Source organism: Acomys russatus, chromosome 1, assembly GCF_903995435.1.
Source record: "Acomys russatus chromosome 1, mAcoRus1.1, whole genome shotgun sequence".
Taxonomy (NCBI): Eukaryota; Metazoa; Chordata; class Mammalia; order Rodentia; family Muridae; genus Acomys; species Acomys russatus.
In genome coordinates, this window is record NC_067137.1 from 59,203,700 (window position 1) to 59,275,788 (window position 72,089).

A 72,089-nucleotide genomic window follows, 5' to 3' on the forward strand; every position below is an offset into this window, starting at 1 on the left:
TTCCTTTTAGGCATACTAGCTTATTCAACAAAAACTTTCTTTTCCAGATCCTTACTATTATCTCAACACACTTTTTCAATCTTTACAATATGACAAGACTGAAAACTTTTCAAATCTTTAATCCTTGCCTCCCATTACATTTTATTTAGTTATTTAAAAAATACTATTTTTATGTGTGTAGGTGTTTTACTTACACATATATCTGTGTATTAAGTACATGTGTGTGTTTGTGTGTGTGTGTGTGAGTGTTTGTGTGTATGCTGGATTAGACCACATGAGAATACTGAATTCCACAGATGGTTGTGAACCACCATGTTTGTGATGGAACTGATTGCTGTTCTTTGGAAGAGCAGTCAGTACGTTTATAAGTGTTGCTCCACCTCTTTACCCACTCCCATTTTATTTAAAAATTTCTTTAGTTTATTTTTCTTTTTTTGCATTTTATTATAAACCATGAAAAGAAGGCTTCCTATGCCCTGAGCATTCAATTCCATCTTCCTTAGAGAACTATTCATCAAGTTCTTTGACATATCAGCATCATTTTTAATGTTCTACTCATAACTATGAAAGCTTTCTTCAGAATTAATTTCTAAATACTTCCATCTGTTAACTATTACTCTTGAAATTGCTTCTACATTTTTAGGTATTTGTTATATCAATCCACATTCCTAAGTACACCAGATTTTTCTTAGTACATTTGGGCTACTGGAACGTATTACTCAACCTGGCCAATTTATATATCACAGAAATGTATTGCTCAAACCCTGAGTCCTCAAGTTAATATCAGGGTCCTGAATGATTGATAAAGCACTGCTCCTTATAGGTTCTGACTTCAGGAGGATAAGGCAGAAGGGCTAATGGGGAAAAAAAGAAGACTTGTTCTTCTTTTATTAGGATTCTAATTCTGCCAATGATGTTTTGGGCCTTGTGCCCTTGTTACCTTCTGATAGTATAACATCTGGTTAAGGTATCTATTCAGAGTCCTTTTTGGCACTTTAGTCTTACACAATACATACTTAGTATTCATACAACTTAATACTTAGTTGGTGAGAGAGTCATAATCAGTGTTGAAGATTTACGCCCATTCTCTATGTTCACATCTGGGGGTTTGCACTACTACTTCTCTTGGTAGTTGAAAGGAAAATTGTTGAAGGATTTCCAGAAACACTGAGTTTTTTCTCTTTAAAGATTCAGGATACTTTTTTTTTCCTACCACTATTCTGGAACTATGTTCTGGACCACAGCTATTTCTAGGCACTTGGATTCTGTGAGTCTTTAAAATTAGTCAGAGATTTTATAAATCAATGCTCAGTTGGGCATATTTATTCCTCATTTCAGGAGCCAGATATGCTGAATAATCTAATGGACTTTGACATGTTTTTTCCAGCCCAATCAGTGAAATAAGGTACTAATACTTATATTTCATTAGTGTTGTGAAATGATACTTATAATTCTTTTGAGCATGTTTGTTTCTAGTCTCACCTATTTTCCATCAAGGCATCCACTGATTGATCAGTGCCCTGCTGAATGCTAGAAGTTATCTCATCCAGTGTTCATCATTGTCTGTATAATCTCCCAGGTCTCGGTCCCTCTGTGTCTGTGCCTGTGTCTGTCTGTCTGTCTTCCCTTGGCCCCCTCTCTGTCTACCACCAATCACCTGGTGTCTCCTTAACTAAGGTAGTTTGCTATACTAAACTGACTTCTGCCTGAGTCATATACAGAAGCTCTTTCTTGATGATTGGCTTGGTCAATTAAAAACACATCACTTTGTGTTCTGTGCAGAGGATTTATGTATCCTGTTATCTGATATATGGTGAGATTATCATTTCAAGTATGTCTTAGTATTTACATCATTGTTAAAGTAAAGGAGATCAATACTGCCTCTTTTACTTCATTTAACACTAAAGGGAACTTTTGTTAGTGCTTTGCAATTATTTTATAGTTGGATGGCACCAATGATTTGGATTTTGCTAGGAAGAGGTCCATAACTTATTTTATGAGTTTTTGCCTTCAAGAGTAAGTCTCAAAAAGCTTCCTTGACTCATTAAAAGAGAATTACTAGATGGAACATAAAATCCTTGGATCACATCCTTTTCCACTAAACATTTGAGCATTATTCTATAGTCTTTGGTTATGCAACATTTCAAAGAAAATACCAAGTGAGAATCTTCATTTAAAGACATATTTAAATTTTTATTATGCCATAGCACTTCTACTGTCAAGGCTGTCAAATACAAATAGCTGAAACACTAAGAATGTAACATTTATATAATTCCTGATTGTTTCATGGTTCTACTTGCCATAGGTAGTTTATTGTATATGCATGTAATTATATAAATGTATATGTTAAAATAGAAAAATTAAAACAAGGAGAACAAAATGCAAGTGATTATGGTATCAGGCTCCTTAACTCTCTCTTTCATACAAAATATCTACATGTCCAAGTAACATGCAGCTCACTTATTTGGACATCATCTGTCATTCATGGATCCATGTGTTGGAAACTTAGTCTTTGGTGCAAGGCATCAGGAAAAGAGAATGTTAAGAATGTAATGAAAAATTGTGAGACAACAAACCTAGAATAAATGGCCAAATTCCTACACACACACACACACACACACACACACACACACACACACACACACTGTGAAAACTGAACTATGAAGAAATAGAAACCCTAGACAAGTCACAAGCATTATGACTGAACCAATAATAAAAATACACTAAGATAAAAAGGAGTACAGTACAATATATTTCTACTGCTTAATATTGCCAAAAGGTAATTAAGAGAGAATGATACCACTTATTAGATTGTTCCAAGAAATAGAAGCTGAAGGGATTCTTCAGAACATGTTTGTGAATCCAATATTACCCTGGTACCAACGCTAAATAAGGACATGACGGGGGTGGTTGGGGGGAGCCCTGAAGACCTGTATTTTTGTAAACACATTTGCAAAAACTGGGGGAAAGAAAAGAAAAACCTTCAATCAAACATTAGCAAACTGATTTCTACAGCACATTAAAGATTATTCTCTGTCCTAAGGTGAGATTTGTTACAGATTTGCTAGGATGAGTCAATCTACATAAACCAAATCTATAATATATCACATCACCAGAGTGATATACAGGACCAGATACAGAAAAGGTACTTGATAATATACAAAAAGAAATCACATGCATGTGTGCAAGTACATGTATGTATGTATGTATGTATGTATGTAGGTATGTTTACACAGACACACACATATATATGTTTATGGAATAGATATTGAATATAAATCATCCAGAATCTAACATTATACCTAATTTGGAAAAGCTGAAAGCTTTTAAGAATCAGGTACATATAAAGATGTTTATTCAACAGAGTGCTGTGATTGCTAGCTAAAGAATTGAGATAAGGGACAGAGATAAACTGTGTCTGACCTGGAAAAACAGTCAAATAGTCAATTTTCACATATATGATAATCATTTAGGTGTTTGTGTACTTTTATACATACACATTTTAAACATCAAAACCCAGTGGAACTAATCAATTCAGAGAAGTTGGCATTGCTTGTTTTAGAGAGTTCTTCACGTAACCTGAATTTGACCCAACTTATTATGTAGTGAAGACTAACTGTGTTACTGGTGTGCACCACTGCACCTGGATTAAATTTTTTCTTTTTAAAAATTTGCAAGTATATTTTGGTATATGTATAAAAATACGGAAACAGAGACCAAAAGACATCACAGTCACTGAAAGTGGACTTTCTAGAATTTGTGAGCCAGCACAAATGAGTGATATGAACTGAATTGGAGTCATCTGGGAGAATCATAAGTGCTATTCACTGCTGGACCATATTCCCAGTCTCCTGAAATTTTTCTTAACTTAATGTTTGAGTTCCCCATTAAAAAGAGGGTTATTTGAGTTTTTTTGTTTGAGCCTCCTATTGCTGTTTATACCACAGGCAAGAAAGGGTTTTAGATTAATGAAGTTTGAAAGCTCACAGTTATTTGGGATGAAATGATTTGCTTATTTAACTTCAACAAAACCATGTCAATTATCAAAATAAAGTAAGGACTCAGCCTTTCCTTAAAGTTAAATGTCTGAATTCCAGTATTATTTGATGGAACAGCCATTCAAATGGAACTGAGCAAACCCAACAACAACAATAACAACAACAACAACAACACACACACACACACACACACACTAAACAAAACTGAATGCCATATTCATAATCATAGAGATGATAACTCAATTTTGAAAATTTACTTTTAAAGAAATATCAATATAAGAATACTTGTTTGTCACAGAAAAATTAGTATTATGAACTGCCAGAGACTGAAATTTCCTTTGAAACACCAAATCATATAAGTAGACAATATTTCCAATGTTTGTAAAATGTTTCAATAGTTGAAGATATCTTCAGTTTCTGAGCTCTCTTGTTTTGCTTTCACTGGTAAAATACACACACAATGCAAAGAAAATCTATTATGATGTTATAATTATAGTAGGCAATGAGTTTCTTGAGTGTTGGACCCAGTTAACTGCAACAAGTACATGTTCAATAACTATTCTGTGTTAGGTATCTGCTAGAAATACTGAAATGATGAATCCAAATCCAATTCCTACAAATGTTTTATTTAATTTTTTTTCTTTTATTCAAAATAGATTCTTTTCTCAAACAGTATATCCTGATTATAGTTTCTCCTCTCTCTGCTCCTTTCTAGGTAGGTTCTCGTTACCTCTCCTTTGCTCCATATTCACTCCTCTTCTGTTTCACATTAGGAAAAAAAAGGCTTCTAAAAGATAACAACTAAACATGAAAAAATAAAAATAATGAGATAAAGCAAAAACCATCATATCTAAGTTGAACAACACAAACTAACAAAAGGAAAAGAGTCCAAGAGTCATTATATATTTTGGAGATTCGTCCTCTGCCAGATGTGGAGTTCGTGAAATCTTTTTCCGTTGCTGATGCTTTGTCTAAATGATTGTGTCCTTTGCCTTACAAAAGCTTTTCAGTTTAATAAGGTCCCATTTATTAATTGTTGATCATAGTACCTGTGTTAATGGTGTTCATTTGGAATGTCTCCTTCTGTGTGAATGTGTTTAAGCTATTTATTTGTCACTTTCTTCTCTTTCAGGTTCAATGTATCTCTTTCATGTTGAGGTTTTTGATCCATTTGGACTGAGTTTGTGCAGGGTGATAAATGTGGGTCTACTCATCTATTTGCATTCTTCTACACGGAAACATTCAATTTGACCAGCACCATTTGTTGAAGATACATTTTTTTCTAGTGTTTATTTCTGACTAATACACACTGAAAAAAATCAGGTGTCCATAGTTGTGTGAATTTGTGTTTAGGTCTTTGATAATGTATTGATCCACATGTCTTTTTATGTCAATATCATGTGGATTTTATTAATGTAGCTTGGTAATATGGCTTGAAATCAGGGACTTTGATACCTTAGAAATATCTTTAATTGCTTTAGATATCCTGGATCTTTTGGTTTTGTTTTTATATTAGTGTATTGTCCTTTAAATAGCTGTAAAGAATTGTGTTAAATTTTTGATGGGAATTGCAGTGAATCTGTAGATTGCTTTTGGTAAGATGGCCATTTTTACTATAGAAATCCTACTTTTCCATGAGCATGAGAGATCTTTCCATCTGTATATCTTCTTCAATTTTCTTTCTTCAAAGGCTTAAATATTTTGTTTTTTTATATTTCTATATTTTATCAAATATTTTATTAGATTTTTTATTTTTACATATACATTTATATTATTACATATAGATATTGTATATATTGTGAAAAGTGGTATTTCCCTGATTATTGTTTTCATTCTGTTTGTTTTTTATATAAAGGAGGGCTACTAATTTTTTTGAGTTAATCTTTTATTCTCCACTTTGCCGAAAAAATTTATCAAGGGTAGGAATTCCATAGAAGAATTTTTAGAATGAGTTATGTATGCTATCATATCATCTGCAAATAAGGATGCTTTGACTTCTTCCTTTCCAACTTGTGCCCCCTTGATCTTCTTCAGTTCTCTTATTGCTTTAGCTAAGACTACAAGTACTGAATTGAATAGATATGGGGACAGTAGTCAATTTTGTCTTGTTTATAATGCTAATGGGATGGCTTTCAGTTGCTCTTCCTTTAATTTGATGTTGGGTACAGCCTTGGTGTAAACTGTATTTACTTCTTTTCCTCCTTAAATCGTTGTTTATTAGTAGTGGGCTAGAAGAGATGGCAGAATTAGCATTCACAGACAATACCACATACCAGTCATGAGGGCAGTAAGAATGATGGGCAAGAGCCTGTAGGCCTCTTGTTCAATAGCAAGTGGGTCGGCAGGGGCCTGGAGTGTTGATGGAAAGCAGCATTAGAACTCCTGGCTAGTAGGCATGGTTAGAGAGGAAGAAAGGTTCACTGGCAGAGGCTCCAGACTGACCCCTTGGGGTTTACTTTCCTTGACAAGCGAGGATGCTGGAAAGGGCTCACTTGATGTACTCCCCAAGGGCAGCCTTCAGGTTCTCCTATTCCTGCCCTAGGCCTTTCAAGTAGAGGCCTGCAGGACTCAGCCATAGGAGAAAGCCAAGGTCCACGGCTTCCGCAGGGGGCACTTGTTGATAACACTGAGGCTGATGGATGCCTCTTCCTCACTCTGACCGCCAGTCAGGAAAGTGACCCCAGTAACAGCAGGGGGCATTGTACAAGGAAGTGCTGTGACAGTTGCCATGGCAATCTCCTCATTGGAAAATTTTTTGGTACAAGCATGGCCTGAGGTGACCATGTTGGGCTTTAGCAAAGTTTCTTCCAGGTAGACACGGTGGTCTCTCAGAGCCTTGTAGACAGCTCCAATACCTTCTCAGTTACATACTGACAGCGCTTCAAGTCCTGGTCCCCATCAGGGTGGATTTCAGGTTCCACATTGGGTATAATGCTGTTCTGCTGGCAGATGCTGATGTAATGGATCAGAACATTGGTCTTTTCCATGGTGGCAAGGGCTGAGAGGGTATGCACCCCAATCTTGAGCACACAGCGCCACTTGGCAAAGTCAGCTCCATCCTTTTTATACTGAGCGCAGCATTCAGACAACCCATCCAGCTTTGGGTAGTGGTCTTACTATTGATTCCTGACAGGGGCACGATGTCCTTGTCTACTGTAATGCCCAATACACCACCCTTGGACTCGATAACTTGGGGGACATTTAAATGTTTCTTTTACAAGGGTTAAAACTCTATTTAAATTGCCTGTTCTTGATTCCAAATTTGGTGAAGTATAAGTTTTTTAACTTTGTCCTTGTGATTCGCTAGATTTCCTCAGTGTCTATTATGTCCCCTATTTGTTTCTGACTTTATGAATTTAATATTTTTCTCAGCCTTTTAAGTAGTTGGAAAAAGGTTTATTTATTTTGTTGATTTTTCTCAAAGAACCTACTCTCTGTTTCGTTAATTCTGTGTATCAAATCTTTGTTTCTGTTTTATTCATTTTGTTCCTGTTTGATTATTTCATGTTGTCTGCTCCTTTTCGGTGTGATTGATTCTTTTTGTTCTAGAGTTTTTCAGGCGTGGTGTTAAGTTACTAGTACGAGATCTCTTTAGTTTTTTGTTTGTTTATTTTGGTTTGGTTTATAATGTAGGCACTTGGTGTTATGAACTTGCTTACCAGAACTCCTTTGATCACATCCCATAAGATAGGGTATGCTGAGTACTCATTGTCATTGATGGGTCTAGATTCATTGAATTCTAGAAAATGATATTGATTTGTTTCACTCCATTTTTTATTCACTACAGACTTTTTAGTTTCCAAGACTTTATAAGCATCCTGTTTTATTGATATCTAGATTTAATTCATGAGTTTCTGACAGAGTTATTTCACTTTTTTTTTTTTTTTTGGTCTTTACTTGCTTTGTGTCTCAGTATCTTGTCAATTTCAGACAGGGTTCTATGAGGTGCAGAGAAGTCATATTCCTTTGTGTTTAGGTGAGATGTTCTGTAAACATACTAGGTAAATTTTTGACTGGACGACCAGCCTATTAATGGGAATGGGATATTGAAGTCTCCCACTACTAGTGTGTGTGGATCAACATGTGATTTAAGCCAGTCCTTCGTTTACAAACAAACCTTAGTACCATTGTGGCTGAGGAATAGATGTTAATAATTGAAATGTTGTCTTGGTGGAATTTTCCTTTGATGAGTATGTAGTATCTATACTATCCAATCTCATCTGAATAGTTTTGTTTTAAAGTCTATTTTGTTAGCTATTAAGGTGGCTGATTCATCTTTCTTCTTTGGTCCATTTGCTTGGAATATCTTTTCCAAACCCTTTATCCCAAAGTAATATCTAGCCTGATGTTGCAGTGTGGTTTTTTGGATGTAGAAGAATGATGGATCCTGTTTTCTAACCCATTCTGTTAGTCTGTATATTTTTATTGAGGTAGTGATACCATTGATATTAAGAGGTATCAATTATTGATTCCTCTCATTTGTTATTGTTTTTGTTGTTGACAGTAGTGGTGGTGCTGATGGTGGTGTCTGTAGTGTGTATGTGTATTTGTGTGTTTCCCTTCTTTTTGTATTGCTGTTCTGAGATCATTTATTCACTATATATTCTTTTTTTATATTTATCTAAGTACTTTATTCAGATTAAATCTTATTTGTTATTTCCTCACTTGTATCTTCACATTTGTCCCCCACCCCTCTTTCATCTTATTCTTCTCCCCTAGGTCTGTGAAGAAAGGAGACTGTGTCCCCCACTATAAGATCACAGCCAATCAGGAATCTTCCTGAGAGCCTACTTACTCTTCCTCTGTGTGTCAGCAGCTTTCCCTAACAAGGGGAAGTAGTCTAATAGGGGGCACCAGATTTCATGTCCAAGTCAGTCTCTGCTCTCCACACAACTGTAGAGAACATATTGTCCATTGGCTAGATCTGGATATGGGTTATAGGTTTACTGCATGCATTATCCTTACTTGTTACCATAGTTTGAGCTGACCTTATTTCAAGCTATTCACTTTATTTCCATGGCTGCTGTTAATCTCCTTATGATTGAAGTTTTCTTCTATAAGTAGGGTTAGATCTATAGATAGCTATTTTAAAATTTTGCCTTTACTATGGAAAATCCTATTTTCTTTATCTGTTGTTTGAAAGTTTTGTTGATTGAAAGTTTTATTAGTTGAATGTTTTACTGGGTATAGTAGTATTGTTGGCATCCGTGGCATCTTAGGGTTTGTAGCACATCTTTCCAGACCCTTCTGCTTTTAGAGTCGCCATTAAGAATTCAGGTATAATTCTAATAGGTCTGCCTTTATATGCTACTTAGTCTTTTTGTTGTTCTTGTTATATGTTTTAGTATTCTTCTGTAAATTTAGCATTGTTACCATGATGTGGAGAGGGGACTTTCTCTTCTGGTCCAATCTTTTTGGTGTTTTGTACGCTTCTTGTACCTTTATAAACATCTCCTTTAGATTAGGAAATTTTTCTTCTATTGTTTTGTTAAAAATATTTTCTGGGATTTAGGCCTATGATTCTTCTCCTTCCTCTATGTCTCTTATTCTTGGGTTTTCGGATTTTCGTAGTGTCCCAAATTTCCTGGATGTTTTATGTCAGTAGTTTATTAGATTTAACATTTTCTTTAATAGACATATACATTTCTTCTACTACATCTTCTGTGTCTGAGATTCTTTCTTCTATCCCTCACACTCTGTTGGTTAAACTTGCCTCTGCGGTTCCTAGTAGAAATTCTAAAACTTTTGTTTTCAGAATTCCTTCAGTTTGTGTTTTCTTTATTGATTCTATTTCCATATTTAGGTCTTGAACAGTTTTATTCATTTTCTTCTGCTACCCTTTTATGTTTTCTTGGATTTTTAAAGGGATTTAAAAATTTTCTCCTCTAATATTTTGTTTGTGTTTTCCTGCGTTTCTTTAAATGCGTATATTCTTTTTATCCAATTTAAGGGAATATATCTTCTTTATATAGTTGGTATTAAGGTTTTTGTCTTCTGCTTCTGCTGTCTTTGAGTGTCCAGAGCCCAGAGTAGATGGGCTCTCGTGAAGACATAATGCTGTGGCTATATTGGTTTGTTTTTACACTGACATCTAGGCATCTGCAGTTGAGATGATTATAGGTTTGGGTGCTGATTTGTGTTTATTGCGTGTGTGTTTTGTTCCTTGGTTTCTGTTTCCTCTCGGTGTGCTTGGAGAGTTTAATGGCTGTGTGTTGCTTGTTTTTTCTGGTCTACTCAGATGGTGTGTTCAAAGAGAGTGCCTGCTGGTGTTGGAGGCTGGAATATTGGGATGAGATGAGCAAAGGAAGTTTGGAGGAAATCTATGTAATCTGTATGGAATGGGCCCAACAAGGCATGTAGACTGCAGTGGGTTTTCTGCTACTGAACTGAGAATAAGACTGCAGTGATTGGGTTGAGATAAGTAAAAGGAAAATTGGGGCTCTGTATTCAGCCTACTTGTTGCCCTGGGAGAAGTGTCCATAGATCTGCCAAAGCTGCCACAGATATTCTTCTAGAAAGCTAGAGATGAGACTAGGGAATCAAATCTTGGGGAACAGAAGAAGAAAAGAAAATCTGCCAGAAAGCTACCTGGTTTTTTTTTTTCTTTCTTTTTTTTGGCAGACATGGCATGGCATGTTGATCAGCAGCATGTTCGATTTGGAGGCTAGGATAAAGCGATTGGAAAAAGGAGGTTAGAAGGGAAAGTTCTGTGAGATCCAAAGGAGATGGCAGCATGGGGACAGTAAAAACTGCCACTAGTATTCTGCTGCAGAAAATGGCATGAGCCTGAGGGACTGGATCTGGGGAAAGAGTGGCAGAAGAGAAGATCTGCAGATATGTGATCTAATTTTCTGGTAGGCATGGCCTGTAGTTTAGCAGCTGGTACCTGCTGGAGATGAGGGCTGGGATAATGGCACAAGCAGGAGGAGGGAACTTAGGAGATGGTAGTTTGTGGGGTACAGAGATGTGGGCAGCAGACATGGAAGGCTCCAGCTGGTGTTCTGCTGTAGTACAAGGGATGAGTCTGGGGGATTAAATTTGGAGGGGAATAATTGGTGAGGGTCTTCACTTGGGTTACTGTTTTCCTGTCCTTCTCAGCTGGTGTGTCCCAGTGAATGCCTGATGGTGTACAAGGAAGGATTGTTGGGATGAGTTGGAGTAAGAAAGGGTAGAAGAGAAAATCTTTGTAATCCATTGAGGATGGTGTCAGAGAGAAAGGGAGACTGGAGTAGGTTTTCTACTATAAATCTTGGGATGAAACTGGGAGTAGTGGAACTGGAAGAACAAAAGGAAAGCTGTGGATCTGCTTTCAGGACAAGTATTGTCCTGGCAGGCCCGGCCTATGTGTTAGTAGGGGTTGCCTGCTGAAGTTGGAGGCTGGGATGAAGTGATGATGCAGGGATTAAAGGAGGAGATCTGTGGGATTCACAGGATTGGGGGCTATAAAAAGGGATACCACAAGTATTCTGCTGCAAATGTGTTAATGAGACAGAATGATGACATTATTTAATGAAGGAAAGGCATGAAAACATGTAACAATAATAAGTGAGCACAATATAGTGGAGTATTTGGATATAGTAGATACTTTGGAATATTAGAGATGAAGAAGTGATTCAACCCCTGAAAATGGGATAAGAAACAAGCTCTGTATTATGTTCTCAAAGGAAAAAAATTTATGTTAACTTCAAAAAAATTTCCTTGATAAAGGAGGCAGTGTGCTGGGAAATTTATAGAAATCTCTAAATATGCAGTTACTTCATCTTTTGACTTTGTAATTATTTTTTAATTTAATTCAATTTATTTATTCAAATTATAGCTCAATTGTTATCCCATCTCTTGTATCTTCCCATTCCTCCATCCCTCCCACTTTCACCCTATTCTCCTCCTCTAGGTCTATGACCGAGGGGGACCTCCTCCCCCACTATATGGTCATAGGCTATCAAGTCTCATCTTGGTAGCCTGTTTATTCTTTCTTTGAGTGCCACCAGGCCTCCCCAACAAAGGGAAGTTGTCAAATAAGGGGCACCAGAGTTTATGTCAGAGTGAGTCCCCACTCTCCACATAATTGTGGAGAATGTCCTGTCCATTGAGTAGATCAGAGTAGGGGTTTGATGTTTACTACTTGTCCTTGGTTAGTGTGATAGTTTGAACAGACCCCTCCTGGGCCCCAATCTACCCATCACGATGTTCTTCTTGTAGGTTTCTAGGACCCTCTGGGTCCTTCTCTTTCACCATTTCCTATATTTTTCTTACCTAGAGTCTCAGTAGGATGTTCCCACATCTATCCCAATCTCCTGGTAAGTGACGACTTTCATGAGACATGCCTTTTAGGCTAGTGCCCAATTATAAGTGAGTATATAACATTTGAGTCTTTCTGCTTCTAGATTAACTCAATCAGGATGATCATTCATACTTCCATCCATTTGTTCTCCAATTTCGGGATTTCCTTTTTTTTTTTTTTTTTTTTTTTTTTTTTTTCTTATATATATAGCTGATTAGTATTCTTTATCCATTCCTCAACTGAGGGACATTTAGGCTGTTTCCAGGTTCTGGCTATTATGAATAAGGCTGCTATGAACATGTTTGAGCATATGTTCTTGTTTGTGGTGGAGAATTTTCTGGATATATTCCAAGGAGTGGAATTGCTGGGTCTTGAGGAAGCTGTATTCCCAGTTTTCTGAGACAGCGCCAGATAGATTTCCAAAGTGGTTGTACAAGTTTGCATTCCCACGAGCAACGAAGTAGTGTTCCTCTTTCTCTACATCCTCGCCAGCATGTAGTATCACTTGAATTTTTGATTATAGACATTTTCATGGGTTTAAGATGGAGTCTCAGAGTCATTTTGATTTGCATTTCTCCTATGACTAAAGACATTGAGCATTTCTTTAAATGTTTCTCAGCCATTTGATATTCCTCTGTTGAGAATTCTCTGTTTAGTTGTGAGCCCCATTTCTTAATTGGATTATTTGGTTTGGTGGTGTTTAATGTCTTGAGTTCTTTATATATTTTGGATATTAGACCTTTTCAGATGTAGGGTTGGTGAAGATCTTTTCCCAGTCTGTAGGCTATTGCTTTATTCTCTTGACAGTGTCTCCTGCCTTACAGAAGCTTCTCAGCCTAATTAAATCCCATTTATAAATTGTTGACCTTAAGGCCTGGGTGGTTGGTGTTCTGTTTAGGAAGTTGTTTCCTGTGCCAATGTGTTCTAGGCTCTTCACCACTTTTTTTTCTAACCAATTTAGTGTAGACATCCAATTAGACCAGCACCATTTTTTGAAAATGCTATTCTTTTTCCATTGAATAGATTTGGCTTCTTTGTCAAAAATCAGTGACCATATGTGTGTGAATTCATTTCTGGGTCTTCAATTAGATTCCATTGATCCACCAGCCTATTGCTGTGCCAGTACCATGCCGTTTTGATTACTGTTACTCTATAGTACAGCTTGAGATCAGGAATAGAGATTCCTCCAGAGGATCTTTTATTGTATAGGATTGTTTTATCTATTCTGGTTTTTTTGTTTTTCCATATGAATTTGAAATTTGACCTTTCAATGTTGTTAAAACTTATGTAGGTATCTGGATAGGGATTGCATTGTATCTGTAGATTGCTTTTGGTAACATGGCCATTTTTACTATGTTAATTCACCTGATCCATGAACAAGAGAGGTCCTTCCATCTTTTGATATCCTCTTCAATCTCTTATTTCAGAGATTTAAAGTTTTTTCAAACAAGTCCTTCATTTGCTTGGTTAGAGTTACTCCTAGATATTTTATAACACTTGGGGTTAATGTGACTGGCATAGTTTTTTTAATTTCTTCCTCTGCATGTTTGTCATTTGTATGTAGGAAGGCTACTGACTTTTTTTGAGTTAATTTTGTGTACAGCCAATGTGCTGAAGGTGTTTATCAGCTGTTGTAGTTCTCTGGTGGAATTTTGGGGGTCACTTATGTACACTATCATGTCATCTGTAAATAGGGATAATTTGATCCTCCTTTTCCATATAGATCCCCCTGATCTCCTTTTGTTGTCTTATTGCTCTGGCTAGAACTTTAAGAACTATATTGAAGAGATATGGAGAAAGTAGGCAGCCTTGTCTGGGTCCAATTTTAGAGGAATTTTGTTGAAGTTCTCTCCATTTAATATTGGCTATGGGCTTGCTGTATATAGCCTTTGTTATGTTTTGGTGTGTGCCTTGTATCTCTGATCTCTCCAAAACTTTAAACATGAATAGGTGTTGGATTTTGTCAAATGCCTTTTCTGGATCTAAGGAGGTGATCATGTGGTTCTTTTCTTTCAGTTCTTTGATATAGTGGATTACATTGATGGATTTCCATATATTAAAACATCCCTGCATGCTTGGAATGAAGCCTATCTTTGATTTGTTCTTGTATTTGTTTTGTGAGTATTTTATTGAGTATTTTTGCAGGTATGTTCCTAAGATAAATTGGTCTGAAATTCTCTTTTTTTTCTTGGGTATTTGTGAGGTTTAGGCATCAATGTGACTGTGGCCTCACAGAATGAATTTGGTAATGTTCCATCTATTTCTATCTTTTGGAGTAGCTTAAAGAATATCAATATGACTTCTTCTTTGAAGGTCTCATTGAATTCTGCGCTGAAGCCATCTGGCCGTGGGCTTTTTTGGTTGGAAGACTATCAATTATTGCTTCTATTTCTATAGGAGAAATAAGACTATTTAATTTGTTTATATGCTCTTGATCCAATTTTGGCAAGTGGAATCGATCAAGAAAATCATCTATTTTCTTTAGATTTTTCAAATTTTGTGGCATATATGCCTTTAAAGTGAGATCTTATGATTCTTTGTATTTCTTCTGTGTCTGTTGTTATGTCTCCCTTTTCATTTCCTATTTTTTTTATTTGGATAGTGTCTCTCTGCCTTTTAGTTAGTTTGGCTAATGGTTTGTCTACCTTACTGATTTTCTCAAAGAAGCAGCTTCTGGTTTTGTTGATTCTTTGAATTATTCTCCTTGTTTTTAATTTATTGATTTCAGCCCTGAGTTTGATCATTTCCAATGTCTTGGGTGTTTTTGCTTTTTTTTTTTTTTTTTTTTTTTTTTTTTTGGCTAGGGCTTCCAGATGTGTCATTAAGTTGCTTATGTGGGATGTTTTTAATTTCTTTATAAAGTCACCTAATGCTATAAATTTTACTCTTAGCACACCTTTCAATGTGTCCACAAATTTGGGTATGTTATTCCTTCATTTTCATTGAATTTCAGGAAGTCCTTAATTTCTTTCTTCATTTCTTCCCTGATCCAGGTGTCATTAAGTAGAGAGTTGTTTAGTTTCCGTGTTTGTAGGCTTTTTGTTATTTCTGATGTTGTTGAAGTCCAGCCTCAAACCATGGTGATCTGATAGGATGTAAGGTATTATTTCAATCTTCTTGTATCTGTTGAGGCTTGCTTTGTGGCCTACTCTGGGATCAATTTTGGAGAATGCACTGTGAGGTGCTGTGAATAAGGTGTAATCCTTTGTGTTTGGGTGAAAAGTTCTCTAAATATCTGTGAAATATATTTGATTCATGATGTTGGCTAATGATTTATTACTCTGCTTAGTTTCTGTTTCAATGACCTATCCTTCAGTGAAAGTGGGGTATTGATATAGCCCACCAATAATGTGTGGGGATCAATGTGTGGTTTAAGCTTTGTTAATAGTTCTTTTACAAATGTGAGTGCCCTTGATTTGGGAGCATAGATGTTCAGAATTGTGATGTCATCTTCATTGATTTTACCTGTGATGAGTATAAAGTGTCCTTCCACATTCCTTTTGATTAATTTAGGTTGAATAGATATTTAAGTGGATACACCAGCTTGCTTCTTGTGACTGTTTGCTGTGAATGTTTTTTCTAGCCTTTTACCTTAAGGTAATGTCTGTCCTTGTCTATGAGATGTGTTTCTTGAATGCAGAAGAATATTGGATCTTGTTTATATATCTACTCAGTTAGTCTGTGCCTTTTTATTAGAGAATTGAGCCCATTGATGTTAAGAGATATTAATGACCAGTGACTGTTAAGTCCCTTAATTTTTGATGTTGGGTACAGTAAAGAGTTTGTGTTGTTGTCTTTTGTTGTGGTATAGTTATCTATTTCCTGTGTAGTTTTGGTTGTAACCTGTTCCTTTGGGCTGGAGTTTTCCTTCTGGTAACTTCTGTAAATCTGGATTTGTGGATAGGTACTGTTTGAATTTTTTTGTCATGGAATATTTTGTTTTCTCCATCAATGGTTATTGATAGTTTCACTGGGCATAGAAGCCTGGCCTGGAATCTGTGGTCTCTTAGGGCTTGCAGGATCTCTGTCCAGGCCCTTCTTGTGTTTATGGTCTCTACTGAGAAGTCGGATGTAATTCTGATAGGTTTGCCATTGTATGTGACTCTACCTTTATCTCTTGCTGTTTTTAATATTTCTTCTTTCTTTTGTATATTTTGTGTTTTTATTATCATGTGGCAGAAAGATTTTCTTTTTTGGTCTATTCTATTTAGTATTCTGTAGGCCTCTTTTATGGTTATATGCATCTTCTTCTTCAAATTGGGGAAATATTCTTCTATTATTTTGTGAAAGATATTTTCTGGGACTGGGAGTTGGACATTTTCTCTTTCTTTAATGCCTATTATTCTCAGGTTTCTTCTTTTCATGGTGTCCTTGATTTCTTGGATGTTTTGTGTCAAGAATTTTTCAGATTTAGCATTTTTTAAATGGCAGTTTCAAGTTCTACAATTGTATCTTCAAGTCCCAAGATTCATTCCTCCATTTCTTGGATTCTGTTAGAGATGATCACCTCAGTGTTGCTTGCTTTCTTCTCTAAGACTTTTGGATCCCATTTTTTTTTTCTGCCTGTGCCTTTATCATAGTTTTCAGTTTCATCTTCAGATCTTGAACTATGTTATTGATTTACTTCATCTGTTTGTTTGTATTTTCCTGAATAATTTCCAGTGCCTCTCTATAGGTCTCTTTTATGTCTTCAACCCGTTTGGGTGCATCTAACTGCATTTGTTTACAGATTTTTTTTTTCATTTATTATCAGCTTCATTACTAGGGATTTAAAGTCATTTTCTTGTATTTCGATTGTGTTTGGGTTCTCACGGTTGCTTTCTTTGGGATAGCTGGCATCTAAAGATACCAAATAGTTTTGGTTTTTATTGTTTACGTTCTTACGCTGGCCTTTAGTCTTTTTGCTGTCTCTGATGTTGGGAGGTATCTTCTGGTGTCTTTTACTGGTTTTTGAGAGTAGATAGTTGGTGAGTAATTATAGGTTACGTGCCCTTGCCTGTGAGGATCAGGGAGTTATTCCCTGGAAAAGCCAGGTGACCTGGTTTTTGCTCCAGGAGACTTTATTCTACACCTTAGGCTCCAGACTGGGTCAGCAGAGGTGGGCTTCTGCCTGGTCCCTTACATGCTACTGCTGTGATTCAAACCAGCACCTGTGATACCCTCCAGCTGGGCAAGTTGCTTCCAGCTGCTCAAGCTTCCCTGTGGTCCTGCCACCCAGATCTGAGCCACTGAGTTGTGGCTTCTTTTCAGACTGGAGTATAGACACCTCCGGGCTGTCCAGCCTCTCCTGAGAGTATGGGAGCTCGTGCCAGGCCATGGGAACTGTCCATGCCGAGTTCTATCTACCCAAATCTGCAGGCTCGGCCTGCTCCATCCGGCTCCAATTTGGACATCTTCCGACCATGGGCTTGTGCGCTCTAGCTGGCCTAGGTGGTCCCCACTGCCGGGGCTTCCACACAGCCCTGGGGACTCTCCTCACACTGGCATGAAGCAGGTGAGAGTGTTCTAGGTCAGATTCACCTGTTTCCCCGAGACTTCTCCAGACCAGGAGCTCCAGTGTTACCCCATCCCACACTGAGTTTGGGCTTTAAAGGCAGGCTGCAGTCTGAGGGTGGGTTCTGTTTCAGCATCTGGGAAGTGGATTCAGGACCTCCATGGGCTGTTGCTTGACCCGGGGTAAGGCCCACTTGTAGTCTGCACTGTGAGGGACTCCACTTACCTAGTGTCCTCTAGTTCTAGCAGTCTGTGGCTCCAGTCAGGTCCCAGGTCTCTGTGCAGTAGATCAGATACAGTGTGTGCTAGACTCCACGATCTTGGAATTCCTAGACTTTGTAATTATTATAGTTTAATAATGCTAATCTCCAATAAAAAGAGAGTCAATATGAATGAATAAAAGCATGGGACAAAAGGACAAGTATTTATCTAAGTTATATTAATAGTATTCTAAATTTCAATGAAGAGAGATTTACTGAAGTAATGAAGGATGGAGCGAATGGAAGAGGTTATTGATATAATTTGACTGAAGACAATAGATCTATCCCACCCTATTTGCACCATCAGTTGGTCCAGATGCTGAGAAAATCGATCACTTAAAAAGAGACAGAAGAGAGGGAAAAATTCCTTGTAACAACATTCATATTCCTGCTAAAAAATCTAAATATGCTGCTTCCAAGTTAAAGTCAGTGAGTCACTGTGGACTTGAAAATTAAGATAAAGATTTAGATCAGGCATTATGAAGCTTTGGAAAGCAAAGAGGAGGAACAGAATGAATGGAAAGAGAATAAAAGGAAACGGAAAGAACTTACATCAGTGTGAAATTAGAGAGACTGGACAGAACATTAATGCGACATTAAGAAGACAGAGAACAATACTGGATGAGAGATATATAAAGATTAGGAAAGTGCAAATTTTCTGAAGTGAGTATTGTTGGGGCAGATAGCGCCTTGAGGTCCTTCACACTTCATTGCTAATATTGTTCTTTGATTACACTTGTTGCAGTAATGCATCATACTCCAATGTAAATTACTTTTCTGTGCTTTCATCTAAAGTTATTCTTTGAGAAGAAAATACAAAATAATTTACTCTGGAGATATCATCAAAGTTTAGTCTTTATTTGTGGCACATGGATGTGCTGAATTTGCTGAATTTAACCTCTGTGTAGTGTTGAATACATCTCTCCTTTATTTACTTTACCATTGAACATGCACAATACATGTTCTTTATATATTTTATAACAAAGATGTGATACTCAGAGGGAAGAACCAACATGGAAAAGGATACCTTCTAAATTCAAATTTAGATAAACAGCCCAGAGGCTCAAAGATTTCTCACAATATATGAAGCTTCCCAGAGATCACAGCTTTGATTCTTATTAGGAAAGATACACTTATAGAAAGTGCCATTTAAAAGTTTGTAGCTCAAAGGGGGAAAAGTAATATTCTGGTAGGCTGCCTTTTGAAGCAGTAAACACCTTTCATGTCATTTAATAATGGCTTGGATGATTTTGAGAAGCTATGTGTCAAGCTTTCTGAAAACAAGAAATATGCTTTTGGTGAACTCTTTCAGTCATTCAAATATTAAATCAACCAGTCATGCTATCTTAAAACAGAATGTTTTATTTACTTAAGCTTATGGATATAGTAAGGATAAAATTCTCCAGGCCTAGAACATTTTCACAATATGAAAAGTTCATGTGGAAGATTAACTTACATTACAGTTTTCTTCTTTGGAGGTCACATAAAACGATATGCAGTTTTATACAAAAATGAAACCAAAGCCCGTTTCTTCCCTTTACAACAGGAAGGAGAAGTCATTTCACTTAAAGCATGCAACAGGACTCTACATAGGCTTCGCCACAGAGGCTGGAAGAGTTTTGAGGAACAAATGTTTTAAAAGTTCTGAATTGTTAAGTAACAACGTGTTACTTAACTTTTGGTCTATAACAACTTTTAAATTAAAAAATCATTTATCTCCAACTTTTTACATCTGAGTTTTACTTTGATGACATCAATTTATTTGAGGAATGATGTTGATGAATCATTCCCACATCTTAATGAGATAAGTTATATTTTCCTCTCCTGGAACAGCGGCTTAAGTTTGCTTTGTTGTGTACAACCTGCTTCTTTCCTTTACATCTCAGCCAGACCCATTTTTTTGCTTTACATTACTCTACTGTTTATTTTTTTAAATTATACTTTTGCTATAGATCACCTGTCTTGGAAAATCTTAAGCATATCAGTCAAGCTTCATGTAACAGTAATGCCATACATCAATCATTTCATAGGTGATATTCAGTATTGTTAATATGTTTTGTATTAAAATAGTCTACCTTTGTTTGAAAATCTAGATGGTGGACTTGAAATTCAGCGTGGAGGTGAGAGCATGACTACCAGAGACCTTGACGAGGTGTCTAGGTTAGTTGCTGCCACCAGAAAGACTAAGATAACATTGTTTAATCCACAACATCATTCAATGAAGCTGAGCTCCAAAAGGCAATCTGAAAGTAAAAATAAGTAGTAAGACACGTGTTTTATCTAAGAGGCTTACAGATATATTTAGAATGCCCTTTGAACAAAAGAGTTCAATTAATACCTGAGCTTATTTTACTTCCAGGAGTTTAATCAAAAAGAATTAATTTAGTATTTATGGAACCGAATTAATATACACCATGTGCATTGATCTTAGCTTTTCTCTCATCCTGTTTTTCTTGTTTTAACCAGCAATTAAGAGCTACAAGAATGTGATTCTTGGCCACTTGGTACTGAGTTAAGAATGACTTGGTTATAAAATATTGAAAGCTTAACACAACTATTTTCCTGAAGAAAAGTAAGAATTGTGCATTTAGTGTTTCGCAGACAATGGATGATAGAAACAAGTGGTAATGTGTTTATTTGGTTTTCCAAATGCAAGTTACTAATACAGTTTGACCTTATTTATACCTCTGCTTGTAGTTTTACAATCATTTTACTTACATTGGGGCTATAAGCAACTATTACATCTTACAGAATAGCCTGGTATGTTCTAGGACGTTCCTTAGATATTTACCTCACTTCAGTTGCTCTTGAATTGTGAGTATGGGTAGCATCTAAACCATTGCCAATGAAATGGACATAATTATAGAACAGTTCTGAAAAAAATTGCAAAATAAGCCGTGTCAAAATCTGGTTCTAATAATACATTTTCTCCTGTACTGTAAAGCCTCTCATTACCTAAGTAAGGTAGCTTTTCCTTAACTCTGCTCCTATTTCTTTCATGCATCCTAGCTTGGGTCATTTCAGCATAGTTTACTTTAATACCCCTCAGACACTAAATTTAAAACACAAGAAATATGAGATTTATTTTACAAGAAAGTTATTACTAATATTACATTGTACTTTTTACTAATCTCAAAAACCTAGAATTTTAGTTTGTTGGAAAAGATTCATACTTGATAAGAACTTTTACACTAAAAATATCAGAAGAGAAAGAAATTCAGTGTTCTATCTCTATATTTAAGAGGCCATATGATTTGACCTAAAGGTCTGAACAAACAAGATTTGTTATATAATGTACTTTAATATTTTTTTGATTTTGTTTTTTTCAGGACAGGGTTTCTCTGAGTAGTCTTGGCTGTCCTAGTCTTACTTTGTAACCAGGCTGTCCTCCCTCGAACTCACAGAGATCCGCCTGCCTCTGCTTCCTGAGTGCTGGCATTAACGGAGTGTGCCACCACTTTAAAAAAAAAATTTCCTCTGAGAATTTCATGCATTATATATAATGCATTATGCCTATCGACCCCTGATTTCCTCCATATTTCTTTCCTTCCTTGATGACTTTGTGTTTTGTGCTCCACTGAGTTAACCCATACCTTGTAAGTGACAAACGGGCTTAGATCTATTTACTGGAGCCTAGTGGGCTGAAGTTATGAGCCAGGCAGACAACCAGACACTTCTCTGCTGTGTCTTACAAAATAGAGTTGTCAGTAGTTTGGCTGTAAGATGTAGGGGGTCCCATGAGCCCCTTTTTTGTTGATAGCTAATTGTTGGCCACTCAGTCTTATGTAGACTCAGTGTAAGTTGCCACTGTGCTGTTAGTCCATGATTGTAATGGTTGTGTTGTCCTTGGAAGATGGCAATTTATAGTCATTATTTTTCTCACTAGCAGGAAAAAAATTCCTGTCCTTTTGGCAGAAAACGGTCTCTGTCATTTTTTTTTCACTTTGAAAGCTGTTAATCTGCACTTCCTGTTTAGTCAGGTAGTTAATTTTATTTCTTCTCCAAGGCTGATGAGGTTGAAGACCAGATAGTTTACTTTTACAATTAAGCTTAGTTGTTTAGGGGTTAAGATCTTTTTAGGCCTAGATATTCTTTAAGTTGATAGAGATGAGATATGATAGATATTGGTTTACAATCAGATTTTTAGACACATCAAGATAGGAAAGATGTGTTCTTCAAGGTTGCCAAATAGAAATAGCCAAACATTATGAATTTAACATTCATATAGTTCCTGATTATTTCGTGGTTCTTCTTGTATATACATATGTATAAATACATATGTATATTTGTATGTGTGTAATAAAATAAATGTATATATATATGTGTGATTATGTATATACATATATATATATACATACACATGTCTATATAAATAATTAACTTAAAAAAATTCCTATCCTACTTCTGGATGATCTCTTATTAGGGCTAAGCCATCAGCCACAAGGTAGTTTCCACATTTTGGGCAACATTATCTTTCTATATTCACAGAGAGTGGCTTGATGCTATGTAAATTGAGTTAAACAGTAGCAATAGTATGCTTCTGTTTAGTATGTTAAACACATAATTTGAAATTATAGAATAATTACATTTACAAACATGGAGAAAGACAGACAAAGAGGAGAGAGAGAGAGAGAGAGAGAGAGAGAGAGAGAGAGAGAGAGAGAGAGAGAGAGAGAGAAAGCTTTTCCTCATTATCATTAGCGTATCTATTGGTGTTCTTGTTCAGGAGTATTTAGGCAGCCATGTTGGTGAGACTTCATGAGTGTTGTTTCTGAAACTTTTAGGAGACACAACCCACAGCAAATCTGCTATTATTCTGTTTTTGCAGTATTTCTATCTCTTCTTTCACAGTGGTCTCTGAGCCTTAGGTGCGGAGGTTGGGACGTAGATGTAGCATTTGGGTTTCAGCTCTAGAAGTTGCATTTAGATTATTTGTGGGTTTGTAGTGGTCTCTGTTTGTTGCAAAGAGGAGTTCCTTTGATGAAGGAACTATACTTATTGGCAGCTATAAATACAAATGATAAAACCACAAAGTGAATGTTAAAATTAACAGAATAATCTAAAACCATACATGAAGTAAATGAGATAAATAGGGTCCCGGAGAGCCACAGAGCCTAAGAAGACTACAGTTAGCTTCTGAGTACACTTCAGACTGAAGACTAACAGAATAAACATTAAGCCTATCAAAGTGTTTATCAAGGAAAATATGGTTCTGAATGACTGTTCTCTCAGGGAAAGGGTGAAACAAAATGCTTTCTCCTTCACTTACAACTTGGACAAGGAACATACTTTGTAATTCATACTTTGAGGAATTTATATGAGTAAACTCCCAAGAATAATGACAATATCATAGAAAAAACATAAACAATAAAGCAAAATGACATAACAAATTAGGATTCAGTTATAAAAATTTTCAAAACAAATTTATCATTAAAATTTTAAATAAGCAGCCACATATTTTAAACAACAGACACCATATTTAAAGATGAAAATACTAACATGAAAAATTTTCAAGGAAAATAAACTATAGCAAGTCTAGAAGCTACACTCAAAATCACTCAGAGTTTAAAAAATCAGAGTGTGTGTTCAGTAGCACACTGGACACAAGAAAAAAAAAAGGCAATGAGTTGGTAGTCAAATAGGAAGAAACAATTTCAAAGTATGTACACAAAACATATTTTTTTTTTAAGCTTGAGGAAGTATAAATCTTCTAGACATGACAGAGAAGCTGCACCTTCACAGCTTTAACAATATGGTTGTCTTAGCAAGACTTGAGCAATACTAAATTGACTCAGGAGAGCATGTGTATGCGCGTGCACGCGCGCGCGCGCGTGTGTGTGTGTGTGTGTGTGTGTGTGTGTGTAGGAAATGGGGGCAACATGAGGAGTTGGAGGAATAAGAAGTGTGGGTGAACATAACAGAAATCCTGTACTTGAGCATGACTTTCAACATCATTAAAACACACACACACACACACACACACACACGAAAGAAACATGAAGGTCAGGGGAGGAAAGCTGAGGATACAAACGAAGAAAGAAGGTAGTGAAAATGAAGGAGAAAAATACTGAGGGAAGAAACTCACCCCATCAGTAAGTGACTGCATGTGGCATTTTCTTTTCTACCTGATGTTTATCCACCCTTGTGATAGATGTATATATTTAACCCCAAACAATGCAACATTTGCTATATTAATTCTGGTATTACTCAAATATAATAGAAGTTTCTCTTGCTATTGTTGTGGAAGTTGGTACGATATGATCATAATCATTATGTTGAATGGATTAACATTTCTCTGAAGGAAAGCAAGCTTCCAGGGAGGTTTCTCTGGTGGGTTTGAATTCTAGTTTAGGAATGGAGATAGCAGGATAATGCTTTTATACCCAATTCCTCAGAGGCCTATACATGTTGTCTTCACTCACAGCAACATTCCATCACTTACTCATATCAAAAGGGCATTCTCTAACAGTAAAGAATGAAAGTATAAATAATTGAAAGTATACATTAAGCAATATGACCCCTTCACAGAACTTACAACGTTTCTTCTAAGGAACCCCTCTTAGCTCAATAGATTAAGGAGCCATATTGCAAAGGCCAAGCCAATATGGTTTAGATGACTGAGCCTTTGCTGACATCAGAGCCAAGGGTTTTATATACAGGTTTCCTCAGTATTCTCCTGTAACATCAGAAGATGACAGTTCTTATCAGGATCTCTTCTGTAGCTACTTCAAGTTCTCTCAGACAGGAACTTTCACTGCTACAGAAACTATTAAATGCATCTCACACAGTTTGAAAGTGCATCAGATACAGTAATGAGAAAAGGGGGGAAATGATGAGTTCCAGAGGTTTCCTTTGAGACTTGTAAAATATGCATTAGAAGTGAGCAATTTAAGCACCATGAATTTTATTACTAGCCCCAAAGTTACCCCGAGCCTCATATTTTAGCTGATTTAGAATCACGCTGTCTTCAGGGGACAATAATGAGTTCACTCTTCCTTCTATCTGGGTGCACTTTGTAAGGTCCATACAGGAAAAGTGCTTACCTAAACTAATAAACACAACACTAAGTTATTATTTTACAATTTGTTTTCCAATTCTTAAGGAAAGAAGTTGGCCAAAATAATAGCTTAATTAAGTTTTTTTCTGTTAAGGCTCTTAATTTTTAGTTCTGATTTATTTTCCTTTTGCATTTGTATTGTGTACTCAGTACTTGCCCACTTTTTATTTTCTACATGGTCATCTGTAAACTCAGAGTAACCTTGTGTATTAGTCAGTTCTTCTCAGCTGTGATGATATTTCTGAGATAGTCAACAAATGAGGAAGAAGTATTTATTTTTACTCATTGTTTCAGTCTGTGCCCACATCATCTCATTGCTTGGGGACTGTCATGAAGTGCAACATTACAGAGAGGAAGACCAGTAGGATAAGATACATCAAGTCAAGTGGTATGAGAAAGAGAGGAAGTCACTATAATCAACTATCCCTCTCAGTATTACTTAGCTACCTCCAAAGGAAGTCCATCGGTCCTGAATGCCCAAAGGCAGGTGATTGACTGTTTTCACAGGGGAGGTTTTCTTTTGTTGTCTGAACAATAACACTCCATTTCTACTCACTGTCATTGTGCTAGTGTTTTTTAAAATACATTTTATTAATTTATTCATATTACATCTAAATTGTTATCCCATCCCTTCTATCCTCCCATTCCCTCCTCCCTCCCATTTTCCCTACTCCCCTCCCCTTTGTATATGAGGGGAAACTCTTCACCCTGTATATGATCATAGGGTATCAAGTCTCTTCTCAGTAGCCTGCTATCCTTCCTCAGAGTGCCACCAGGCCTCCCCATCCAGGGGACATGGTCAAATATGGGGCACCAGAGTTCATGTGAAAGTCAGTCCCCACTCTGCACTCAACTGTGAAGAATGTCCTGTCCATTGCCTAGATCTGGGTAGGGGTTCAAAATTTACTGCACCTATTGTGCTAGTGTTTTTAATAGGTACTTATATCTATCCAGCCTTTCCATACTCATCACTACCATATTCCTCATCACAAACATCATCTGTCTTTTGTTATGAGTTTAACTTTATGATTTGAATAAAAGAACATGCAAGCACATATATTAGAAATTAATGTTTTGGCATATCATATATGTACATACTTTCAGTAATCGAAAAAGAACATCAAATAAAGCTATAAGGTACTTGGAGTGAAAGATTTCATTTTTTAAATTTCTCCCTCTTAAATACACTGGCATGTATTCTAATCATAAGTAAAACAAACACTAAACACAGTACTCAATCTGTGTAGTTCTGGCTTGTTTTGTTACACAAGAACTGACGAAGCACACCAGAAAGATTACAGAGGTCTTGCAGGTTGCAGTTGTTCACATTTTCTCTTCTATCTTCTATTTATACTATCCTGAGTCAATTGATTATTTCCCTCCAATCTCCAATCTTTTTTTAAAAAAAGATTTATTATTTATACAGTGCTCTGCCTGCATGTACACCTGCAGGCCAGAAGAGAGAATTATATCACAATATAGATGGTTGTGAGCCACCATATGGTTGCTGGGAATGGAAGGCAAGACCTCTGGGAGAGCAGTCGGGGCTCTTAATGTCTGAGCCATCTCTCCAGTCCCAATCTTGAATCTTATAACCAACAGCAGTGCTCCAGCTCACATTGTGACACATGTCCAGTCTTTTAGAATTTTCACTGAAACTCCTTAGATATTTTGCGTGGGATTCCATGATTAATCTCTCACCATTATTCTAAGTATGCTCAGATGATCTCAGGGTGATGAATTTAATGAATTTTAATTTCACTGAAGATGTTTGAAAATAACATACAGAATATGTAATGCTGCTATATACAAAAAGTTTGTATGATTTCATGACATGTTTTCTCAACTGTTGTCTTTTTATAGATGATGTTGGACATCCTAGAATGATTCTGTATGCATAGTAGAAATAGTTCAACAGGTTTTTAAGGTCCTTTAATGTATAAGGAACATTTTTATTTTATTTTATTTTTCCTTTTTTATTATTAATTTATTCAAATTACATCTCAGTTGTTAGCCCATCCCTTGTATCCTCCCATTCCTCCCAACATTTTTATTTTATATAACTACTTTCTCAAGGTGTCTTCTCTTCCTTTCTGAAATTATGTAATGCTCAAGCCACCTTGAATCATATGTTAGGTTGGCTTTGAAGCAATTGTCAGCATCTTTGCCACATGGTTGGAGGCCAGATATCAGTTTGTCACCATGTAATGTATTCTCCCTATCTGGTTGGGAGCATAGAGCAGGTGCTTGGAAATCAGGCTGTCATCTATTCTCCACACATGACTGGACCATGTTCAGCTGAATTATGGTGAATATCACTTGAAAACTATTGTAGTGGCTGCACTCCAAGACCTGGCTATGATCTTGCCCTGCTAGTCAAAATTCAGCCAGCCATGTAAATGAAATTGTTAAAATCACTCAAGGAATCACATATGCCCACATTGTTTTTAGATTTTATGATTTTAGATTTTCATGATGCATGGGACATCAACATACTTCAGCAAATTCTAGGGATAGCTTGCAGTTTGGAACATAATTTTATAACCTGGAATATTCTTACTAAATATTAAATGTTTTCTATTAGTTTTTAATGATTTTATTTAGGAGGTTATAACTGTGAGACCCATTTAAGTAGAAACTAACAACAAATGTTAATAATGTAAAGACAAATCCAAAGGACTATTTTCCTCGATATATTATATATGCGTATAAAAATCAGTCAATAATAAGAGCTTGTGAAAAGTAAAACAATAACCTATGAAAACGTGATGTTATAAAATGTTAAAAACATAATTATTTAATTATTTCCTAAAATATATAATTATCTAATAAATGACTTGAGTGAAATATGTTTATTGTTATTTTCTTATATCAGATGACTTATTAAGTAGAGTATTATTTCTAATGGTTAGTTATTAAAACTATATGTTCAGGGATTGATTCTAGGTTAGCCTTAAAATATTAGATATATGTGAATGTTGATATGTTTCAGGGACAGCTGCTGATCAGAACTAAACGTGTTGTGTGAGGCAAGCACACTTACTCTCTATCGGGAAAGCTGTTCTTGTTTCCAAAGCACAGGTTTGAATTTCTTCTGTTCATTTGTTTCCCAGCAGGTGTCTCTATATATCAGCATTGCTAGAAAGGAACAAAGAGTGAAGAACTAATTCTATTTTTAAAATGTATCAGAGACAAATAAACTGGTCATTGAGTGTGTGTGTATGTGTGTGTGCTAAAATATAAGTCAAATTACTTCAGTGCTCTGGGCTGTCTATAATTGATGACCTAACATATTTTAACTTATTATCTTACTCTGTTTGTTAAAAGAACATTTTGAAAAGATTCATTGTTTGATCAGCAGAACAGCAGTGACTATACAGGAAACTAAGGACTGATCTGAGAACCACAAAGTAATATGTATTAAGAGAAATATAATAAAAATATATTTAAAAATAAACAATTTAGGCATGGTGGTACACCCTTGTGACTCCAGCTCTTGAGAGATAAAGGCAAGAGGATCACAGTTGAAAGTCATCCTTGGCTACAAAGTGAGAAGAGTCACTTTCTTGCATTTACTAACACAATAAATAATGAGCCCGGTTAATCCTCAATTACCAATAGTAAGCCTTTGGGTTTCCAAAGCCCTCGTGACTGAAAGCAGGACTTTCCTCATGTTAGAAAAGCACTAACCTCTGAGCTTTATCGTTAGCCCTAGGGGAGCCCTAGGGAAAATAAACCAAACTTTGATTTGATAGATTGTAGTTGACTTTACTTTAATCTTTGAACAAGAAAGAACTTCCATTTTCCTTCAGTATGATTAAACACTTGCCTGCTTATTGTAATTACAGATTTAATGCCATGCACTGCTCTCAAATAATTGATGAAAATTACTTATTCATGACAAAATCATTATATACTTAGGAGTAAGGATAGTAGTAATTGACTTCAAATTTTTACGTGTAGCTTTCATTTTACTCACAAAGCAAATGCCAAATCAAGAAGTACTGATAACTGTAAGCCTACAGTCCACAACAAAACATACATTACAAATGCATAGAGATTGGAAAGTGCTTACAAATATGTTCTCGGTGTTGAGTAGAATATCACAACATGTATGTCGTCAATAAAAGAGGCTATGGAATTCAGTTATTCCAATAGATTTCATGGACCTTTATTTTTCAAACATATGTTCTTTCTTATCACATCTTTATTTAAAAATAAGATGCGGCCTAGAAACCTGTAGGCATACAGTTAGGTGGGAAGGGAATGGAGTTAGATCCCAAAAGACTTGGTTGAGGAAAGGTGTATGAGGTCATATCAGGTTGTATTACCACTGGGATTCTCAGATAATGTCTTCTGGTAACATAGTGAACTGAAAAAATTCTTTCCATATTTTCCTTAAAAAACATTATTCAAGCCATTAAAAACAAAGCCACACACACAAATCAAGGATGATAGAACAGAATGCACAAATGCAAAGAACATGGCAAATCATGGCCTTTCCTTCTGAGCCACCTTATTTTCATGTATTACATATCACCCTATTACTTAAAAATTATATTTTAAAAGCAAGTTTTATCAGGATTAAGTGGGATGACCATATCAAACCTCTCCCCTCAAGGCTCAGGGAGACACAGAGAAGAGTAGGTGAAGATGCAGAAAAATTACAAAGCCAAAGGTGGTGGGTGACTCCAAGGAAACAATATCCTTTAGACATAACTGGGCAGAGTTAATGCACATATGAACTCATGAAGTCTGTGACAACACACACAAGTCCTGCATGAGCTTAATCCAGACAAAGTTCCAGCATAGAAAGACAGACATGTGTGCAAAGTCCCACCCTTAAACATGGGATTTATGCTAGGAGAGGGGAACTCAGTTTTCTCTAATGGGATGACACTGGGTACATCAAGCACACCCCAGAGCAGGAGTCATGCTTGAGTAGGTTACCACAGAAATAAGACTTCCTATTTTTTGTGTACGTTTTTAATTTGTTTGGTTTGGTGGTTTTTGTATTTGAGTTCTTGTTTGCTTGCTTGCTTGAAAGAGAAAGAATATGAAATTAGTGTATGGAGGGCTGGGATAAGATATGGAAAGAGTTGGAAATGGAAATCTATTACCAAATTATATTGTATGAAAAAATTTTAAATTAAAATACATTTAAAATAGAGACAGTAAAAGTCTTTTTTTCAAGTCTAGTTCTATTGACATAATTTTACTAATATATATATATATATATATATATATTTTTAATTTGGAGCACTCATAGCATTAGTGAAGAAGGGACAAACAAAAGAACTAATAATCTACCTTTTCTTTTTATCTCGGCTCATAAATAGCATTTTGCTTTCTGTCCCCCTCCTTTCTCTCTCAAAGAAAATACTTTTTGACACTTTATGGAGATTTTTCTATGGACCACTTTCTAAATATTTAGCACATCTTAAGCATAAGAAATACAATGTGGGTACAATAATCTCATGTCAACTTCATCCTATACCTGTGTATAAAACATGTTGAATGTGTATTTCTTAGCTTTCATAAAATTCCTCCCATTGTGTAATTGTGCCACCTTCTGCCATCACAGAAAATATCCCTACCTGTCATAGTTGGCTGTTCATAGCACTCAAGGTTTAAAAGAATCTAGAGCAGCTGTTTAATTAATTTCCAAATTTCTAACTTGTTTATTTCCTCATGATTTGGGTAATGATTTTTTTATTCATATTATCTCACATCAGGAGGCTTATGAGTTTTTCTCTTTCCCCTATATCTTAATTAATTGTTTAAGGTGGTAACTACAATGATATTATTATCAATATGTTTTTCCACCAAACTGAACACAATGACTACATAACATAGATTGATATTATAAGGCTCTCTACAGTGTTCATCATTACTTCAATTCAGTGGTCTTAACATTTATTGATAATCTTTGTTATAGCCAATATTATTATGAAGATTATTAAAGTCTGATGTTTCAGAGATCTTAAATATTTAACATAGTATTCATAATGAATATTAGTATTTCACAAAATAAAAACATAAAATTATAGCAACAGAACTTACCACTATAAACAACAAATATTGAGGAAAATGGGGAAGTAATAATATTCTAGTTTCCTAATGGTGCATCGCAAGATTAATTATTCCACTATCAACAAGACACAAAATAGGTAAGCTTATCTGAAAGGCATAAATGCAGTCATTGAACAATATTATTCAGAATCAAGAATAATCCCTTTGAGAGTAAAAATATTTTATTGTGGTTTCTGCTGTATAAATTGTTGATACATCATTCCTGATTTGGACCTTTTAGATGCCCAATAACATTAGCCTATTACCATGGTGGACCTGTAAGACTTAACCATGTTACCTAGGATTCAAAATTACTCTTATAAAACATTTCCAATTTAGGACATAAAAATACATAGCAACACCTAGAATCACTATGTAACTGATTATCACAGATAAATAATTATAACATTTATGTCACAGATTAATAAATACAATATCTATCTCAATAATGAACACAGGCTTATTATTTCTGGAAAAAGAAATAGGAAGTTAAATTTGAATCTTTACTACTCTGTATTGAGTATTTTCTTTTTTAATTTTTAATTTTTTTAGTAAATATTTTTATATATACATTTATATTATTAAATATTTACAATAAACTACCTACAGCAAGAAGAACCTGAAAACAATCAGGAATTATATATATATATATATATATATATATATATACATATATATATATACATATATATATATATGTATATATATGTTACATTAATAGTGTTTTGGCTAATTGTATTTGACAGCCTTGAAGAAAACATCTTTCCTATCTTGATAAGTCTAAAATTCTGAATGTAAATCAATATCTATCATGGTTTTTGTAATGTTAAAATGCATGCCAGTATATCATAAAACTAATATAACATGAAAGAATGCTAAGAAAGAGATAATTTCTAAGTCATTGGAACAGATATTAAACCTTGTTTTTTCTTTCCCTTTCTTCACACACTTCTAGACTACACTGATCCCTCTACTTCTCTTCCATCCTCCTCTGAATCTATCAGGTTCCATGCTGCTGGAAGGAGCTATTATTCTTCTGTTTATCTCTTTTCTCAAATATCTGTCACTGTTAGACTTGATTCACTCTAGTTAATTTCCTCTTAGATTATGCCCTCCCTCTCCTTTCCTCTACACACTGAGAGAGTAACAGTGCATAGGAAGGTTTGGTTTCCTTTGGAATTTGCCACTAACCAATTAGCTTTTTCAGTAAATGGTTCACATTCATGGATACTTGAGAATTTGCCTTTAAAATAAAAGTATTTGATTAGATGACCCAATTTAATAACCATTTGAACTTTCTGTTTACTTCTGATATTATAATCCAATTATATTTCTTTCTTTCAGTTTGTTCCTCCAAGCCCTCTCATATACCTCTCTGTGCTCTCCATTAACTTCATGGACACTTTTGCACTATATGCATTCAATAAATAGGTATACCCCTAAATATAACCCATTGAGTCCATATAATAATACTTGTATGCATATTTTAAAGGAAGATCATTTAGCACCATTAGCCAATTGTGTACTCTTCCCTGGGGAGAATCATTTCCCCTGCTCCAAGGTTTATACAGTTGTCTATCATTCTTTGTGCGGGGGTGGGGCTTGTGGACATTTTCCTCATGCCCTTCAGCATGTTCACTGATGCCAACTATGTAATATTTCTTAAATTTCTCATAAAAACCCAAATCAATACTCTTTCTATTCTTAAGTGGATGGGTGTTTTCCCCCCAAACCTTAAAGAATTAAAATCATAAAATACTAATGTTAAAATCCATCTGAGAGAACTTACTAAAATGTTGTCTTATATATGACCTGACACAAATGTGTATGCATTTAAAGGCATTTAAAACGTGTTAATAACAAAACACCACTGTTTTTCATATGTTCAACAAAGATATAAGTGGAGGACCATGTGAAATGCTGCTGAAGCACAGAGAACAGAGGTAAGCAGTACCATTGGTAGCATACTAGAGATCACCAAGTGTGATGATGTCTGGAAGCACAAAAATGAATCCTATTTCTGTATCCTTCAGGTTCATAAAACTCAATGGAGAAGTGATTTGGAGTGAGTTCAGTCACATTTTACAATAGGAATAGATCTGTTTGAAAGTAACAGTCTTATTTCCCAGAATACATTACTTTTAGTGAGATAAAAGAACATCCAAGACAATGATAGTTTTTTGTTCTTCCTAAATTTGCTGGAAGTTTGAACAATGTTTACATTATTATATCTAAGTGAAGTAGATTGTGTGCTTTTCAAAGGGGATGCAATATGTTAAAAATTCTTCTGTATTTCTTAGCTAAATATCAAAGACATTCTTCTCTACACTACTTGTTGTGCCAATATTATACTTAACATTTCTCTTATTTGTGACCCAATATGTTCTCATCTACTTGACTTTTAAATATTTCCTTTATCTCTATTTCTGGACTTCAATATTAGCTCCATAAGAACAGGTGCATCTACTACATGATTGTGTCTCAAGACTGTGTCTCAAGAGTCACTTGGCATGTATTTGTTAACTGGCTGAGTGGGCACCACCTCATTAATCTTCCAATTGAAATTTAGGAGAGCCACATTTCTGTGCTGAGATTAACAAATAACATGAGAACCAACTGATCAAAATTGAAATGATGAATGTTTACATAAGGGAAGAAGTAGTCTACATATATCTATTTGTTATTAACTGTAGATAAACAGTTAAATTATAAATGTTTAAGCATAGTAAATATTTAAATGATATGTCTAGAAAAATACAAAGTGTAAATAAGGTTTGACCCAAAAGTTCAAGTTTCAGGAAACATAAGAAACTAAAGAAGAAAAGGATGTGAATATTGACAATGTTGAATAATCTTTACTCAAGAAATAACTAATAATGTCAAAGAAGGAAAAAAGTATAATGACATATTTTTATGACAATATATTTATGAAACTCACTAGTTTCTGTGTCAAACCTAAATATCAATGAAAGCTTTTCTCCAAGAGGACCAACAAGAAAGACAGGAAAATATTTGAAATGGCCAGTTCCGTGGAATGCAGTGGTGTAGCAGGCATTACTTTAAGGTACAGAACAAAGGCTATAGTTTATTAAAATAGGCTTGTTCTCTGTTGGTGTTTCATAACTTTAACATTCATAGAATCCAATATTGCTGTTGAGGATAATTGTATTATATGTTATTTTGAAAATATTATATATACTGTGTCCATTATGTCTGTGCAAAATAAAAGTGAAATGGTCACAGATGAAGTTCAGTGGTAAAACACTTTCTTAGTATGTGCAAAGAGTCCATGCAATCCCTATCCCAAAATAAAATAAAAAAATAAAATAAATTCCAATGGTTAGTTTGTATCTCTGGAAAGGTCTATTTAATTACTTTCACTTCCGTGTGCTTGTGTATGTATGCATGTATGCTTGTATAGTTGCACTTGTGTGAGTACCAGTAACCACCTAGGCAAAAAGAACATGTTAGATATGCTGATCTGGGGCTATTGACAGTTTGAATCAGCTGAATTTAGAAGGTGGCCACTGAATCCATATCCTTGCAAGAGCAGCAAGCATTTCAATGCTGAGACTGATGAACCAGTTCTCTCTCTCTCTCTCTCTCTCTCTCTCTCTCTCTCTCTCTCTCTCTCTCTCTCTCTCTCTTGCTCTCTCTCTCTCTGTCTCTGTCTCTCTCTCTCTTTCTGTGTGTGTGTGAACCATAAAAAAAGGGCAATTTAACCCTAGAATACAGGCAAATACAACATATTAAATACAAATAAATTTGAACTGAAAGAAGAGAAGCCAGATTTTGTGTCCATTATGCAGAAACATTAAATTAAGTAAAAAGAAGAAAATAAAAAATAGTAACAAGAACCAAAATCAGAGAAGCTATAATATTAATGACAATTCCCAAAGAAGTAATATTTAATAACTTAGATATCTTTTACGTTTTTAAAAATAAAGATTTTGCTTATAGAGATTAATGTGAATGTTAATTAGGAAAGAAAACAAAAACCAAAAAGAACATTAAAAAGACATCTAAGAATGCTTTAATATGATTTTAATTGTTGGAATTGCATACAGAATTCAGAAAACTTTGGGCTATTTGATTAAATAGACATAAATATTGGTATAACCATGAAACATGTGCTTGAAATAATTTCTCTCTGATGTTTTCATTTCATTCCATGAAATTAGCAGTCATTTTACAGCCACCACTGATCTTGTATTTAGTTTATATGTGTGTTTTTTGTATTGATACCAAGCCATCAGAAATTGTGTGTTCTTGTTTGATTCTTAACTAAGGAATTGACAGCTGCCAGTGGTCTTTAGTGATGTTCCTTACTACTCTGCCCCACTGAGGGGTCAGAGAATGTTCTGTTAAATAAAGCCAATTCAGATAGAGAGAGTAATACCAAACTAGGTGTCATATATACTCATGATGAAGTAGTTTCTACAAAACTCCCTTGAAAGCAAGGCATAACCCTTAATTTTATTTCCTACTTCATTTCCCCCTTTACTGACTTTTCTGTACTAGACTATTTCATTCCTCTCCATAAAACTAGAAAACCCAAGCATCAGCATATCTTACGGACTGGATGCTAAGAGTTAATTTATTGGCACATTTCATGCAAAATTAATAAGAATGGAAGAGAAATAAGATGCTGAGTATGTTAGATTTTGCTGTTATGATACTACCTGGGTTTTGTGGGCCTAGACATATATCTCTTAGGCTCACAGCAGGGCATGGGGCATGTTTATGGCTATTAAATATTTATATTTAAAAATGGAAAGTAAGCCCATGCTAGTGTAAGAGACTAAAAATGTTAAGTTTTAAAAAGGTGAATTTTATGAAGCAGCTGTAGTTACTTCTCATTCCCGTTCTTCTAAGAGTTGAATTTCAACTGGGGTGGATCTGTGCAGAGAGCATGGACTAGGAGAGGTGAGCGACCCTTGACGCTGTCCACATCAGATCTCAGAGGATCTGGCCAAGGCATATTGATTTGCAAGCCCTCAGTTTTACATTTAAAAAAATAAGATACTTATATTTACTCACAGGCTCAACTATGTTCATAGTAGCTTTATTCATAATAGCCAGAATCTGGAAAAAACCTAGGTGTCCTCAGTTGAAAAATGGATAAAGAAACTGTGGTACATTTACACAATGGCAAACTACTTGGCTATTAAAAACAAGGAAGTCTTGATATTTGCAGGCAAATGGATAGAACTAGAAAAGATCATCCTGAGTAATGTAACCCAGACCCACAAAGACATGCGTGGCATATATTCACTCATAAGTGGATATTAGCCACATAATACAGGATAACCACACATATAGAGACTGATGCACCAACCAAAGACCATGTATGATACGGAACTAGACCCTCTGCTCAGTTGCAGCAGACAGGCAGCACAAACTCCTTATGGGTCCTACAATATGGGGTGTACTTTTGACATAGTAAATGGTTCTTAACTTAGACATTACCAACTTGAATGTCTACCCAGTAAGACCACAGAGTAACCAAGCAGGTATATGTTAATATTGTGATCAAGGAAGAAAATAGTTTAAGGTCATATCTCTAAACGTGAGACCAAACATTAGAGGTAATTTATTTATAGTTAAAGAACCAAATGAAACATGAAATGGACAAAAACTCTATTAGCAAAGGTATGTTGAATCTGCATCTATGTCAATTAAAAAGGAAATTCTGATGGGGCAGTACCTAAGAGAGATTATCTCTGGTCCTATTTTCCATTAATCTTTGTAAGGCTAATTCCAAACCTTCCTCTACAAAATGAATAAGAAGCATAAGACCAATGAAAAAGGGCTTCACAGAGCAAGGTCTCTGTGAAGACAGCTTACTGCTCTTGCAGGTAAGCTGGCTGTGGTGGGGCATGCTTTTAATCCTAGCACTGGAGACACAGAAGGAGGAGGATCTCTGTGAGTTCAAAGCCAGCCTAGTCTACAAGCAAAGCCAGGACAGCCAGGGTTTGACACACAGGAAAACCTTGTCTTGAAAAACCAAATCAATCAATCAATCTCCAAAATCTCCATGGCAGACCATAACTTCCTGCAACTCTAACCCCAAGGCGTCTGTCCCCTCTTCTGTGCTCTGTCGATTCCTGCATACACATGGTAGATATAAATTCACACAGGCATGTATGAGAAACACACACATCCACACATAAATGGATTAATACCTTAAAAATAAATGATTAGAGGATAGGCCAACCTTTACAAAGCTAATTTACAAAAATATCATATGAAAACTATAACTTTTGTAGTTTTATTTTTGTTGTTGTTTTTGTTATTTTTCTCTTTAGGAAGGCAGTGTAACATTAAGATAACTGGAGTTAAAAAAATGATAAGCCAAGATTATTTAAAATTGATTATTAATATTGCAAAAATTCTTCTGTACTTATTGAAAGAAAAATAAAAAGGTCGATAATGAAATTGGCAACTTGTTTCCAGAGTTTAATACATGAAATATGAATCTACAAAGATTTCTGTATTTTATTGCAATTACAAGCATTCAAGTACCACATGTAGTTGCCCTTATGTGTGTGATGTTACATAGGTGCTCTAATGGAGCTGTGACTATATTGTTAATTTCTAGAGACTAGAGACCATACTACAGACACAATTAAGTCTATTAATGGTTCTAACCATTAGCTTTCATGTATGCTGTTGGATAGGAAAATGACTGAGTATAAAAGGTATTATACTGTATATTTCTTTTTTAAGTTTAAGATGAAATTTTATTTGAAGATGTGCTTCTAGTTTATGCTTATATTTGTGTTTATGCACTTATTTTAAATATAGTAATAAGAAACAGAAAAGATACCATATAAAACCAAGAGTCATCTCTTGACAAATGGATGCCAGAACCTAGTAAATCTAAGAAGCACATCAGTCAAACTTTCTCATCATATCAGGAAACATGGCATCACATAGGTAGACATGGTATGGGAGAAGTATTTGACAGTTCTACCTCTGGATCCCCAGGCAGCAGGGAAAGAGAGTGTTTGTGGGCTTGGCGTGGGATTCTGAAACCTTAAAGCCCATCCTCCATAACTCACTTCCCCAAGAAGGCCACACCTCCTAATTCTTTCAAATAGTGCCATTGCCCAAGCAGTCAACTACATGAACCTAAGGGGGACATTCTTGTTTTTTTTTTTTTTTTTTTTTTTTTTTTTTTTTACAGTCTATTAAATTGTATTTAGAGTTTCAAGAAATGATTTTTATATAATTTGAAATTCAGATAACAACCCCTTTATTCCCACCTTATAACACTTATCATTATTTATAATACTTGCCTAACTAAAAAATAATCAATCCTAGATCAACTTGAGCTCTATTTGTTCACTTTTCCCAGCTCACTTCTCATCCACTGCTGGTAGACTATGTTAAATACTGTATATTTGAATTATGGGATAGTTCTATTATGGAGCATATACCATGTTATGTTATAATGGAAGAGGATAGATATCAATAATAAAATTGTGAAAATAGAAGTGCCAGAAAAATATGTTCAGATGATGTAGCTGATGTTGACTTAAGAAGCAGAGTGTAGGGGAAGGGACATGGCTCAGTGGTTACCATGCATGCAGAAGGATTGAAACCACATAAATGCTGAATAGGAGTGACAGCTCAAAGGGGGACATTCTTATTCAAACCACTAACTACATCAAGAGTTCCCATATTTTCATGGCATATCATGGTAAGAATTATTTTCCTTTTTGGTTTATAGTTCCATATCTGTTCTTGCTCTTAATTTGGGCAACAAAGCTGAAGAGGCGTTACCTCATGAAACACAGTCTTAAGGTTGAAAGACCAGTAACCATAGATCTATAGCTGTAAGATGGTCACGTGGAGTGATATATGCCACTGTCTTTCATATTTCATTGCCCAAAACATACTCAGTCTGGGAGTGTATACTGTATATTAAAAAAAAAAAACAAACTGAAAGATTAAAAATGTTTTGACATAAGGAAGTGCTAAAAGTTTCGTGAGGCTGTTATGCTTAATGATTTGACATCACACACATATACATTTACTGAAAAATATATTATTCTATTAATATGTGTAAGTTTTACATATAAGTTAAATATATTCAAACTTACATAAGAAATTATGTACACAGAAAAAAAAGCATGTTCATGATAATTGCTACAAGATATCAAAATTATTGTTTATTAATCACATTAAAGGCAAATAATATCAGTAGTTATTGAGTTAATTCATTTGCCTCTCTAGGGTCTGAAAGTCATGCAAAGAAATCAAGGCCATGCCTTCACTCTAAACTGAATGTGAGTCCAAGCTAAGGGAAAAAAAGACAAAACATGTTCCCAACTAATGACTTCAATGTATTATATGGAAGAAGGAATTTTTTCCAAGTAACTAAGATAGAATTCAACATATTTTCTATTTGTCCATTCTCAACATATGAAAACTGACAAATTGCTTGTATAAGTATGACAATTTCATAATACATTCAATTCTTTTTTTTAATACATTCAATTCTTCCCTGATATATGTATCTTACTTCATATCTGTGTTCAGTCTCAGCACAAGGTATTACTCAATTAATATTTTCCCTTTGCTAATGAGATCAACCATGTGGTTCTATAGACACCCATGTAAAAATGGCTACAGATGATTTTGTACAATCTGGCTGCTATTCTTATTATTCCAACTTAATTATGAAAAAAAGAACAAGGGAATTTGCAGAGTAATTTTGCATATTTATCTGCAGTTGTGTGAAGGTACTCGGTAGCTAGTCACCCAGGTGTCTCAAGTCTATGTGACTACTAATGTGGCCATTAAACATACTGTTTATTACATTTATGTATATTGATTAAACAACACAATTATAATTTTTTTATCATCATTGAGCAGGTCCTAATAACTTTTTAGGTCAAGCCTATTATCTCTGAACTATGTGTTTCTACAAGATCACAACTAAAAGACACATAACAAATGAAAGAAGTTGTCCTCAACACTACTTTGTGGCTGTTTTATTCTTCAGCTTTGCTCTGATATTGCACATTACTGATCATGTGCAATGATGGAAGTTCTTACAGTTTTTGAGGAAATTGTTGTTCCCAGATTTACAAAACATACTTATATATTTTGGATATAAGAAAACTTTATAAGCTTGTTTGCAATTAACTCAAGACTTTCTGCTTACTCTATTTTCTGTTGGAATTTATTCATATTTACTCTCCATGTAACTCCCATTTTAAGTAAACTATCCTCAAGTAAATTTTATACATAGAAAATATTGGTTTTCTTAATCTGTTTTTTTCACCTTTATTTTTAAAGTTTAATTTACTTTTACTTCCTGTGGTTTACATTTTAAGTTTCTTTTAAAATGTATAAGAAATATGCATTATGTCATAATGTTGTGAATATTTTATCTGTGTTTAAAGTCATAAAGTCTCAACAGCATGAATCTATCACATTTTTTATACCTTTCCTTAGTGAAGACTACATAAGGTCTTTTTAGCTTTGCATCTGGCATCAGATTATGAAAATGAATTTTCATAATGGGTAAATAAATACATATGTGACTATTACACAGTATGACAAATGTTGAATTCAATAAGATATTTATAAATTTTTGTCACTGTGCACACATCATTTGCATTCCCAACAACAGATTATGACAATTTTCAATTGTTTTTCATGATCATCAGAGGTTACTGTAGTTTTCATTTTGGCCAGCCTTCTTTATAGGACGATTATCAGTACTATTTGTATTTCCTTAATGTTGGTAAACTGATGTCTTGTTTTGAACATCTCATTATGTTTTAATGTATGTTTATTTTATGACTGCATATCTTTTTGTTTATGTATTTGCTCAGACAAAGCTTTGCTATATAACACATACTACCGGTTTATATAATCTTGGTTAGATATTTGCCTCAGAAATATGTTCGGTTAGTATATAATTTTTGCTTTAACTCTCTTCTCAGTACTTTCAAGGGAGGAAAACCTGTTCATTTTGATCAATTCCAATTCCCAATTGTCAAAGTTATTCTCTTCCTTGATGAAGTAAAAATGTGTCTTTGGTCCCCTTTCATACCTACTAGATGACTATTAGTTCTTTCATATTTTCTTGAAAATTGTATAAGGTTGCATGTTATATTTACATGTGTTTGGTTTTAATTATTTTTGTGTAAGAAGACACATTTGGTTATTGGTGATGTTGTTTGAAGCTTGAGGGCAACTTTGCTGGAGTGTATAAAACAAAAACAGGAATCTTCACTGCAAGCAAGTTATAAATCACAGAAGCTTCTGGAAAGAGAAAAGGAGAGAAGAGGAAAAACCCATGCCTTTTAGGCTGCCATTAAAATCACATATAGGGTTAGCTGGCTCTCTGATGTTTTTGTGGAGGTCCTGTCACCTCCAGTTCTTTTATCCATCATGCAGCTTTTCCACAAGACTCCCTACACTTTGCCCAATATTTGGAGGGGCTTGTGGAGACTGAAGGACCAAACAAGGACCATGCATAGACTGGACTAAGGCCTGCTACACAGTTGTAGCAGATGGGCAGCTCAGGCTTCATGTGGGTCCCCTAAGTAAAGAAAACCTGTGGTGGGGGGGTGGGCTGGCTCTGACATGGACTCAGTTGCCTGCTTTTTGGTCACCCACTGTCTCCCTGCCCTGAGCTGCCTTGCCAGACCACTGAGGAAGAGGAAGTGCTTAGTCCTGATGGGACTGACTTGACAAGCTGTGGTGGACCTATGGGGGGGTTCTCCTTTTCTGAGGAATTGAGGAGGGGGAGGAGGAAGATGGAAGGAGGCAGGGAACTGAAGGAGAGGAGGGAAGGGGTTACACTCAGGATATGAAGTAATAAACAAACAAACAAACAAACAAATAAGTGAGAAACATGTCAGAAAAGTAGCCATATAGCAGTGAGGGAGAGAGTGCTTTACAGGAAAAGTGAGTAACCTCACAGGATCAGAAAAAGCATACTTAGGTTCTAGTGCATGTCTAAAAAAAAAGAGACAGAAAAAAAGGAAAAAGAGATGTTGCGCTAGAAAAGTGAGTGGACCCAGTTGAATCTATTTGTAGTTTATAAGGGGTGGAGTTTATAAAGGGTGATGTAGTTTATATGAGGGAGAAGCACATTATCTCAGTAAAGGACTAATTACTCTGCTCATCTCCTTAGCATGGCTTATGGTAAGCTCTCTCTCTCTCCTGGAGGTGGTCCCTTGGCCAGATATTTGGCCCTGCCCTGCGGAAATGCTTGCTATTCACCCAGGACATATATTTTATTCTTTTTACCTGAAGGACAATTTTCCTTAGTGGAACTTTATTGCCATTCTAACACTCCCAATTCTGAAGTGGAAACTCTAAACTCGTTCAGGATCCTGATCAAGGAAGGATCAGATCCTCCAAACTCTTCTTAAAAAAATAATTTATTCAGATTACATCTAGATTGTTATCCCCTCACTTGTATCTTCCTCTTTCCATTCCCCCTTCCCTCCCACTTTCACCCTATTCCCCTCCCTTAGGGTCATGACAGAAGGGGCCCTCCTCCAAACACTTCTAGTATCTCCAGTCTCTGCAAGGACAATGCTACCAAGAAGCCCAAAGATGTTTCTGGCTTTTTCCAAGAAAAAAGTTAGTTACTTTTCTTTGGAGCATTTTTTTTTTTACCCTAAATGGCCTGGCAAGTTTGAAAGTCCTATTCTCATCAACCTTTCATACTGAGAAGGCACGCTAAGTGCTATTGTGATATAGGAATGGAGAGTGTTCTTGCTGCTTCCAGATGAATGGGAGTGGAGGTGATGGCAGTAGAGACGCACCTCAGTGGGCATAGGTAAAGTTCCATTGAAGGAAAATCCTTAACTGGTGACTGGAAACAAAGGTAGGGAGAAATAAAGTTAAGAGTTATTAGCATTACAAGAACCAGGAATAGAACTGAGGGACTAGAACAGAAGAATTTTTAAATGTCCACATCAAACTCCATTGGAATCCCCTGACGGTTTCAGAAGACTCTCCATCTATTGGGCTCCTCCTTCATTTTTAAAGCTTCCATAGCTGAATTTGGGAAAGATGAACCCAGGATCTATTTTAACGCAATTCAAGTGACTAGAATTTGTGTTGAGTACCCCACAGATGACTTTCAGAGTGGAAACAACATCGTTAAATATTAGGTTAAATAATCTTGTGGGCCTTTTGCTTGTAGGTAGGTATTCTAGTGTTCAAATAAGGGAAGGACATGATGTTTTACATCCAAGCAGCAATATTATTATCAAGAAGAAAATCATTACTGAAGAATAACTGTCTAGATAGCATTCCAGACAGATTAAGCATACTTTCTCCAGAATTTAAGTTCTTGAACTGTTAAAAATAAATCAGTCATCTTTGTCTTTGCTTGTAGAGTTCTATTAGGTTTTTAAGATCATGTTGTGTAGCCAAAATTAGCAATTAATTTTATTTTATTGCCAAGTCTAGTAGAGATTCTTGTTTGGGCTTGGGAAGAGTATACAGCTTATATCCTGTAAAAAGGATATAAAATGAAATGCATTTTTGTACATACTTGCCTATTTTTTTCTACACCATTTGTTAACAAAACTCACAACTATTCAGTGAATTTCCTCAGCTGTTATCAGAAATCAGATTGTTATTTGTGTGAAGATATATTTTGATTCTTGCTTTGTTTAATTGATGTGCATATTTATCTTCTCTTCAAGAGAACAGTGTCCCACAATTAAATAGTGCCTTTCCTCCTACTTCATTTTGCTGTTCTAACCTTTCAAAAATATTTTAGAATTATCTACAAAGGTACAATTTCATGATTCAATCTAAATGTTTCCTTCTAAATGTTTAGGTCATATAATAAGTCAGCAGGCTACAGAAGCAAATGGTCTCCAATGACAACACCATCCACTTTCAATTAGCAGATAAGAAACTTGAACCATTATTGAGATTGACATATTAAGTAAAGCAAATAATACATTGCTAAAGTGCTTTTGTTGGGAAACAAGCAAAAGAAACTTGTTCCAAGTACTGCCATTCTGTTTTCAGATTCCATTTAATTGTAAGGGGAAACTAAGTTCAAAGGACCAGGCCCTAGGGCATCTGGGTACTTCCAAATAGCTGAACAACTTCTGTTGTAAGGAGAGTTGTTGAGGCCATCTAGCCATCTAAAGGACAATTTTTCCATTTGTTGCCATGTGCCCAGGGCCAGGAACCAATACTGGTTGGTAGAGAGCTCATGCTCAGCCCATTATGTCAATGCTACAGGTCTCCAAGCCTGCCCTCTCCTTATGGTTTCATCCTTTAAATGTGCTGTACAACTTCCCACGAAGGTTGTAGTTCAGATGCTGGGTCTGTTCTATAGCCCTGATAGACCAGAAGCAGATAATTACAATACATTTTTGTCATCTGCACTGACCTAATATTTGAGTTATGTTGGATTTAAGTGCACTCCACTACAGTTGTTATTTTAAATAATATTTTTGAGATAATATGATAATTGTAGAAGAATTTTAATTCTGCAACATGGCTGCTCTGGCAAAAGTTCATATGCAAAGAACATCTAGGTCTGTGAGTTGGAATGACACTCCTTTAATCTCTCTGGCTGGAGTACAGACACATCTTTAATATACACCTTTAATCCCAAACAATGAAGGTAAAGTTAGTTTGTGGAAGGAACCAGCCATGTTTGAAAGTGATGTGTAATTGAGGGGAAGACATAGTGATGAATCAGAGAAAGATTTGACAATATAGAATATGCCCAACTCTAACAAGAACAGAGAAGAAAGAAAGGTGACTTAAAAAGAGAACTGTGTAGAGGGAGGGAGAGAGAAGAGGCAGCTCTATCAGGAGAGTTTTACTGAGACATATTAAAAAGAGAACAATCTAGACACAGGTGAACCAGAATCGGCCAGAGGAGGAGAAGGAGCCAGAAGATTAGAACAGATTGCTAGAATTAGTTTAAGGCCAAGCAGAGAAATCCATTTAGAACCTTAGAGAAGCCAGTTTGAATCAGTTTGGAGAGACATTTAAGCCAGAACAGCTGAGTTAAACCACCATCCAGTGTTCTCAGAGAAAAAGAAAGGATGAGTTTATCCAGCAGTAAGCATCCAAGATGACAATTACATCAGGTAAATAAAAGTTACTTTTACACACAAGTACATCATTTTCCTCTTCCCTTTCCTCCCTCCAATTCCTTCCATCTACTCTTCTCCCCTTGCTCTCTCTCAAATTCATGCCTATAGATCTTACATATTTGGATTCCTCTCAGGAATTTATTTATGTAAATATTTCCTGAAATATAGAAGAGTTGTTCAAAAAATGAAATTTAGGAAATATTTTTAAGTTAGTATAAAAAATACTATTAATCACAGATTTCCCCTGAAAGACTCTACCTAACACAGGTAAGCAGGAGCTAACACTCACAGGCAAACTTTGGGCAGAGCACCGGGAGTCCTGTGGAAGAGTAGGGGGATAGAAGGAATCAGAGTGCACATGAGCTCTACAGGGAGACCAACAAAGCCAATAATGTGGACCAGCTGCTCTTGGCACAGGGATGCTGCAGATACTGATGCAGTAACCAAAGACAACACATGCAGATAACCTAGAGCCTCCCTGTTCTGATGTAGCCAATGAGCACCTCAGTGTCCATGTGGGTCCCCTAGTAAGGAGAGCAGGGGCTATCTCTGACTTGGACTCTGGTGCCTTATATTTGTTCACTTCCCCTTGGCAGAGCTGCTTTGCTGGGTCACAGAGGAAGAGGATGAGGGCTGTCTTCATTGAGGGGTCAGAAGGCAGGGAAGGAGGGCATTCCCTTTCAGAGGACTCAGAGAGGGGGTTTGGGAAGAGGAAGGAGGGAGTGTGGGAATGGGAGGAGACAAGGGAGGGGGTTACAATCTGGATGTACTGTGAATAACTTGTTTAAATTTTTTTTTAATTTCCATTATTCACTGGGCTATATGAATATCATAAAAACTATTTAAAATATTGTGAGGTCATGGGGGACCTTTGTGTCTAAAAGGCAGTAAAGAAGAGGAAAGGTCAGGGCATCCAGTGAACTAGCTGATAGAAAAGTAGTAGCCAGTGAACATGCCAAGTCAAACATACAGTTGAAGTCAAGAAATGGCTTTGGAAGCAACGTACACAGAGGTATGTTTCCTTTTATTGGCCCTGGAGACATTAAATGAGCAAGTGTTCTTCACAAGGTCATTCAGGAGACAGAAAGGGTATTTATGTCAAGGAGAAACAATAAAATGATGTTTGCTTTCTCTTATGTTTGAGTCCTTAGCACTGGGAGAATTTTAGAAATTACTACGTCACTTTTTTGGTTTTGTGTTTGTTTCATCTTCTAGAAGCCACTCTGCTTTGTCCTTGTGCTGGCTCACTATGAGTGTCAACACATCTAGATCATAGATGCAAAAGATGTTTCTCTGGTGCTCTAAGAGAACAAAGGGTACTTTAAGTTTGCAAGTACAATAAAACTCTCTGTACATTAGTGCAATCATAGTACATATTCACATACCCTTTCCTACATATTCAATAAAGACATAATTTTGATTAGTAATCTTTCCACACGATTTATGAAGCACATATTTTGCTTTTCCAATAGGCACACAACAATTTTTAGGCAATTAATGAGCTCCCCTTGTTTTATTCATATTTCTTTTTTGTGTTATTTTGCAAAAACTAATTGAAATCTGAATAAATTAAATAAATTAATTAATTAATCAAAAAAATAAAAGTGAGATTGTATGAACAACTAGCACACTGCTTGTTTCTATCAAAAGTGATATATTTTTTAATGAACTTGAGGCAAAGAGTAACGTGGCATCTTGGAATTGTTAATTGGCATTCTTCCACTGAAAAGGATTTCTGCTTCCTTTGCAAGACTGATTCCTCTCCAGTTCACAGACAACGCAGGACTGAAATATGTGAGGCACAAAGGGAAAGAATGAGACCACAGTGTAGGAAAGAAAATTGTGTTACCTTCCAGGGAGTAAAAAGTTCAGTCTCAATTTCATGTTGAAGCATGAAGCACAGTCCCCAAAGAAGCAGCCAGCCTGGGTCGTTAAAGGAGGATTTGTAACTGTGGAAGTAGGAAATTTTCCTACCTGTGAAAGACACTGCAAAGCACGTCCTGTGAAGAGGCTGGAATAATACCAGCCAGAGCTATAAAATAGAGAGGCTTAATTTGAGAAGTTTTATACTTTTCTTCTAGAACAACTCCATCATTTTTAATACCGACAAAGGTTGTGTCGAGTTTGTGATGCAGTAAATGGATAGTTAACAGTTCAGCTCATCATGTCAAGCGGATCCATACAGATTCAGTCTCCTCTCTCTCCGTTCCCTCTTGCTCTGCACTTTTTCATTTTGATTAGCTTGTTCCCTTAACTAGTGAAGCAAGTATTTGTCCTTCAAGTCCAATAAGTTCTAACTGCCATTAATCACAAGGTTTTTTTTTTTTTTTTTTTTTTTTTTTTTTTTTTTTTTTTTTTTTTGGGCAAGTGTTTAAAAAGTCTAATATGGGAAAGAGAACACACATGCAAAAATTCCCTGTTATCCTCTGGAAAACACAGGGTCAGAATGAAGATACCTTAGAGTTGGAATCACAGATAATTGAAAATTGGAAATAACTAAACTCTTGTCATAATTATATTTTCAAATGTATTTATTTATTTTTTCAAATATATTTATTTATCTTAAAAATCATTATGCCTCATTTCTGTGCATTAAGTCAGGCAAATGATTGCTTGAATGAATTTAATTCTGTTCTTTGTGAATTGCTCACACCATCCTACTGGTTTCAAAGAATTAAATACACAGTGCAATTTAGCATGTGTAACAGCTCCTATATTTTCACAAATGAATTATTTCATAGTTGCAATCCTACTACAGGCTAGATGCTGGGCGATGTGATGAGCCTCTAAGGGAAGTTAGACTATAAAGCAAATCATGAACTAATATGGTTAGAACTAGCATTGTTGGGCTTGTCTCTGCTGTCAATGAAACCACTCTCCAGTATACAGATGGTACATAGTTGAAGTGGTCAAAAGTGTTTTGAGTACCTAAATATATTTAATAGACCCTGTAAACTTTGAAGAAAGAATGCAGGCTTAGATAATCAAAAATGGAAGAGAAAATATTTGAGGCAAAAGCATGTGGCGATGATTCAGCAGATGTGCCCAACACCTCTTCAGGACAGTCACTACTGATGGTTCCCAGTAGACAAATTGACAGTAATATTGGAAGAAAAATATTCATATTATTATGTGCATCTTAGAATATGTAGAAGTTTAGATGAATAAAATATGAAGAGTTTAAAGAAGTAAAATTTTGTTTTTTCAAAGCAGAACTTTTGACAGTGTAAAGAATGATTTGAAATATTACAAAATAAAGATTCAAATTCGTAGACTGAACCTGTAAATTAGTTGTTTCTCAGATTCTGCACATAATTATCAACTAAAATCAAGCAGTAAGGTTTATTGACTAGATATCAGGGCATGGCTAGGAAAAATTTTTTTAAAAACTTAAGTTGTCTCACTAATTATTGAAACTTTAGGTGAAATTATAAATGGACAGTAATTGAGGGTAGAATATGATTTTGAAAGAGAACTGATGAGTAAAATAAAATACCTGTGATAGCAATAACAAGAGATGGATATCTTAGGAAAGAAAACATATTTAGTTCTCTAGTTAACACAACACCTTTTTTTTTTTAACATAAAGGTGATTAAGTAAGAGTTGAGTCAGACATGGTTTAGAGCTTTAAAACAAAAAATTTAGTTAGAAAAAATGTATCAATTAGGGAAGACAATCATGTGCATCAGTATTTATAAGGCAATAGAACTGATATTACCAAGATTGGAAATAAGTAATGTACTAGAATCTGGTGTTGTATAATAAAGGAAGTAGATCATTGCAAGAAAAAGAATGATTTGTAGTGTTGAATACACAAGATAAATAAATTAAAATAATCAATTACTAAAATTATGTATTTTATTAAGGCATCCATAATCGCTAAATAAAGAGCAGTTTTAGTGAAGGCAGAATAAAAATAAGCCAGACTCAGAAAGGAAGAAAAAGCCACATCTTTTCTCATACATATCTTTGTGTCTTTCTTTCTTTCTTTCTTCCTTTCTTTCTATCTATCTATCTATCTATAGATATATATAGATATATATATCATCTATCTATCTATGAGAGAAAGAAAGAAAAAGAAATGAAAGAGGAGAGATGAAGGGATGGATGGGGAGAGAGAGAGAGAGAGAGAGAGAGAGAGAGAGAGAGAGAGAGAGAGAGGCATAAAATTAGAAGTGAGACTGTGAGAGAGATTTGAGAAATGTTAATGGCAGCAAAAAAAAAAAAAAAAAAAAAAAAAAGAGAAGAAAATGAGAGGGCAGTAATATCCATGTGATATTAAAACAGGAGAATGAAATGAAAACAAGAGACCGAAGTGAGAGAATGAAAGGGAACAGAAGGTGAAGGCGACAGAAGAAAGGGGCAACGTTGGGAAGAGATGAGTTAGAACAAAGAACAGTGAGCTAAGTGTGTAAAAACCATCACTTTGTAAATGTGCTTTAAACTTGTAAAGTATCATAATTATGAAACACAAAGAAACATCAAAGAAATAAGAATGCAGTGAATTATAAAGAAGGGAGCAACTGTTACTGGGAGGAATGTAAGAGCAAACTATGTTGCTGTATGTGTAGTGCAAGAAGCAACTGTGGTGGGACATCAGTAAAGCACAACAAGTCAAACCCTTTGGTAAGTAGGTTTCTGACACCTAATAACCAAAGGAACAGCATACGTAAGTTTCTCTTTCTCCGCCATGGTATTTTTCCTTTAAATTGTATCAATATTAAGAAATACAATATCTATAAACCATAGGTACTATAATTTGTATCTTGGTTTTCTAAATACTTGATTATCATAGTCCTGCCAGATGGGAATAAAAGTTTTTTAAATTGAATTTTGGCTTTTTACTATTTAAAGTGTTTAGTACTCTTTAAAAGTTGAGTTATGAGGAAAAGCATATTTGTTGAATTGTGTATCTAAAAATCCAGGACACATAGCTGCTTAGATAACATGTCCCTGTTGGAAAAACAGAGATAATACATTTGGTATCACATGGAATTTTTTTTCTTAGTGTGACTAAAGCCAGTACATACCTGGTTTCCAGCACTGTTTCTAAAGATACAGATTTCGTGTACATCCTTCACCCATTAAAAACAGTACACACTTATATGACACAGTGTGAGAGTTGGGCAATGTCAACAGTTGATATGGCAGTATACAATATCCCGCCTAGAGGGATTACTTTCACCTCTCCTCTTTTGTGTGTACAACTCTGTTGTGAGACTTTATCTAATACACGTTTTCTTTAGTCTTACGTTTAATCTTATTAAAATATCATCTTTGTTAGTCAGAATCATCTGTTTTCATTGCAAAATATTGATTTCCTAAATATTTAAAAAAATTCTTTACAAAGAGATGTTACATGTGGGACCTGAAAATATAATCAAACTTGTCAGCCTTCCTTTCTGTGTCCTCTCTTTCTTTACTTAGTAAAGTTAAAACCAAGCTAAACCAGTTCATGCTTATTATACAGTGCTTTTAAGACAGGTGGGAGAAGATTGTCAGCAAAACATCATGAAACCTTTTAGGGTAGGTAGGGGTGGGAATATTCTCTGAGCCTGCTGTGAGCTTTACCTCATGTGAAACATTTATGAACCATAAGTCAAGAAATAATTAATTTATAGGAGTGAGATTGTACCTCAATAGGTCTAAATTTTAAAACGCCTGTTGATTCAGCTGACTAGTAACTTAGGACTTAAAGTCTACAGACTCTGCCATAGAAATCCTCCTACGAGACAATGAACGCATGGTAACATGTCTGTGGAAGCAGGACAGACAAGTGCTCTGGCTGTTAGGACTCCTGAACACAGAGCACATGATAATCAAAATTAATTTACTTCAAAATTTAAACAGTCTAATTTAAACAGGATCTGTTTCTGGTTGTTAAACCTACAGCCCCATAAGGGACTCGTGTTTGCTACAGGCAAAAGATTCATACCTATGCCCACCAGTTCCCTCCTCAGTTAAACTGCAGAGATTCATCATGGGATCAACCAGGATTTGATGGCATAATGCAAGTGAAGCAGATGTTCTTCACCTATGATCTATACCCTCTATTAGATCAAGATGTAGCCAAAGTATTTGTATTTGTATTTCCTCTGAATGTGAATGTATGCAGAAAATCATACTGGCTTTAGCGTGAGCTGGGGTGATTACTACTGGCACTCAGAATTTTAAATTTAACAAAGCTTATACAAATTAAACATGGCTTATACAAAGTGTATCGTGATTGCACAAAGTAAGAAGTGACTTTATGTGGTGTTTAATATGGACATATAATAAACTTTATCAAATCTGTCCCTCATTATTTTAGTAATGAGGGATTAGACAAAGTCTGCCATTCTTTTTCTGTATCACAGTATTTCCTATTTTACTCTCCCAGTCTACATTTTTTTCCCTGTCTCGCACATATGAGATTACACATGTAATATTTGTCTTTTCCAGTTTGGTCTATTTCACATAACATGATGATTCAAATTCAATACATTTTCAAGCAGATGACATAATTTAATACTTTTAATTACTAGAAAATTTCAGTGTGTGTGTGTGTGTGTGTGTGTGTGTGTGTGTGTGTGCGTGCGTATCACATTTTCCCTACCTATTCACCATTTACTAGACACCTGGGCTGACTCTATATTTTGAGTATAGTGAATAGTGGCATAGGTAATATATATATATATATATATATGCACATAGTATTTGTGTTATAAGGTGGTTTTGATTTTTAAGGTTTATATCTAGTAGATATGATTGGCTCATATGAAAATTCAAGTTTTAAATCTCATATAACATTACTATTTTACAGGTATTTTAAATAAACAAACCGATTATTAACCAATGTTATAGTTTTCCTTCCACTGTCAGAACAATTACTACTGAATACATTGCCTACACATCAGATATTCAACTGCCCTGCAGGTAGCAAAAATGCATCCACCATAGTCATCCTTCAAAATGCTCAAAGCATCTATGATATTCTGTAGTTCTCGGAATTTGTTGACCTACACAGTGACAAATATTCTATCACTTTTATTTTCCTCCAGTTTTACAAAATAGAGCAATCCAAAGAGAAACTTTTTACTCTGGTATGGGATGTGTCCTTTAGAGCACAAATATGCTTACAGATACAATGATGTTATTACACATTTATTTTCCTTTAGCTTATGCAGCACTTCTTAGTATTTGTGGAGATATGTGCTGAGCTACTCACTCACTTTGTCTGTTGTCTGTTCCGGTATCAGATCCAGCGAAGAGTTCACCTTTTGTATCATGTGGACCTCCTTCACTGAGCACTGTGGCTTGGCAGTTTTCACTCTGTGGCTTTGTGAAGCCCCAGTTTACCTTGGGTCCATTTCTTTTGAAGCTATTTTCCCTTTTGTTTCCCCTTCTAACAATAAGTCAGGTTATGGCACATTCTATTTTTATCTTAATCAGAAAAACATAAATCAATTTCTATCAGTTTGGAATTAGGAAATAAATTTTCATTTTTATAATTCAACAAGTAAGAACTGCTAAAATTGTTATTCTTAATTTTGTAGATGTATTCCTGAAAAAGCAGTTTTGCTTTGATGCCTCTTAATTAATCCATTTCCCCATGTCCCTGGAGTCTAAACTATTCACCTACAGACTAAACTTAACAGGTACCTATTTATCTCTACCGAGAGCCCCTGATAGAAATCCTCACAGAAATAGTCCAGTTGTTGGAGCACTCTGTTTATGTCATTCTATGTGGAAAGAGAGTGGGTACTAACCATTGTGCTATTTTCTAGGACAACATCTACATTTTTTAAAGAAGTACAGCTACACATCCTTTGTTAGTTCCAAGGACAAAATAAAATAGGAACTCTGAACCAATTAAAAGGTTGCCCTGTGTAAAACTGAAATAAGTACTTAACATGAGTAGATACTGTGCAAGAATGTTAAGAGCCACAAAAGACAAAAGGCAAAGAGCAAGAAGGTCACTAAACAAATATGTTAATAACGCTTTATTTGAAACTCCATCAGTTACACATTATTACCTTTGCCATGCTGCAGACACTCGGGAGGTATAACATGAGCATTGTTATTTATAACACAGCAAACCTGAGCACCTCCAGGGCACACAGCAGCCACTATGCTTTTGCCACATACTGCCTTATTTTTTTTTTCACTTTGAAACATTTGCTTCTCTTCAACAGAAGAAAATGACCAATATTAGTTACCAAGGACAGTTTCTTACTGTCAGCTCAGTAGAATGGACTTCCTGATGATGGTATTAATATTTATTAAGTGCTTTCTGTGCACATAGACAATATTAATTGATTTATATGTTTTTCCTTCATGTCACCCTCACTATTAAACTCGGAAGAAGATGCTATTAATTTGTCTGCTTCAGAGAAGAAAAACAAAAGATAGAGTTGAAATAACTGAATTGAGCTCACCGGTGTTTTAAAGAATGCTGCTGGGATTAAAAACATTATTGTTAAATAATATTTGTTTGTGTGGTATGTGTCATGTGTTTGTATGTGTGAATGCATATGCATATATATTAGTATATGCATGAAAGACCTCTCTTTATACCATTTTTGAGACAAGTCCTCATTAATGTTTGCCATTGCATATGTCATCATAGCTGAACAATGAAATTTCTTAGATATCCTGTCTATCTCCCATCTCACCATAGAATCACTGGGATTATAGAGAAATGTTACAATGCCCAGCTTTATGTGGGTTATGGGAATTTAAGCTCAGGTCCTCATACCTGCCCAAATGCATTTTATATACTGATCCATCTCCTGAGCCTTGCATGGGGCTTTAATTGTAGATGCCACTAAACTGCCATAGCTCTGTTGTCCCTTTAGTTTATGGATCATTTAGTTTTATGGGAATGAATGATACACTGGCACACTAAGAGCACTCAGAATATCCTACCACTAAACACACTATGCATTCTGTATTAAACATAGGTAGTATTGAAACAATATGCTCTGGTTGAGACTAGATATCATCTCACTGTAAATACAGAATAGTCAAGGATCGGAACTTTGTTTGTTGTTGCTTATGTTCTTTTTCTGTGTCTAGGCATCTAGGCTTAGGGTGATTATAGGTCTAGTTTCTGATTTCTGAGCTTGTCTTTGTTGGATAGGTGTTGTCTTTTCCCTGGGTTTCTGTTTTCCCTCTTGTCTTCTGGCCTGAGTTGCCTGTGATTCTTGTGGCCTGTGTGTCCTCTGGTACAACATAGTGGCTCTTTTGAGCCTTACTGGCTTCTGGGGTTCTAGTCGCAGCATGGCCTTGGTTAAGCAGGGGTTTTCATTGAACTTGTAGGCTGGGTTTTTTTTTTCTATCAATAGTTTGTCAATGTTAATAAAGCTACTTATTTTGGCATGTTAATTTTATCTTCTGCCTCTTTAGTGAAAATGTTTATCAGCTTTAGGAATTTCATGACGGGGACTTATGATCTCTCTTGTATATAATATTATCTTCCTATAGTCTGAAAACTGAAAAACCATAGCTTCTATTTTTATCACTTTTATTTCCTTCTCTTGTCTAATTTTCATAAAACAGCATGTTGAATACGAGTTGAGTGTAAACATATGTGTCTTCTTTTTAATTTAAATATTTTCTTGGCATATATTTATTGTACAAAGTTCTGGGCTTTTTAAAGTCTTTTTTTTTTATTTCAATATAACATATATACTGACCACATTCACCACGTTTTAAGATATTTATAGTAGTTATTTTTTTAGCTTTCCCTAATCTTCACTAAATTGGAGGTGAAGAATCTTGCTGCTAAGTGAGAAGGGTTCTTATGAAGACTAATTCTGGAGTATGCTGTATCCATTTAGTTGGTGTGGCTATAAGGGTGTCCATGCAGTGAATACCTTTGCAAGTCTATAGACTATCTCAAGAAGATTCACCTCATTAAAACAACAAACAGACAAATGAGCAAACAAACAAACAAACAACAACAAAAGTTACAGATTAGTTTTTCCATCTCATAAGAAAAGACATCTTGTCCTTTCTAGACATTGATAGTGCTTCTGTCGTCATACCAGTGTCTCTTCCTTCAACTTCACACACATCCATTTTTAGACTGAATTGTGCCATAGATTTTGATCTTATAGAGTAGCAATGCTTTGATACATCTGGCAAAGTTGCCCCCATTCTTAATCTTTGTAGTGCTTGCGTGAACATGCCTTGTTTGAGAGTCAAATTTCATTAAAGGCCTCTTATGCATCTACTGATCATGTGATTTTTATTCCTTAGTCCACCTGTGTCATGGCTCACATTTAAATTTATATGTGTCACACTATCCTTACAACTTTAGAATGAAGTCAACTTGAACATGATGAATAATATTTTTAATGTAAGTCTTATTTTTGTTTGGAAGTATTATATTAAAAGCTTTAGTGACTATGTTATTCAGAGGATCATTTTATATTTTTGTTGTTTTTAGCTGTTTATCTGCTTTTGATATCAGGATAAGTGTGGCTTTAAAATAGGTTGGGAGTGTTTCTTTATTTTCTATTTTACAGAATAATTTGAGAAGTATTTGTGTTATTTCTTCTTTTATGCTTTGGTAGAATTATATGCTAATTCCATCTGGCCTGTGTTTTTTTTTCACTTGAGAGCATATAAAAATAGTTGGATGCATCAAACTCATTGCTTATTATATGTGTGTTTAAATATCTTATCTCCTCTTGGTTTAAATTTAGTAGGTTATAGGCATTTAGAGATTCACCTGTTTTGTTAAATTTTCCTGTTTAAGTGAAAATAATAATTTCAGATATGTCCTCATGATGTTAAAATTTCATTGATATTGGCTATAATGTTTTCTTAATGATCTCCAGCTTGATCAACTTGGGTCATCCTCATTATGATAGTAGGATGATATCTCATGCATAAATTAAATGAGTGAAATAGTAATAAGATATATTGTTTTAAGAGATTGTGCTAGCCTCACTTTGGAACAACCTTTGTAGGGTAAATGACAAACATTTCATGAAAAACATGAGGAAATATCTTTGATTAAAAATGAACAATATTTTCTATGAGTATAATTTGGGAAGTTTTGTTTGTTACTTTTGTTAAAATTTGGTTGAATGATTATGAAATCAAGGTAAAAAATAAGAGCACTTCACCTCTTCTCTTTACTATCCTTTTTATTTTCATGTAAAGAGCCTCCATGTATAATTTACTTTACTAATGTGCTTAGAGTTTATTTCCAGTTAAAAAAAATAGTAGCAAATCCTGCAGTCTCCATGGTTAGTAAACCCTTTTTCCAGATTCAAAACAGGTTGAAGAGAAAGCACCTGAAGTGAAGTCAGGAAGGTGACACAAAATGCATTTGTCTACAAAGAAGCTATCTGACCTTCAGAAGGTCATTTCAACTCCTGTATAATTTCCTAAGAACTGTGATATTTTTACATAGTTTACAAGGCATGTCCAAAAATGTCATGGGAACAGAAAATTAGAATAAACCTTACCTAGACAGAATAGATAAAATAGCTCTGAAGTTGAGTCCTGAGTGGATGACAGGAGTAGATGATGCCATCATTGCATTGTCTTTATCAATGGTACTTAAAACACACTGATAGACAAAATGGTCATTAGTGATGTAATAAAACTTGAAAGTGAAACATCTGGGAATATTTATGCCATTTATCATGAGAGAAGCCTAGGTTCAGAAAGCCTCTATTCTGAGACATTTTCTTACAAGGAAATTTCAGAGGGTTGTGTGGGTTTGCAAAACTTCATGAAGGTTACAAGTAAAGATTCCAATACAAACATCTAATGAGAAAAAAAAAAAACTGTATGAAATTGTAAGTGAAAAGATCAGCCAAGTGCCACAGGTAAATTTTCATCAGAAATAAAAGAGAAAAACATATAATTAGTAGGCAATTTACAAAAGAAATATCAATAGTTTTAAATGAAACTATTTATTTAAGGAGTAACAAAAGTTCTATCCTGAGATGGAGTTCTAGGCATATACTTGGAGGAAATGCATTTATTCTGACAAAGTGTTGCTTTAGTTGGACGACATGATTTTATTAACCATCATCTTAATGGGAGTTACTTTAACATTTAATTCTGCTTCTGAGTATCAGCAACACAGCTAAAGCAACATGAACTATACAGAACTCCAGCATCTTATGGCTCTGATATTTGGATGCCTGTATTAACACCCAATAATTCTCCCTGTACCTTTGCTAACTCATTTGTCCTTGTGTTTTTCTTCAAAACAACGCGCTGGAATGGCTGTGCAGCAGAAGTCATGAGTAGTTTGTCTCCCTGTTGACAATCATGATCAAATCATTCTTGCAGAAAAAAATGACTGTAAACTTCTTTCTTTCAGCCTGTTTTTAAGAGCTAAAATAGTTAGAGATGTTCTAAAGCCTCCTTTGAATGTTAAGTACTAGACATGATCTTATTCTCTTTTCTAAGTAGACATTATTTTATGTTCTTTTAGTTTCTTTTCAATATGAGCTTCTTATTTAATTTTTAACCTATCCATTCAAAATCTAAGAAAAATTGAATGATCATCCCAGAAGTCTAATTGATTTTGAAATTTTCCATATTCAGGCAAAAAACACAAAGGCTTAAAAAAACCTATTTAAGGATTTGCTTTAATTTTTTGTGTGCTAAAATTTTGTTTTTCCAGCACCATCTCAATATATATATATATATATTAAATTCTTAGAAGTAAGTTAATTAGAAACTAATTAGATTATCAACTAAAAACATCTTACAAGGATTAGATATATAACGTTAAAGACTTTTTGAAAAAAATATGGAAACTTGCCAGCTACTGCAAAATCATATGTGTGTCTGTGTGCATAATTAAAATGGAAATACTCTTTAATAGAACAATAATGCCCTTACTAGAAATCACAGGACAATAAATAAAACGTACGTGCCAACAATAGATTTTCTCTGCAAAGTTTTTGATCAGTGAGGTCAAGAAAACCCTAAACAATGTAGGTTGTTACCAATGCTTTAAGACACCCTCCAGAACTTAACTATAAGACAATTACTGAAGATGTCACATACTTGAGTAATAAAACATGGAGAAATCAAGCTGGTACTGACCTGAAAACTTTATCCCTACTCCCTAGTTTTCATAGTGCTTAAATATTCTATGCTTGCTACTAGAAGAACAAAAGAATCATTATCCTTATGCAGTTGAATGCTACAGTAATAGTTGACCTGGAAAGATACACCTACTGGTCCAATAAGATTTAAGGCCAAAGGGGCAGAACATAGGACTGTTACACTGTTAAATGGACATGGTATAAAACTGACTTCTCATGACCTATTTTTATAAACATAGATTAATGCATCTCTCAACCCTCATGAGAGAAGCTTTTATTTGTAGTGGATTGTCATTAACTCAGAGACCTATAATTGTCCAAGTCACTGAAAGCAAAAGATTGCAGAATGCCCACTCCTAAATAGAACATATATACAACACCTCCTTCTCCATTGGCTCAGAGATTATTGTGGAAGAGAGTGTGGAAAGAGAACAAGAGCCATCATGAAAGTGAACTCAAGAGGGCAGCTGTACTTATGAATACACATAAGTGTATTGACAAAATCTAAAAAACCTGTGTAAATGCAAGGTGCACCAAATCACAGCATAGAGAGAAGAATATGGCATGAAACCCATACCTGGTCTTAGAGATATTGGCAATTTATAGCTGCTTGAAGAGAGGGAGTCAATTTTCACTAAGAGTGTAGCTGCTGGTAAGTCACTACATGGAAGGCAGCACATCCAACTATATTTGTGCAAAATAATATAAACTGGTCTTAATTTTTACTGATACAAATTTGGATACTAAGGAAAGGAAGACTGATCTGGGGAGAGTTGGGGTTAGGAAGAAGAGCAAATATCAACAAACACATTGTATGAAATTCTCAAAGAACAAAACTGCTAGTAATCTTTTTTTTTAATAGCCTACACATCTCAAATTTCAAAGAAAACTCTTTATTCTCTAGTTAGTTATTTTTCAAACAGAAGAGAGGCTCTCTCTGCACAAAAAGATATGAACACACATGGGATTCAAAATATTTGAATATCAGAAGCTGAAGCTGGTCTGAATAAAATCAGTGTATCTCAAGATGGGCTAATCATTTTCACTGAGAAGTTCATGGTTCACTGATAAGTTATTGTGGTTTGAATGCCCTACACGTAAAGGCTTATATGTTTAAATAGTTGGTCTTCATCTGGTGGAATGGTTTTGGATGGATTAGGAGGTTTGACTTTGTTGGAAGAAATATTTTGCTAGGTAGGAACTTTGAAGTGTCAAAAGACTCAGCCATTCCCAATGTCTGCCCATACTCTCTTTCTTGCTTATTTGCCCTACCTCATAGTTGTGCATGAAGATGTGAGCTCTCAGCTGCTGCTCCATCACCATGCCTGCCAGCCACTGCCATGCTTTCATCTTGATTGTCATGACTCTAACCCTCCAAAACTATGCACCAAGTAAATTTTCCCATAAATTGTTTTGATCTAAGTGTTTTAGCATAGCAAAAAAGTGACTAAGATAGTCATATATACAAATTATCAGTGTCCTTATTTTCTCATTCTCTCCCTCATCTACTACTTTCAGCACTACTTACAGTTTCTCAACATTAGTATCTTATCTAAAATTATCAATACTATAAGCAAGCTTAGAATGCTTTTTATTTGTGATCTTTAAATTATAAATGTCTAATTGAAAACACCTACTCTATTTGTTCATCCTTTATCCCTTTAGGTTCATTAAGTATATGAATTGTATAAATAAGCTAAAGTTCAAAAAGAATCATGACAACAAATGATATCTGAAGCTAAGCTAGCTGCTGTTTCAAACAAACCAGCAGGTTTCTTTACCTTCTTGGACTCGCATTTCCTTATTTACAGGATGAAAACAAGCACATACAGTATGACTGTGAGTAGAAAAGAAAATGTTCCTCAAGTGTGAAGGATAGTGCTTCTGAAGCTAAGGATAACCTGAGTCTTGTTCTCTGCTCCATTGCTTTGTACAACTAACCATTTTATGTTATTAGCAGCTACTGCAACACCATGTGCTACAGAATGCAGTGATGGCATTCTGGACATTGATTAAAATTTGGTGCAGATGAGCTAATTTATAAAGGAGGACTTTTGATATTAATCTACCAATTTTGGGCTCTATCTATCTATTATCTGTCTATCAATCTATTCCTTCAACAGTTGAATTGACATTCCATGCCAAACAATAGCATCATCTAGGAAAGAAATGATAATCGTTGTGTTGAGGTGTATATAAAAGAAATTATAGCATACATATTTGTCTGTATATATTAAAAAAACTACAAATAAACCAGAAGAAAATCTAATGGGAAGAAATGGCAGTAAATGCTCAGAACACAGCCATGTAATTATAAAGGACAGTTTCTTTATTCTACATCACTCTGAAAACATATCACTTCTGTATCTGCATTGTCCAGAGGCTGCTAATACACAGGGCATTATCTGGGGGGTAAGAACATGCACATATGCATAACAGATTGGAAGAAATAATGAGCGTAGAAACAATGCCTTCCTCCAATTGTTTGCTGCAGAGCCATTTTAATAGAGGTGAAAGAAATACTTTTATTTTTTTTTTTAAGGCCAGTTTAGGAAATGGTTATAGACCTCTAGGGCAGAGCTAAGAAGCAGATCAGGAAATATTTATGCAGAGAAAGCATGTCTATAGAAGCTATAGAACATTGATCATAGGGGATAGCAGAAGTACCCCGACACCAATTCAAACTGGAGAAGGACAATGGCTACTGACAGTGTGTGTGTGTGTGTGTGTGTGTGTGTGTGTGTCTGTGTCTGTGTGTGTGTGTGTGTTTATGGCATTACAAGCCACTGGCTAATGGGCAACTCTTGGAACAGAAAACAATGTCATTGTCTTGAGAATTAGAGGATGTGAGATACGAACTTTACTTTGGAATAATAATGAACATCTCAAGGAGCCTGAAGCATCATAACCACATTCACTCTCTCTCCTCAGCACCGGGCAGCGAGCACTCAGACAAGCTTGCTCCCTCCTTGAGTATAAATAGTCAATGAACAGGATTGTGCCAAGTTTCCCTCCAGTGGGATGGAAGCCTAAATGTCTCTTGGAAAGTAAAATGTTGCCAAATAGACTTTAGAACCAGAAAAACAAGCACATTGAACACAATGAACACACACATATGTTTTCTTGGGCTCAGATCTATAGTAACAACATCAGACTGAAAAAGAATAAGATTTATCTCCATTATGTCTGTGTCCCTTGTTGCATACTAAGATAGGAAGACACCTGATTTCCCAAGGAGAGTAGTGTTAGATCCCTTTTGCTTCCATTATATAAACAAGCTATGAGTAGCTGTTACTTAAAATCAGAGATGATAATATTAACTTTATTAAGGATTTAATTATATAACTGTTTAGTTTGCCCTTTCATTTTTATACTGAATCCTCTGGTACTAATTATAGAAAATCTTAACATGCATCGATGGTGTCCCAGAGTCACACAGCCAAGTACCTAGTGAGGGTGGGCATTAACAGGTGGTGAAAGGCCTCAACAATTTGTCAAGGCAACTGTATGTTAAAGGCAATTACAAGGTAAATTGGACTTCATGACCTCAGAGTAGAGGAAGATTTGATGACAAGTAGAAAACAGACCAGAATTCCATCCCTTTCCCCACGTGCCATTGATAATAGATTTTCTGAACCTACACAACAACAACAACAACAACAAAAACCAGGTTGATTAAATAGCATGGCTACATCCATGTTGTCTCATTTTATCAACTTGAATGGAAAGAACTCTAAAGATGACTAGTGAATTTAATGTGATTTGATTAGTATAGATCTGCCTTTTATATTGAATGGGTAGTTAAGAGTGAAGACATAAGTTCTCAGATATTTTCCATAGGATGTGTTATGTTCATGCCACATTAAATCTGAGACAATAGCTCACAGATTCTTTAACTATTTGAAGTCATAGAGCATTTCAAAGAGTCTCAAAGTTAGCAAATCTAAATGGTTAATTTAACATGTGCATATACACAAAGGAAGGTGCTGAACATGTTTTCTGTTTCAATTAAATATTGCTGCACAAGGAACTACCTTTATACCTCAGGCTTTGATAGGGTAACTTTTGGTGAGATGCTACCAGGAGCCCCAAGTCACCAGACAATGGGCTCTTGGCCTCACTCTTAATTATGTTTTTATAATTCTACTAATCAGGAGGCAGATACTGAAGGGAATAGTGTGAGAGAAGGGGCTAGCTTGGGAGATTGGTTTATAAAAGAAACACATAAACTAAAAGTGAATTTGGAGTTTTATTTTAAAATAGCACATAGTTTTTAAAAAATATTTTGTTGCTAAAGCATTTTATCTTAACCAATTATTTAATATTTGTGTTGTTAATAAAACTCAGGTATACATATATTTGCTTCAGTCCCAATGTACACCCCTGGTCCAATAGTTCAGTCCCTACATACATTTTTAGAAACATCCCATTGTGAAATGCATAAGGTGACTCTTCAGAAAATATTTGTGTTAATATTTTATGTTTATTCACACTAAGCCATTCCTGAGAACACCAAGAGTAACCACTGAGATTTCTATCTGATTCATCTACATGAAGTTTACCGCGTTGTGACCAGTCAGTAGTACAGGTAGTGGCTCTATTTTCAGGAATATTTCATATCCTTTTGTAAAGCTCTGGAGGGGTACTGGTGGCCGTGAGTGGCTAGCAAATAGCCAAATGAATTGGTGAGGGAGTTAGGTGCTGACAGATTCAACTTTATTATGTAAAATGGTGTAGGAACACTCTTCTCCAAACTCCTGAAGGACTTCATGAAGCAAATGGAAATTTGCAACAAGCCTACTGTATAGATTATTACAAATAAATATTAAAAAGTTGGCCAAATGACTTAACAAAAGGAAAATAATAATAATAAATATCTACTATGGTGCACAAAATTTGACATTTTAAAGTAACCATATCAATTTCTTTAGTGTCATTTATAGTTTTTTTTCAATAATTTGAAAATAAACAAAACCTTCTGGCTTCCTATGTCTGTGGGGAGTTTGGGACTTTAGGTACACATAGTTGAGGCTATTTTGCATAAATCTGCATATGTTTACATGCAATGACAGACATATTGCAGCTTCCCAAATGTGGCGAGGGTAATTTAATCTTCTGTAACATTTTGCATAGCATATGTAGGTGTAATATGCTCAGAAACATTACCTGAATGTATGCAAAGTACACTTAGCTCATGCTTACATAGTTCTCATATCAAAAGATGTAGTTAGGTCTGAGGTAGCATTTTGCAGCTTTATTCCTGTAAGCTTAAAGATCTCAAATTAAACCAAATTATCCATAGCAAGAAATGAGCCTTTTAAAAATTTAAACTAAAAATGCTTTTAGGTTTGCCTGTTGTACAGTCTTCCAGTCAATTTAAATTTATTTTGCTATTTTCTTGCTTTTACTCTGATGTTATTACATTTGTTTTTCCATATTATTCAATTGTGAGTTAGAGATCCCTCAAACCTGTTATAACAGCAATTACTGTATAATAGCATTCACTCCCAAATAGCAAAATATTAAGTAGAAAAATGTTAAAATTCACTGACTTAAGCACAAAGTCTCTGTAAACATAAGGACTTCATATATTTTTAATGAAGTAATATTTAAAAGATTTCTCGCTTTATGCTAAATACTGCTGTTATCCTATGTTCCTCAAAACAAAAGTTTTGGTTTTATAAATTTTTAATCTGTAGGCTATCTTTCTGCTACAAAATCTTTAAATTGAGAAATGATAATGCACAGAATATATTTACAAGTTCATTTCTTCCCATTTTGTCTCTGGAAACTTAAAATTCCAAAAACTGAAGATTATCAGATTCTTTAAACAAACAGCATGGTATGTTTATATGAAACATAGTAGGACCCTATACATTTTAAATAACTTCTAGACTATTTTATAGTAAATATGTTAGAAATATTACACAAATATTATTTATTTAGTAAATATATTTTATTGTCCATAAAATAAGTGGTCCCTAAGGTCAAAATAATCTATTCAAGATGCAATTTTTGTCTGAATATTTTCAAATTGTTGGTTGGATCTATGAAAATGCAACTATACTTGTGAAAAACCTAGAGTGAGAGGAATAATATGGAGCCTATAACCTGTAAAATATTCCTGTGGATAGATTTGCTTTTGCCCTTAGTTTGTACAAAGTTTCTCATAGTGGTTTGTTTTCACCAAATATATATCAACTACTTTTCTTCTCAATTGTCTTTTTATTTATTTACTTATTATATTTTTTGGTTTTTAAAGACAGGGTTTCTCTGTGTTGCCCTGGCTGTCCTGGACTCACTTTGTAGACCAGGCTGGCCTTGAACACACAGAGATCTGCCTGACTCCGCCTCCCGAGTGCTGGGATTAAAGGTTTGTGCCACCATGCCTGGTTCAATTGTCTTTTTAACTATATCCTGTTTAAATATATTTTGATCAGTAGATATTTTATAATAAGTTACTTTAATCCTTTCTTTTCTGTGTCTTCTATATTTGGAAATGATCTTTAAACGAAAAACTGTAGTGTGAATTAACATTTTAATTTTAAAAATCATTTTCTAAAAGTGAGTATAAAGTGGTTCTTCATTTGTTCACTGGTCACTCTCTGCTACTCATCCTATTTCTCTGCAAGAAATAAATCTCCGGGCTGGAGAGATGACTCAGAGGTTAAGGGCACTGACTGCCCCTCCAGAGGTCATGAGTTCAATTCCCAGCAACCACACAGTGGCTCACAACCATCTATAATGTGTTCTGATGCCCTCTTCTGACCTGCAGGTGTATGTGCAGGCAGAGCACTGTATACATAACAATAAATAAATACATCTTTAAAAAAAAAGAAATAAATCTCCAATATAGGAAGCCCCTCATTCATGCCTCTAATTTTTACTTATCCTTACAGTAATTATTTTAAACAGCATCTACAGAGAGAATGAGGTAATCACAGTTGGAGACTTATTTATCATATTTGTAAGTAGAAAGTTGTATTTTAAGATTATGCTATTGCTATAGCTCGGGCTGTCCTCAAACTGTCTTTGAAGCAGAGCTCTATCTGCAGCCACCTCCCTGGAAGCCAGGCTGTGCGTTATAGCTTGGGCTAGCCTGGAACTCTCTTTGTAGCAGAGCTCTATCTGCAGCCACCCTCCTGGAAGCCAGGCTGTGCGCTATAGCTTGGGCTAGCCTGGAACTCTCTTTGTAGCAGAGCTATATCTGCAGCCACCCTCCTGGAAGCCAGGCTGTGCGCTATAGCTTGGGCTAGCCTGGAACTCTCTTTGTAGCAGAGCTCTATCTGCAGCCACCTCCCTGGAAGCCAGGCTGTGCGCTATAGCTTGGGCTAGCCTGGAACTCTCTTTGTAGCAGAGCTATATCTGCAGCACAGCACGTTAAATCAGAGGGGAAAAAATGGAAGGTTTTAATTAACAAAATGTACGAAAAAATATATTTTAAAGATAAATACATTTGATTCTTATGTTATTCATTATACCAAAATGTTTCTTTTTCAAATAAATAATAACATGTAAAAATCAACCTTTACAAAGAAAAAGATTATGCTATAGAACCAATGAGTTCTTTTATTTATTTTGATTATAATACAAAATTTAAAACTCTTTTGCATTCTGTCTTAAATATCAAGTCTTTAATTCTCTTATCATTAACAAACATGTTTAATATTCTCTAATACTTTGATTAGTTTATCTAAATCATTTAACATTTAAGCAAAGTTCCTAACTGTTATACAACCCAATGTCTCCTTGCCTTTCTCATATCTCTTCATTCTATCTCTCCTTCCCAGCTTCGGTGCTCAGGAGGAATCAGCTTACAGAAACAGGCTGCACTTTCTTACTTGGAATGTTCCTTCTGCTTTCACTTGGGTACTGTCTTTCTTTCCTAAAAGAGTATATTCAGGTTAATTCTCCCTAAATATCTATTTTGGTTTTTTTTTTTTTTTTTTGGTAGTCTCCCCAGAGAATGAAAATTTGCATTCTGCATTGAAGTACTGGGATGGCTATTTTTGGTTGTCAACATCTGGAATTAACTATAATCCAAAAATGGAGGCTACACCTGTGAGAGATTTTTGATTAATTTTAAGTTGGAATATCTACTTCTAATCCAGATGTTGAGGTAAGAAGACACAACTTTAATCTGGATCGTTTGACCTGAGCAAACCCATCTCTAATCTAGGCCACAGTTGCTGGACTGCTATATAAGGACATGGAAGAAAGCCACTCTTATTTACTTTTTGCCTGCTTACTGTCACCTCACTAGCAGGTCCTTTATTGGCAGTTGAGCCTACCTCTTTGGAATTCTGGCATATACTGAAGACCACTTGAGACATTCAGCCTCAAGGACTAAACAATTACTGGATTCTTCTGTATCTGTACATAGCAGATATATTGTTGGATGAGATGGATCACAACATATTAGTCATTCTAATAAATCATATATATATATGTATATGTATGAGAGATTCATTCTATAAGTTCAGTTCTTCTAGACAACCCTGATTAATGCTAGCCTCTTAACCCAGAAAGTAAACAGCTCAAAATCATGTTATAAAGTTCCTGAAACTTACATTCCCTGGGCCCCTTTTTCCCAAGATTAAAGAAGCAAAGTTACAAAGAAGGCCCTTAAAGGAATCACACTGCAAAAGACTCAGAGACAAGGCCAGCTGACTGGAGGAAGCAGAAATCAGTGGAGCTTCCTAGAAGAGGTTTAGACTAACTATGCAGGCTGCATGGTAAACCTAGGTTCCAAGCTTTTGTGGTGAGTTGTCACCAATGCTGGTGGCTAGGGAGAGCTTTGATGATGCATCTATCTTTGAGTCATTTGTGCTTCTGTAAGTAATTCCTGCCCCAATTAATCTAAGTAACCCTAAGAAGACTCATTGGCTCACCAAATTGGTTTTTTGTTGGAATCTGTACTTTATTCTATGCACACTCCCTAAGTGGCATGAGTAGATCTGTGCATATCATAGTATGTACTCATGAAAAATCTGTCACATATCCTGATTTCCTTATTTTCAGTTCCTATCCTTTTTTATGTACCCATGAAGCATTGTAATATCATAAATTAAGTCTATACTTGTCAGTTTCTTAAACATAGAAAAAAATGAAGCGAATTGCTTTTCTTGTGCTTTTTAAAATGATCTTCAGCTGGAGCTATATAGATGTGCTAGTGACCCTCAGGATGTTTTTATATTAATTCTTTCTAGAATAAACTGCACATGAAAAGCTGTTTCCTGTACTCTGCAGTGTATATGAGGCCATAGACCTGAAGTCTTTCTGTTGTTGGCAGCAGTCTAGCTTGGCCAGTATGTGCATTATTCAGATAAGAAGCCCTGCATATTCTTGTTGTTTGAGGCTGTAAGAAATTGTATGGATGTTTTTCAGTGATTCTCCTTCATATGATTAGTTCCCACCAATTGCTCAACTTACCAGACAAATGTAAGTGGCAGAGACACAAAGATGCAGACAGACTGTCAGAACTTACGAAGACTTGATGATTTACAGAATTCTTGCAATTTTTTTGGACTTTTGTGGAATGCTTCAGCTTGTTGGGAAAGATCTTCAGTTCTGTTCTGTATTGTTTAAAAAATTTTCAATTCATATTCACTTTGTTAGATCAAATGAAGGCAGGAAGGATAAAGAGATATTTACCAAACACAAAGATGGTAAGATATGGGAGTGTGTGATCTCTCACCTGGTGGACTGTGTTCTTTTCTGTCATTTGGGATTTTCCTGGTGTATGCCTTGTGAATTGGATTTATGACAGTGGACAGTGAGACGGCAACTGACCTTAAATTTCGCACTGTGATTTTAATGTCTTTCATATTGTTGTTTCCCATTTTGATAACATTTGTGGGTTAGAACATATATTGTGGTTGACATGTGTATCAGGTAGAAACTGTTTGGCCTTATGAATATACTACAATTATTTATTTTTCAACAATTCTCCTAATTACCGTAATTCCACTGATAATTTAGTAGTAGACCTCTAAACCATGGCTAATATCTATAATTCGTATGAGAATATATATTTTCTGCTCTGGATTGAAATTTATCTATAGTGTGGAATTTTCTACCTTCAAAACATTTTCTCCTTCAATAGCAAACTCCTTAGCTTCTCTGTCTCTTCTACTGGAAACCACTTCTTGCTGGTGCTATTCATTGGGGTAGTCAGCTGCACAAACACTCTTCTTTTGGTGTTATTCCAGGTGATGGAGCTTTGCCTGTGTCTTACCTTGCATCATTTTTCAGTGGCCCTAATCTTGTTTGTAATAATTTTGTTTTGTTTTGTTTTGTACTATGTGAAGCTCTCCTGGCCAGGCTGGCTATGCTGCTGTCCATGGTTCTGAGAGTCACATGCACAGTTGTGACTATTAAGCCAGCAGGTGGCTTCTAAGTCAGTTAAGTCCTTGTGGGTTAGATGATCCTGAGTGCTCCCCAGTGTGGTTGTAACTAGGCCAGTAGAAACAGTTACTTTGTTCAGGGACTTCTGGGATTTCCTGAATATACCAACAAAACTTCACATATAATTTTTTAGTGACACATAGTTTGGTTGTTGTATGTACTAGCTAAGATGAAAAATTTGTACAACCAACAATTGATCAGAATTGAGACAGAAAATTTAATAGAAAAATTGCTTATAAGATGCCATTTTCACCAGAAAGTACATTTTCACTCACTAAAATACTGTTAGAGGAAGCTACTGGGCTATTACAGTGGTACAATATGTACATCCATTATTCTCACAGAATTATAATTTAATAGTTCAGTTTTATATTGTCTTGATTTTATTTCACTGACAAAGGCATAACAGGCATGTGCATTTGTGTGCATAAGTTTTGATAAATTTTAAGTTTTCAGAGCAAATTTGTGTATATTTTATAGCAGCAGGGATATATTTTATACATGTTTTATGCATATATGACATAACTTTTTGTATTAATTTTGCTGTTTGTTGACTATGAGTTCATCCTCAATATTCTCTAAAAATGATAAAAATCGACAATTATTTTACAAAGAAGTAAATTGATGCATAGCAAATCAGTGTTGTTCAAGGTCTAAATCTGTATTTACTTGACAATAGAAAACAAGAACACCACCTTTTATGTTTTCTTTTTACTTTTTATTTTTAATTTTTTCACTTTATATCCCAATTGTAGCCCCATCCCTCATCACCTCCCAGTCCCACCCTTCCTCCCTCATATCCCTTCTTTACCTCCCCTAGTCTTCAGAAGGAAGAAGCCCTCCTCCCTTAACATCTGACCTCACCCTATCAAGTCTCACCTGGACTGCCTGTATCCTCTTCCTCTGTGACCTGGCAAAGCTTCCCACCCTGTGCCCAGGGGGAGGTGATAAATAAGTGGGCACCAAAGTCCATGTCAGAAGTTATTCCTACTTCCCATATTATGAGATACACAAGGAAATTGTGCTGCCTATTGGCTACATCTAAACACAGGGTCTAAGTGCTCACCAAGTCCTCACCTTTCTTGGTGCATCAATCTCTGTAGCACCCCTTCCTCTGCCCAGATTTGTTGCCTAAATTGGTCTCTTTATGGAACTCCTTTCCCCTCCAAGTCCTTCTAGTCCCCAATTTTTTCATAAGGCTCCCTGTGCTCTACTCTGAAGTGTAGCTGCGAGGCTCAGCATCTGCTCTGATTCCCTGCCAGGTGAAGTCTTTCAAGGACCTGTATAGAAGTCTCTGTCCTATTCCTTCTCTTCTAAATGCTCTGTTAGCACACTAAGACTTCAAGCGGCGTCAGAGCATGCATATTGCAGGCCACTGGGGAATTAGAAAATTGTTTTTAAAGTCAGTGAAAGAATACAACATTCTTATTAATATAATCAAAAGTTGGAAATAAAGATTTTTTTTTGCTAATACAGCACATTCCTCCTTGATTTCAGTCTAATTTTTAAGGATCAGTTGCATTTATTTCTGTAAGTTTCTTAAAGCACTAAATATCCTTAAGCATTAATGCCATATTCCTAGAATCTGTCTACAGTTTTAAGACAAAGGCAGCTATACAATACAAGGAAGTCTCTTTTTCAGTGTTTGGTTACTCTTCCAGAGCAAAGAAAAAAATGTTTATGGTAATGCGATATATCTTCCTTAAAACTCATATACCCACTTTTGCTCTATTTCAAATTCGTTGCCTCTGTTTTCATTAATTGCTGTTACATACAAATATAAACATATACATATATATATATACATGTACACATACAACCATACATATACATATGTATGTAGTCATAAATTCATGTATACCTGCTCAATATGTATGGATATTGTAGGGCTGACCATCTGGTAGTGGATAACAAATTGATGTGAAGACTATTTCTCCTGCTTCCTGAATTCCTTAGGTATCTGTAGTTCTTTGTACTTGGTTGAAGCTCCCTGGGCCTGGGTTTTGTAAAGTCTCCCTTGGCAAACATTTTGCAAAGTCTCTGTGAACTTTGACATGTCTATTATTGTTCTTATTCAGGACATGTTTAGATGGTCATGTTGATGAGAGTTTATGAGTATTGCTTATGAAATTCCTAGTATAACTTTAAAAAAATCTTATAACATAAGAGCTATATCAGGGTTTTGCCATACAGTGACAGTTTTTGGAGGTGAGACTATATGGACTTTTGAAATGATCTGTGCTAATGAAATCAGGAGTTCAGTGTGAAAGTAAATTTGGACATGATTTGATATTTTCACCATGTGAAAGCTCTATTCACAACTTTAAGATACCCAATATTTCCTATAAGAAGCAGGAATTTCTTCATGTTTCCTTTATTCCTGGTGATTTTACTTATTCTCATGTTCACTGAGTAATCATTTAACTTATCAGAAACATTTTAAACATCACGTTTTGGGACAGTGGGAGAGGTTTACCTTTTGGATCTCAGCTGTGCCACATGAGTATATTCAGCATGATATTCTGAGTTACTTAACACTTTGAGGCCCGTATTTTTCACTTAATGTCAACATCCATAAGTCAAAAAAATAAAATATTTATCTATCAAAAGGTTTTGTGAAATCAAAACATTTTCACATTTTTTTGATCACCTATATCTAAAATACATATTTCTTATTTATTTTTCCCTCGAGCTAGGAGTTAAAAGTGATGGGCTATGTAAACTTCTGTGCTCCTACAAAGTAATATATTGCCATCCACAGGGTCAGCCAGTAAAGCATAATGTAAGTATGACCTTACAGAGTGCGTAGAGGTGATATTGCATACAGGAATAGGGCGAATTTTTATTTTCACCAGGAGCAAGAACAGCAGCACTAGAATAGCTATTATTATGCCCTGACTGCTAGAATTGGTGTGACACATTTCACATGCACTATTGTTTTTTTATTTTGTTTTTGTTTTTGTGTTTGTTTTTCTGTTTTGTTTTTGGTTTTTGGTTTTTGGCTTTGTTTTGATTTGTTGCAAAACACTTTAAAGTAGATACCCCCCCCCCCATGCACAATTGTTAGTATAGAGTTGGGATCTAACAGGGCTCTTTTGCACCCTAAATTGGAAGTTCTTAACAATATTCCACTTAGTTCAAGGGGCACATTTCTGGTTTCTTCCCTAGAGACTAAGTTGTTTGGCCTAAATTGTCTGCACAGATGGACAAGAGAGTATTTCCCATACTTTCTGCAAGAAGAAAAATTATAACTGGTCTCTTCTGTGGACAATATCTTTTCCCAGAGACAGCAGTAAGAAATGGGGTCTATATTTCTCTGTCCTCTGCTTTAAAACTCTC

The 72,089-nt window shown here is 35.3% G+C and overlaps 1 pseudogene; it reads right to left on the reverse strand.

Annotated features, from left to right (window-relative positions):
- Positions 1–6,384: 6,384 nt before the first annotated feature.
- On the reverse strand, positions 6,385–59,705 carry LOC127187190 (fructose-bisphosphate aldolase A-like; annotated as a pseudogene).
- Between the last annotated feature and the right edge of the window lie 12,384 nt (positions 59,706–72,089).